This window comes from Dasypus novemcinctus, chromosome 22, assembly GCF_030445035.2.
Source record: "Dasypus novemcinctus isolate mDasNov1 chromosome 22, mDasNov1.1.hap2, whole genome shotgun sequence".
Classification (NCBI taxonomy): Eukaryota; Metazoa; Chordata; class Mammalia; order Cingulata; family Dasypodidae; genus Dasypus; species Dasypus novemcinctus.
The window spans coordinates 5,565,903-5,637,991 of record NC_080694.1 but is presented as its reverse complement, the minus strand read 5'-3'; the positions used below and the strand labels follow the sequence as shown (position 1 = coordinate 5,637,991).

The window sequence follows — 72,089 nt, the reverse complement described above, 5'->3', positions numbered from 1 at the left end:
CTTTGATGTTTCTTAGTAGGGTCACTGCCACAGGTTTCTTCTATGCATTCAGATTCATTGCCGTCAGGCCAGGGCAGAAAGACTTGAACTGCAAAAGTACACTGTTGATCTTTTCACACAGTTTTTGCACTTTTTGTATTCATTCAGGCTTGTTTTACTTTTACCAAACACATCTCGAAGAATGCTACCACATTACTTTTACAACTTGATATATGATATGCATACTAGTTGTGTCCTGCATATCTCCATTTCTAATTTTATAAAACTAACCATTTTTAAAATACACCTTATAACATTTCAGTTAGCATTTCCACAAACTTTTTACCTTTTTCAATATTTTTATTTATTTATTTATTTTTTAAATATTACATTCAAAAAATATGAGGTCCCCATTCGCCCCCCAACACCCCCAACCCACCACACCCCCCACAGCAACACTCTCCCCCATCACCATGACACATCCATTGCATTTGGTGAATACATCTCTGGGCATCGCTGCACCTCATGGTCAATGGTCCACATCATAGCCCATACTCTCCCACATTCCATCCAGTGGGCCCTGGGGGGACCTACAATGTCTGGTAATTGTCCCTAGAGCACCACCCAGGACAACTCCAAGTCCTGAAAATGCCTCCACATCTCATCCCTTCCTCCAATTCCCCACACCCAGCAGCCACCATGGCCACTTTTTCCACACCAATGCCACATTTTCTTGATTACTAACCACAATAGTTCATTAATAGAATATCAGTGAGTCCACTCTAATCCTTACTGCATTCCTCCATCCTGTGGACCTTGGATTGGTTGTGTCCTTCCCACATCTATGTCAAGAGGGGGCTTAGATTCCACTTGGATACTGGATGCAGTCCTCCTGCTTTCAGTTGTAGGCACTCTTGGCTCCATGGTGTGGTGGTTGACATTCTTCAACTCCATGTTAGCTGAGTGGGGTAAGTCCAATAAACCAGAGTATAGGAGCTGAAGTCTGTTGAGGCTCAGGGTCTGGCTATCATATTGTCAGTCCAGAGATTCTGATCCCCTAGATATATATTAAACCCCAGCACCAACTACAATTCTGGTAAAGTAACAGGAAAGGCTTGTGAAAAGAGATCACATCTGAGTCCAGCTCCATCACGCAGAAACACCAACTCCAAAGAGGGGCCAACTGACATGGCAGTGAACTCCATCTGCCATGACCATAAAACCTGTGGGTCTCTTTAGCCCTCAGAAGAACCAATACCTGGGGTTTTATCTACTTTATCTGTCTCTGAGAATCTGCTCAGGCAATCCTTCTGATAACCTCAAGACTCTTTTTTTAGAGACTCATAGCCATATAAATTTCTTTGTCCTTTCCATTTCCCCCTTGATTTAGGTCAAAAAGCATTTTTAACTCCTGTTATTACATGTAGACAGGGATATTCTGCTGGTCCGAGTTGAACTTTTTATTCAAGGTCATTTTCTAGTTACATCATTAGCTGGTACTTGGTAGTGATTCCTCGGTGCCAGGGAGGCTCATCCCCGGGTGTCATGTCCCACGCTGGGGGGAAGGCAGTGCATTTACATGCTGAGTTTGACTTCAAGACTGGCCACATTTGAGTAACACGGAGGCTCTCAGGAGGGAACTCTTAGGCACAGTGCTGCTCTAGGCCTTGTTCTTATTTCAGGTGTACAGGCTCACAAGCATAGTCATTAGTATCAGGGGCTCACTGTTGGACCCTCATTCCATCCTGGTCCTTACAATTGCACCTGGGGGACTGCTGCTGCTCCCCTAGGGACCATGACAGAGCCCCCCCAGCCAGGAACCCAGCACCCCCCCAGCTGTTGTTTTTAATTGTTTCCACTATGAATATATCCAAACTTTTCCATGTACCCCGGACACATGCCCTGTATAACTCCCTGTCAACCATATGTCCCCAATTGATAACAACCCATACCAATATTCCTCCACTGCCATTGTTGAACCACTCTGGGATCCAAAACTTCCTGAAAAGTGAAGCTCAATATAATGCCAGGTTGCTTAATAGTAAAATGGAATATAATGATGAGTTTAAAGGTTAGATATAGAATACATATTAATTTGGAAAAATTCTACATCCTATCTTTTTCTTTTCTTTTTTCCTAATTATTGAGCTCCTCTTCACAAGACTTATAGATCTCAGTAATTCATATATACAATATAAAACCTTTTTCCCTTCCACAGCAATAATCTTTTAACATATTCATACCATATTTACTGAAACTGATGCACAGATATTGAGACAATAGCTTTCAAACAAGGTAACATTTGTGTTTACATTGTGGTTTATACTTTAGGCTATAAAATTTTATAAATTTTTAGTTATCCTATGTTTTACATTATGATTTACATTATTAGTCTGTCGGCCCCTATATGTTTTTTGTGTAATATTACATGTTTTATATCCATCCTTGCATACTCTTGTGAAAAACTTCTATTACCCTCACATTTACGTTGGTTCCATCTATTCAATATCTATTTCCCCCTCCCCTTGGGGCCCATAGTGACAGTCAATCTTCATTTCTTGAGGAGCCATGGTCAGAGATACTTGCAACAGTGTTCAGGGCTTGACATGCTCAACTGCCCTAATGCCCTGGGGGCCACCATTTCTCTTAAGAGATACAGTTCCCTCTATTTGATGGCATTAGTCCTCCCCAGGATGTGGGTATACCTTCACTCTCATTATATGGGTCTTTACTCAATGATATAACCCACTCTGGCAAAATGAGCATTCACATATTCCCTAGGAGTCTGTCCTACATCAGATTATCCCCTTTAATTATCTTAAACAAGTAACTTTCCTAATTATATTTTGAAAAGATTTTCTCAGCATTATACTCTCAACCAACACCTGACAATCTCCTACATTCATATGTTGCCCCACCCTCCCCCAAATTTCTTGGGCAATATTACCCATCCCCCCATCCCTAGCCCCCCTCAAACCCACAAAGCCCCACCCAAAGGTAACCCTATGACCCCATTTTATCTCATCCTTGTACACATACTTACCTTCAACTTATCATGTATTTCACCCATGTAGACGTCAGCTTACATCCTTCCTCTACCCCCTGATTTCCTGTAAGCCTATCATCCAGTCTCTAGCTCTCTGAGGCAGCTTGGTTTACTTATTTCATATCATTGAGGTCATATAGTATTTGTCTTTCAATGCCTGGGTGGCTTCACTCAACATAACATTCTCAAGATTCATCCATGTCAGTAGAATATCCCTGTCTACATAGAATAATATGACTTTAAAATGCTGTTTGATCTAATGTAAGGGGGAAATAGAAAGGAGAAATGAGTTTATATGGCTATGAGTCTCTAAAAAAAAAAAAGAGTCTGGAGGCTGTCAGAAGGATTGCCCTTATGCACAACTGAGCAGAGTCTAAGAGACAGATAAAGTAGATACAATCCCCAGGTATTGGTTCCTTTGAGGGCTAAAGGGACCCACGGGTTCTATGGTCATGGCAGATAGGGTTCACTGCCATGTCAGATGGCCCTTCTTTGGAGCTGGTGTTTCTGCGTGATGAAACTGGACCCAGAGGGGATCTCTTTTAATAAGACTATCATGCTACTTTACTGGAATTGTAGTTGGTATTGGGGTTTCAGATATATTTAGGGGATTGAATCTTTTTACTGACAATATGATAACCAGGCCCTGAGCCTCAACAGACTCCAGCTCCTACAATATGATTTATTGGACTCACCTCACTCAGCTAAGATGGAGTTGAAGAAGGACAACCACCACACCATGGAGCCTAGAGTGCCTACAACTGAAAGCAGGAGGATTGCATCCAGTAACCATGTGGAATCTGAGCCTCCTCTTGACATAGAGGTGCAACGGACACAACCAATCCCAGGACCTCAGAGAAAAGGTGGCATTGGAGTGGGAAAAGTGGACATGGTGGCTGATGGGTATGGGGAATGGCAGGAAGAGATGAGATGTGGAGGCGCCTTTGGGACTTGGAGTTGCCCTGGATGGTGCTTCAGGGGCAATCACCGGACATTGTTAATCCTCCCAGGGCTCACTGGATAGAATGGGGGAGAGTGTGGGCCATGATGTGGACCAATGACCATGAGGTGCAGAGATACCCAGAGATGTACTTCCCAAATGCAATGGATGTGTCATGATGATGGGAGTGAGTGTTGCTGGGCGGGGAGGGGTGCAGTGGGGGAGGTGGGGTCGAATGGGACCTCATATTTTTTTAATGTAATATTTTTACAAAATCAATAAAAAAAATAACAATGTAACTTCATCAAGAAAAAAAAAGATTCATCCATGTTATCACGTGTGTTTGTAGTGTATTTGTTCTTAAAGTCGAGTAGTATTCCATTGTATGTATATACCACATTTTATTTATCCATTCATCTGTTGATGGGCATTTGGGTTGATTCCAACTTTTGGCGATAGTGAACAATGCTGCTATGCACACTGGTGTGCATATATCGGCTTGTGTCCCTGCCTTCAGTTCTGCTGGGTATATATCCAGCAGTGGAATGGCTGGGTCATATGGCAAATCTATGGTTAGTTTTTTGAGAAACCACCAAACTGTCCTCCAGAATGGTTGGATCCTTCTGCATTCCCACCAGCAGTGGATGAGTGTTCCCGTTCCTCCACATCCTCTCCAGCATTTGTATTCTTCTGTTTTTTTCATAGCTGCCAATCTTATGGGAGTAAGATGGTATCTCATTGTAGTTTTGATTTGCATTTCCCTGATAGCTAGAGATTTGGGGCATTTTTTCATGAGCTTTTTAGCCATTTGTATTTCTTCTTTGGAGAAGTGTCTGTTTAAATCTTTTTCCCATTTTTTAAATGGGTTGCTTATCTTTTTATTTTCAAGATATAGGAGTTCTTTATATATGCAAGTTATAAGTCTCTTATCGGATATATGGTTGCCAAATATTTTCTCCCATTGTGTAGGCTCCCTTTTCACTTTCTTGACAAACACCTCTGAGGTGCAGAAGGCTTTAATTTTGAGGAAGTCCCATTTATGTATTTGTTCTTTTGCTGCTCGTGCTTTTGGTGTGATGTTCATGAAGTCATTTCCTATTACAAGGCCTTGTAGATATTTCCCTACACTGCTTTCCAAAGTCTTTATGGTCTTGGATCTTATATTCAGGTCTTTGATCCATCTTGAGTTGATCTTTGTATAAGGTGTGAGATGGTAATCCTTTTTCATTCTTTTACATATGGATATCCAGTTCTCCATGCACCATTTGTTGAATAGGCCATTCTCTCCCAGTTGAGAGGGTTTGGTGGCTTTCTCAAATATTACATGGCTATATATATGAGGTTCTATATCAGAAATTTCAATTCGATTCCATTGGTCTTTGTGTCTCTCCTTATGCCAATACTATGCTGTTTTCACTACTGTAGCTTTGTAGTATGTTTTGAAGTCAGGTAGTGTGATTCCTCCAATTTCATTTTTCTTTTTCAGTATGTCTTTGGCTATTTGAGGCCTCTTTACTTTCCAAATGTATTTCATAGTTAGTTTTTCTAGTTCCCTAAAGAATGCTGAGTTGATTTTTATTGGGATTGCATTGAATGTATAGATCAGTTTTGGGAGGATAGACATCTTAATAATATTTAGTCTTCCTATCCATGAACAGGGAATATTCTTTCATTTATTTAGGTCTTCTTTGATTTCCTTGAACAGTCTTGTGTAATTTTCTGTGTATAAGTTCTTTACCTGTTTATTTTATTCCTAAATATTTCATTTTTTTATTTACTATTGTAAATGGTATTTGTTTCTTGATTTCTTCCTGATCTTGCTCATTATTGGTGTACAGAAATGCTACTGATTTTTGCGCATTGCTCTTATAACCTGTGACTTTACTAAATTCCTTTTTGAGTTCTAGAAGCTTTGTTGTAGATCTCTCAGGGTTTTCTATGTATAGGATCATGTCATCTGCAAATAATGAAATTTTGACTTCTTCCTTTCCAATTTGAATGCCTTTTATATCTGGTTCTTGCCTCAGTGCTTGAGCAAGTACTTCTAAGACAATGTTAAATAGAAGGGGAGAGAGTGGGCATCCTTGTCTTGTTCCTGAATTTAGAGGGAAGGATTTTCGGATTTCTCCATTATAAATGATGTTGGCTGTGGATTTTTCATATATACTCTTCATCATGTTCAAAAAATTTCCTTGTATTCTGATCTTTTGGAGTGTTTTTATCAAGAAAGGTGCTGTATTTTGTCAAATGCTTTTTCTGCATCTATCGATATAATCATGTGATTTTTTTTCCTTCAACCTGTTTATATGATGTATTACATTGATTGATTTTCTTATGTTGAACCATCCTTGCACACCTGGAATGAATCCCACTTTATAATGGTGTACAATTCATTTAATGTGTTGTTGAATACGATTAGCAAGTATTTTGTTAAGTATTTTTGCATCTAGGTTCATTAGAGAAATTGGTCTGTAATTTTCCTTTCTTATGGTGTCTTTTTTTGGCTTTGGTACTAGGGTAATGTTGGCATCATACAAGGAGTTAGGCAGTGTTCCTTCTGTTTTGATTTTTTTGGAGGAGTTTCAGCAGGATTGGTGTTAGTTCTTTCTGGAATGTTTTATAGAATTCACCTGTGAAGCCATCTGACCCTGGGATCTTCTTAGTTGGGAGGTTTTTAATGACTGATTCTATCTCTTAACTTGTGATTGGTTTGTTGAGATCATCAACTTCTTCTTTGTCAATATAGGCTGCTTATGTGTTTCTAGGAATTTGTCCATTTTCTCTGAATTGTCATTTTTGGTGTAATATAGTTTTTCAAAGTATCCTCTTTTGATTGTCTTTATTTCTGTTGGGTCAGTGGTGATATCTCCTTTCTCATTTCTTATTTTGTGTATTTGCATCTTCTCTCTTTTTTTCTTTGTTAGTCTCACTAAGGGTTTGTCAATTTTATTGATTTTCTCAAAAAACCAGCTCTTGGTCTTGTTTATGTTTTCAAGTGCTTTCTTATTTTCTATTTCATTTAGTTCTGCTCTAATCTTTGTTATTTCTTTCTTTCTTCTTCCTGTGGGATTAGTTTGTTGTTTTTTTACTAATTTCTCCAAATGTGCAGTTTGGAGAACTGTTTGGAGAAGAACTCCAAATGTGTTAGTTCTTCAATTTTACTCTTCTTTTTTGATGTATGAATTTCTGGCTATAAATTTCCCTCTCAGTACTGCTTTTGCTGCATCTCATAAGTTTTGGTATGTTTTGTTATCATTATCATTTGTTTCAAGGTAGTTATTGATTTCTTTTGAGATTTCCTCTTTGACGCACGGTTTTTCTAAGAGTGTGCTGTTTAATTTCCATATCTTGGTGTGAAATCTGAGCCTCTAGCCCTTGCAGATTTCCAGCTTCACTCCACTGTGGTCAGTATATTATTTTGTATGATTTTGATCTTTCTGAATTCATTAATCCTTTCTTTGTGGCCTAGCATGTGGTCTATCTTGGAGAATGATCCTTGTGCACTTGAGAAAAATGTATATCCTACTGTATTCAGGTGTAATGATCTGTACATGTCTATTAGATCCAGCTCCTCTAATATTCTGTTCAAATATTTTGTTTCTTTAGTGATTCTCTTTTGAGATGTTCTGTCCAGAGTTGATAGTGGTGTATTAAAATCTCCCACTATAATTGTAGATGCATCTATTCTTTCACTTAGTTTTTCCAGTGTTTGCCTCACGTATTTGGAGGCGCCCTTGTTAGGAGCATAAATATTTATGATTGTTCGTTCTTCTTGAGAGATTGTCCCTTTCCCTAATATGTAGTATCCTTTTTTATCTCTCACAATTGTTTTGCATTTAAAGTCTATTTTGTCTGATATTAACATAGCTACTCCTGCCTTTTTTTTTTGGTTATTGTTTGCTTGTAAGATTGTTTTCCAACCATTCACTTTCAACCTCCATGAGTCTCTGGGTCTAAGATGTGTCTCTTGTAGACAGCATATAGATGGGTCATATTTCCTTATCCAATGTCCCAGTCTGAATCTTTTGATAGGTGAGTTTAATCCGTTGACATTCAGTGTTATTAGTTTCAAGGAATTATTTATGTTAGCCATATTTTGATTGGACTTGTGTTTGTCATATTTTGTTTGTTTGTTTTTTCTTCTCTTTTTGTCTTTTTTTTGTTGCTCTTACACTCTCCTCCAACTCTGCCTGTCCTGTTTTTTTCTTTCTTCCTGCAGAACTCCCTTTAGAATTTCTTGAAGGGGAGGTATCTTGTTGGCATACTCTTTCAGTTTCTGTTTATCTGTGAATATTTTGAACTCTCCATCATTTTTGAATGCTAGTTTAGCTGGATAGAGTATTCTTGGTTGGAAATTTTTTTCCTTTAGTACCTTGACTATATCATACCACTGCCTTCTTGCTTCCATGGTTTCAGATGAAAAATCAGCACTTAATCTTATGGAGCTTCCCTTGTATGTGATGGTTTTCTTTTCTCTTGTTGCTTTTAGAATTTTCTCTTTGTCTTGAGCATTGGATAATTTGACAAGTGTATGTCTTGGGGTGGGTCTGTTGGGGTTTATGATGTTTGGGGTGTGTTTTGCTTCTTGGATATGCACATTTGTCTCTCTCAGTAGATTTGGGAAGTTTTCAGCCATTATTTCCTGCAACACCCCTTCTGACCCCTTTCCTTTCTCTTCTCCTTCTTGGATGCCAATAATACATTTGTTTGTGCATTTTGCATTGTCATTCAGGTCCCTAAGTCCTAGCTCGATTTTTTCTATCTTTTTATTGATCAATTTTACTATCTGTTTCATTTCTGATGCACTGTCTTCCACATCACTAATTCTCTCCTCTGCCTCTTCTAATCTGCTGCTATTTGCTGCGAGTGTATTTTTGATTTCTTGAACTGTGATGTTCCTTCCCATCTTATCTGTTACCTTTTTGTGTATGTCTGCAATTTCCTCTCCAAGTGTTTTCTTCATATTGTTAAACTCTTCCTTTACTTCATTAAGTTTGTCTCTGATATATGTTCTGAGAACTTTAATTACTTGTCAGAGGTTCTGCTCCCCTTCCTTGTTTTTAGTTTGTTCATTGGATTCAGCCATGTTTTCCTGATTACAGGTTTGGTTTGTAGGTTTTTGTTGCTGTCTGCTCATCATTTTATCTCGATGGGTTTAATCAGTTCCTTAGGGTTTTTTCCTAGTCTTGGGGATTAATTAGCTGTTGTTCTTGTGTAAGTGTTATATCTTCTCTTTGTCACTTTGTTCTTCTTATTCTAATTTCTTGTTGCTGGCTGAGTTCACTTTGAAGGAAAATATTAGGGTCAGGGAGAGACAATTGTGTAAAAAAAGAAAACATGTAAAGTAGTGTTGGTAATAAATGTTAAAAGAGCAACAATATGAGATCTGGGAGGATGGATATTAGGTTCATGTAAGTTGTGTAGAGTTATAGCAGTAAGTAGAGTACCTATAATTAGATAGTTGACTGAATATTGGAGAAATATAGTATGAATTAAACAGCCAGTGTGTTCATGAGAGAGGGAAAGAGAAAAGAATGACAATAGTATCAAGAGTGGATAAAAGACAGAAAACAAAACAAAGGTATTAGAAATTAAAATTTAGACAATTTGGGGACCAAAGAAAGGGAGGTGGAATATAGGAGAGACAGTAGATGATGGAGGATATCAAGATGTGGGGGAAAGGGAATAGTGTAGGTGGCCAAAATCAATTCACACAGAAACGAGTAAATGGAGGATGAGGAAACCCAGCAAATGTGAGGTGTTCCCTGCAGCACCTATTGTATAATTAAGATAAAATAAAATAAGAAGAAAAAGAGGGAAAGGAAAAAAAGGAGAAGAAGGGAAAAAAAGTGGTTGGGCAAAGAAAAGGGAGGGAAACAAGCAAGAAAAAGAAAAGAAGAAAGAGAAAAAAACCCTAAATAAATGAAAAAAGCACTTTGGGGATACAATGGGAGAAAAGACTAGGAGATAATGCAATATTAACAACCAAGACAATAAAAAGAAAAGAAAGAAAAGAAAAAGGAAAGAAAAGAAAAAAATGCAAACGCTGAGGGCTAGGACAATCAAGGACCTCAGATGGACCTCAGGGCATGGTGTATTCAGGGATGGGAAGTCTGTGATATTGCAGACTCAAGAGGTGTGAGTCTCTGGGGTGTGGGCCACCAGGGTTTAAGGGACGCAGACCTGGCAACCTCAAATCTGGTTAACAGGGAGCCTGGGAGCACCAAAGTGCAACACAGCCTTCAGGGATCCCCACAGCTGGGTGCCAGCCCTATGCGGGGGATCACATCTGCAAACTCTGACCTCTGTGTCAGATGCCCAAAAATCCCCCTCTCACAAGAGTCTCTTCTGTTGCTATCTCACCAAGTCAACTTCAGGACACCTCCCACCCTGTAAGACCCCGAAACAGCCTGCGGGTGACTCCTCTTTATTGCAACCAATTTAAGAACCACTGCATATTGGCAGCCAGCCCTAGGGGGTGTGGCTGTAGCCCGAAGTGCTGATCTCCATGTCAGAAACCCCAAATTCCACATCTCGCAAAAAACTCCTCCATCTGTTTCACCAAATTGGCTTCCAGACACCTCCTGCCCTGCAAGTTCCCCAAACAGCCTGCTGGTGACACCTCCTCTATATTGCAACCAATTTAAGGACTGCCACAGATCAGCAGCCAGCCCTGGGGGATGGGGCTCTAGCCAGAAGCGCTGATCTCCATGTCAGAAACCTTAAATTCCATGTCTCACAAAGAACTCCTCTGTCTCTGTCTCACCAAACCAGTTTCCAAACACATCCTGCCTTGCAAGGCCCCAAATAGCCTGCTCAGGGCTTATGAATTCCCCAGTGCAGCAGAGCTCCAGGAATCACCACTGCTGTGCCACCTGCCCCAGGGGGAAGCGTCCTGCGTGCAGCCCCTAACTCCGTGAAAGAGACCCTAAATTCTACCTTTTACACGAATCTTCTCTGTAACCATCCCACCAAATTGATGTCCAGACACCTCCTGCCCTGCAAAACCCCAAAACAGCCTGGTCCTGAAAAATTCCCAATGCTGCCCAGCCACTTCTTTGCAGGAGAGACTATAAGGTGCACTCACTCAGACACCAACTTGCCCCGCCTCCACCTTTTTCAATATTTGCTTAACTTTTACATCTTTCATTTTATCCTTCCTTTCTTTTTTCTTTCTTCCTTTTTGTTTACTTTTTATTTTTATTTGTCCTTCCTTCCTCTCTTCCTCTCTCTCTTTTCCTTCCTCTCTTCCTCTCTTTTCCTTCCTCTCTTCCTCCCTTTTCCTTCCTCTCTTCCTCTCTTTTCCTTCCTCTCTTCCTCTCTTTTCCTTCCTCTCTTCTCTTTTCCTTCCTCTCTTCCTCTCTCTTTTCCTTTTTCCCTTTCTCTCTCTTTTTCTTTTGAGCACATACTGACATTGAACAAACACAAAAACAATTCCAAATTTATAAATCTAGAATTTCTTCATTGCTTCCTTTTATAATTCAAAATTACTTTCCCAGTTCTCCTCCCCTCAATTTCTTTCTTAATCTCTTTCTGTCCCCAAGTCATACTTGCTTTATGATGCCATGCTTGAACAAGTTCTGTAGTTTAGATACTTTGATATAAAGCCATTGGAATGAGACTCAGCCATGCAGTTTCCAGTGTCCATCTTTCCATCTGCATGACCTGAAGTTCTGGGTTCCACAAGAACTTTCATCATCTCTTGGCCTTCATGGTATGGCTTTGTCCAATGAGTTGGTATCAAAACAGGACATTCTCTGTCTCCTGGTGAAATACAAGCAAACCCCAGAGGATTTCAAAGGATTTTAAACCATTCAGGGTTCTGTGCCATTACATCAACTTTAATTTCACTCAAGGTGATCCTTCTTCCCTGCAGGCCCCTGCTTGAGCTGCCAGTTGCTACGAGCCTTCTTCTCTTCATGCCCCACATCGGGCTCCAGTTGCTGTGATCAGCACACAGTAGGTTGGCTTGAAGGGAAGGCAATGCAAAACTTAATGAAATAAAGGGACAGAGAGAGATGCACACACACAAGAGAGGAGATAAAGATGGGACCAGGGGTATCACAGCTTATGGAACCCAGAACACCTTGACCCTAGTTTCCACCTCATATTTATTGGAAACTACCAAGCAGCTGTTTGCAATCTAAACTGCAACATCATCTACAATAACAAAGAACAACTGCAACATCTACAATAGAACAGATGTAAAATCTACAATAAAGAACAGGTAGGCCAGTTTCCCATAACTGTCCTCAATCTCAATTCTATGCTACCACTGGGAGGCTTTCAAGAGACTCTCTTTTTCAACATGTTGGCACTGATGGCCCATTAGAGAGAAGAGAAAGGGTATTCCATGCAGAAACCAGCAATTGGAAGCATTCCTGGGGTACTGCAGGAGGATCAAGGACGTGGAGGCCTGGGTGAATGGTTGGCACTGGGCTTCTCCCCAAGGGTGTGCTCTGCATGGTCACTGCCTGAAAGGAATTTTCTTTCCCTATATCTTTTTCTTCTCCTCTTTCTCATATCTTTTTTCTTCCCTAGCTCAGATTCAGATTTACTTGAAGTCAGTGTTCCTAAAAATGCGTGACTCACCCCCATCCACACTGAGCATGCCACACACCACTGGCTGGATTATGTAAAGGCCTCAGGAACAGCCTGTGGACTCAGCTCTGTGGTTCTGGTGACAGCACTATGGCCTTCAAGATTCAACACCATACAGGGATTTGGAGGAGGTTCCACATGTTCCTGCTCTTAGAAATGTTGGAATTGAATGTCCTAACTTTATAAATTTTCCTAGAAATGACTCTACTGTCTTGATTTAAAATTTTCATGGTGTTTTACTTTAAATGCAGGGATTACTCCATGCAGAATTTCTACTTGTTCCCCATTTAACTACCTCTCCTCAAAATGATGGCCATAACTCAGAGAAGGAAATTTTAATCTTAAAACTAAACCAGAATTTTTTTCCTGGTTATAACTTTCACTGAAACAAGAAAAAGCTGAAAATAATTTAATTAATCATAAATAATAACTACTTGAACCACCTTCTGTTGAATTGGCTTAATTATGAGAGCCAGTGGGGATATTCATTATTGGATTTTTAAATTGTACAGTAGACAGTTCTTTGTTTTGCTTTGATTGTTTTCTGATATAGTAGTTGTCACCAGGAACACATTACAACATAAAGGATGTTTTCTTCATTAAGTTCTCCTGGCAAACTATTAACAGAGAACAACTTTTCCCTATAAAGTGCATCCCACCCTTAGTCACATAGAATTACAATTAAGACAATTATTTCCAAAACCTGTGCTGGTTAAGCATTCATTTAATTACCCTAATTAACCAATCTGCTCCAAAGCCTAAAACATACTAAAAATATTGTAGGAGACCTAAAATAAGGTGATGTTAATTTGGTTGGGTGCAAATTTTTTTTTTATATTTCAAAGTATTGACAAGCTGACAGGTATTTAGACACAGTGTTATTACCTTATTAATTTAATGCATAAATATCTATGACTTATCTACAGAAAAACAAAAATGAAATATTTACAGTGGAAAGTCAATATCATTCTTTAACATAGAGATATTTACACTATAAATCTAAATTCAAATAGGTTGTATACCTATATCATGTTACAAATATCCATGTTTTATTGAGGAGTCTCAATTCATCAGGATATAAACATGAAACAGTTTTATTTTTCCCTAAATCTGCCCTGTCAAGCCCCCCTTTCTGACTCGGTTATAAGACCTTAATAAAGTTTTGGCTAAATTGCCTAATTTTGAGTCACTATTACTTACTGGCATCATCTGTGTCAGGCAGGATTCAACCAGAGAAGTAGAACCAGTAGGTGGTATGGTTAGAGCAGCTGTTTGATAGATGATAGCTTCAATAATAGAGAGAAAGTTACATTACTTATGTATTTCAATACTTGAGGAATTGGCTGACACAATTGTGGGCTGGCTAAGCAAGCCAGGTCTCTAGGGTCAGCATTCAATAAAGGAAGATAATGAGCAGACTGAACCTTCATGGGCATAAGCAGAACTCTGCCCACAGGCAGCAGTGAAGAAGGAAGATTCAGAGGAAGGGGAAGGCATGGTAGACCCTTGGAGTCTCACTCAGGAAAGGCCTGGACTCTCTTTTAAAGCAATCATCTGATTAGGCCAGGCCCACCCAGGATAATCTCCCTGGGAGAAAGGCTTATTGGCCTGACTGACATCTGCAAACCCCCTTCACTTTTGCTATATCTGGTTTGCTCAAAGTAGGTCACAGGGATTGCCCATAGTCGAGAGGAGGTGATAACACCGTAGGTGGAGGTACTGGAAGTCATCCTCAAATTCTGTGTACCACACCCTCTGAAGAAGCTGACTTTAAAACTTCAGTGTTAACCTTGAGTGGAAGCTCATCTCCTTCCCTTCTTCCTCTCTTCAGGAAGCCTCTGTGGCAGGCCTGTATTGTTCTTATACACCTTCCTCTTATGCTCTTATGATCTTTCTTCAAATGGTTCTCTTCCTCCCTTCTTTTGGACATGAGTCAGACTCTCCAGGAACTCTCACCTGAGCCCACCACTCATGAAAGCAGAAAAGGAAAAGAGATGGAGCTTCCACACCGAGCCAAGCTCAGTGGCTGGGAAGTGCTCCAGCCTCACTTGGGTTCCAGCTGGTTCTGTGGCCTCCAATGCACTTAGCTCTCCAGTCGTGGGTCTGACTTTCCTGGACCTCTTCCTCTTCATGCTAGCCCTCTAGCCTCTGAGGACATTCCTGAGGAAAACCAGATTAATGGTGGAGCTTGAGAGCCACAGCTGCAGATGACTAGCAAGCAGGAGACTATGCTTAACCAAGCTCCCAATGGCAGGGGCACAGACATCCCCCTTCTTATTCTCCATAGTAGCAACAAGTTAGCAAAGGGAGGTTCTCCTGAGCACCCAGGATGGTCTTCCAAGTAGTCTATTCCATAGGGGGACACTAGGCTGAACCATCTGAAGCCAGGCAAAAATACACTCAAGGAGTGATATCCTGCTCTTGCTTTTATTTTTTATATATTTTATATATTTTTAAAGATTTATTTAATCCCCCCCCTCCTCCAGCCCTGGTGTTTTTGCTGTCTGTGTTGTTTCCTCTTATCATTTTCTCTCCTCTAGGATTCACCAGGATTCAGTCCTGGAGACCTCTGATAGGGAGAGGATCCCTGTCAATTGCACCATCTCAGTTGCTGGTTTCTTCTGTGATTCACCTTGACTCTCCCCTTGTCTCTCTTTTGATGTGTCATCATCTTGCTGCATGACTCATGCATGGGCACTAGCTCACCACACATGTACTCACACAGGCACTGGCTTGCTGTGCACACAGGCTTTCTTCTTTTTCACCAGGAGAGTCCAGGGATCAAACCCAAGTCCACCTATATGGTAGGTAGAAGCTCTATCACATGAGTCACATCTGCTTCCTGCCCTTCATTTTAAAGGACCTACTGGAGACCCCTTCACTTGACTTTGTGAGAGGCAAAACACATGCTCACCTCCCCGTAGAGCAGAAAGCCTCACCTCATGTCCTCTGCCCACATCAGTCCTCTGTGCACTTCACCATGGTCTTTTAATGATTGTGTAAACTGCACATGGAAAAATATTCAGTGCAAAATGACTTTCCTTTACAAACCAGTCCTATTCTAGTCAAGAAGGTACTGCTATTAACAAGTCTGTATTTTTCCAGAATTTCCCATGCATCTAAACCACATATTTTTAAAAGTAATATAAAACCACTTATTGACCACGGCTCACCAGTTTTTACAATAAAGTAAAGAATATACAGTTGGATAACATTCTGATTACTATGAAGTTATTTTTTTTTCCTGGCTTCTGCTGAACCAGTAACCCAGATGCTGAAAAGATTGAGTCCACATATAAAGAATACAATGGTGGTAAAGAAAAAACAAGCAGGTTAATAGTTTCAATTACAAAAGTCTGCTTACCCATTTATGCCAACAGGTTGTAAACTGCAACATCTCTAATCATCCAACTAGATTTCCATGAATCATGACCTTTTCAGCCAGTACAGCACAAGATTTCAATTTTCCATAAAGAAATGGCTCTCCAGAAGGAACCTTTAAATGCCCATTACCTAAGTCTTGCTTGGCTAATGAAAACACTGCAGTTTTTACCTTGTTTTCTCTTCTGGCTTGGGAGATTGTTGGTTGTGGTAGATTTTTCTCTCAGGGTTTTGCAGATATTTTGCATTTATATGGCTATAGATACAGGTCATGGATTTTGAACTGGCTGCTTAAAATTATGTAATTTAATTATCTGTATAATACTTAAATTGTCTGACTAATTACTGAATCAACTATTTGATTTGAACATTTATGACTTCAGGAAAATGTTCAGTTGAACTTGAAGTGATTTCCTGTTTTGCTGAGAATGATGGCACCCCACCCAGAAGCACCATGGGCTTATCCATGGTCATTAAGTGCCATTTTTATTTTGATTAGTTTTTGATGCATAAAAAAACACAAAAATACAATTATCTGTATATTTACATACAGAAACATACACAAATAAGCAAAAAAATCTCCAGAGTGGTCCTTAGGCATATATGGGTTAAACACAAGTTCTAATTAAGTAAGGACTGGAAAATTTTTCCCACATTTGTAAAAGCTGTTCTCTAACATAGAAGAAATAATGTACCATGGTATCAAATCTTCTTTGATGAGTGATGCAACCACAGAAAGCTGTCATTTGTTCAAAGTAATCAGTGATATTGATGCAAACAAAACACACAACAAAAACCAACCCCCCCCAAAAAAAACCCCTAACTCCCCCAGTACTACTATTTCAAAACAAACATATCAAACTTGATTTCCATTAGAATGTAGTTATTCTTCATACTGATTAATTGAAAATCAAGTATATTATATGTATATATGAAGCAATGATGCGAACAATTATTGAGCCTAACTTTCTGGACAAGAATGCCAAGTTAGCCTCTTCATAAAAAGAAATTGCAATTTGAGGGCAGTTCATGTTTGTCCCTTTTGCAGGCACCATACCTGCCTCATGTGTCTTCACATTTCATAAGAAACATCCACCACTGTCTGTGGCCCTCATCATGCATTCAGGGTCAAGACTTCCAGCAGAACCTCTGGGTTTGTCAGCAGCATCTCTTCTCTTCTTTAATTTACTGTCATCACATTCACACTCAGACAAAGATTTTCTTTACTACATCTATTTCTTGCCCAGCTTTTTTGAGACTTAAAGTTAGAAAAAGAAAAGCAAAGTAATCCCAAATGAAGCTGAAGGAAAGAAATGGCAAGGAGCTGAGCAGAAATAACTGAAATGGAGAACAAAAAAATAGAATGGACAAAATCAAAAGTTGGTACTTCAAGAAGAGCAACAAAATTGACAAACTCTTAGACTGACAAAGAAAAAAAAGAGATCATGCAAATGAATAAAATCATAAATGAGACAGGGGACATCAACACTGACCCCATAGAATTAAGGAAGACCATCAGAGGATACAATGAACAACTATAAATCAACAAACTAGACAGCGTAGTTGAAATGGACAAATTACTAGAAACACACATACAACCCACACCGATCCTGGAGGAAATAGAAGACCTCAAAAAACCACTCACAAGAGGTTGAAAGTCATAAAAAAAAAACTCCCAAAAATGAAAATTCCAGGACCAGATGTCTTCACAAGTGGATTCTACAAATCATTCCACATTGATTAATGCCAGTCTTTCTCAAGCTCTTTCAAAGATTTGAACAAGAAGGAACACTACCAAACTCATTCTATGAAGAAGACATACCTTAATATCAAAACCAGATGAAGACATTATGAAAAAGAAAGTTATAGGCTAATCCCTTTAATGAATATTGATGCAAAAATCCTCAAGAAAATGTTTGCAAACTGAACCCAAAAGTATATTAAAAGAATTATACACCACAGTCAAGTGAGTTTTATCCTAGGTATACAACAGTGGTTCAACACAAGAAAAACAATTAATGTAATAAACCACATTAATAAATTGAAGAAAAATCACACGATCATCTTGATTAATTGAGAAAAGGCATTTGACAAAATACAGCATCCTTTCCTGATAAAAACACTCTGAAAGATAGGAATAGAGGGACAGATTTTGACATGGTCTGATGCATGTATGTATATTCACAGCTAACACTGTGCTCAATGGTGAAAGACTGAAAGCTTTCCCACTGAGATTGGGATCAAGACAAGGATGCCCACTGTTACCATTGTTAAGGAATATTGTGGTAGAAGTTCTAACTAGAGCTAGATAGATTAGGTTAGATAAAGAATTAAAAATAGTAAAGGAAGAAGTAAAACTTCCATTATTTGCTGATGATATAATCTTATACCTATAAAATCCTTAAAAATCTACAACAAAGCTACTAGAATGAATATGTAAGTTCAATAAAGTGGTGGGATACAAGATTAATATGCAAAGTCACTAGCATTTCTATGCACTACTAATGATCAATCTAAAGGGGAAGTCAGAAAAAAATTCCACTTATAATAGCAACTAAAAAATATCAAATATTTATGAATAAACTTAGCCAAGGATATAAAGGACCTTTATTGAGAAAACTGCAAAGCATTGCATAAAGAAAGCAAAGAAGTCCTAAATAAATGGAAGGACACTCCATGTTCATGGTTTGGAAGACTAAATATCGTTAAGAGGTCAGTTCTCCCCACACTGATTTACATATTCAATACAATCCCAATAAAAATCTCAACAGCTTCCTTTGCAGAAATGGAAAAGCCAATTATCAAATTTATTTGGAAGGGTAATAGTCAAACATGTCTTTAAAAAGAAGAAATAAGTTGGAGGACCCTCACTCCCTGACATTAAAGCATATTACTTAGCTACAGTGGTACAAACAGCATGGTGCTGACATAGAGATGGAAATATTGAGCAGTGGAATCAAACTGAGAATTCAGAAATGGAAACTCATGTTTACAGTCAAGTGATGATTGACAAGGCTGTCAAGCCCACCATCTGGGTCAGAACAGTCTGTTTAACTAATGTTGCTGGGAGAACTGGATATCCATAGCTAAAAGAAAGAAAAAGGACCCCTATCTCACACCTTATCCAAAAATTAACTCGAAATGGAGCAACGACCTAAATATAAAAGCTAGAACAATAAAACTCCTATAAGAAAATATAGGGAAACATCTTCAGGTCTTGTGGTAGGTGGTGACTTCCTAAACCTTACACCCAAAGCATGAGCAACAAAAGAAAAAATTGACAAAAGGGACCTCCTCAAAATCAAACACTTTTATGCTCCAAATCATTTTGTTAAGTATATAAAAAGGCAGCCTACTTAATGGGAGACAGTTTTCAGAAAACATATCCAATAAGGGTTTGATCTCCATTTTATGTAAAGAGAGTATAAACAACAAAAATACAAGTAATCCAGTTTAAAAATGGTCAAAACACTTAAACGGGCATTTTTCCAAAGAAGAAATACAAATGGCAAAAAAGCACATGAAAAGATGCTCCATATCACTAATTTCTAGGGAAATGCAGATCAAAACTACAATGAGATAACATTTCACAACTTATAAAATGGCCATTGTTAAAAAACAAACAAACTGGAAACTACAAGTGTTGGAGAGGATGCAGAGAAATCAGAACACTCCTTCACTGTTGGTGGGAATGTAAAATGTTGCAGACTCTATGGAGAGCAGTTTGGCAATTCTTCAGGAAGCTAAATATAGAACGGTCCTATGATACGACAATCCTGCTACTAGGAATATATTCAAAATTGAAAGCAAGCACTCAAACAGACCTTTACACACAAATGTTCACAATGGTATTATTCACAATTGCTGAAAGATTGAAACAACCCAAGTCTCCATCAACCGAAGAATGTATAAACAAAATGTGGTGTACACATACTTTGGAATACTATTCAGCTGTAAGAAGAAATGAACTAGGGATGCATGTGACAACATGGAACAAATATTGTATGGTCTCACTAATATTAAATAAATACAATGAGTAAACTCATGGAATTAAGCACTAGCATATAGGCTAGTGGGAGATAGAATGTGCTTTGAGAAGGGGAGCTGATGCTAAATGTATGTAGAATATTTAATAAGGTGGACTGTAAATGTGGGTAAATGAATTCAATTGAAGGTAATCATTATAGTAAGCATAATGGGGGTAGTCTAGGGAGGTTAATGTCAATTGAAAGAAAGCTAGAGGTTAATCTAGGGACTGTATGATAGTGATCCTGATGGATGACAATTGTGGTTAATAGTACAAACAGATAATATTAAGGACATGTTCCTTTATTACAAGATATTAAGAACATATAAATATACAGAAAAATACAACTGATGTAATGTATATAGTTAACAGTAATATTGATATATTTTTACAGCAATGTTAAAGAAGGTACTATATCAATGTTAAGGTTCAATATTTGGGGTGTATAAAGGGGTATGGGATTTTTCCTTTTGGAGTAATGAAAACATTCTGAAATAAACTGAGCTAATGACAGCACAACTCTGGGATGAAACTGAGAACCACTGAGTGTACACTTTGGATGGATTGTACAAGTCAGAGGACTGTATAACACAGTGAACCCCGTGGTGAATGAGGGACTGTGATTAACAGTACAAATATGAGAACATTTCTCATGAACTTTACCAAATACACAATATGAATATATGGTATTAATAATGGGATGGTTTGTGGGAAAAATACACCAAATATAAGTTACAGACAACAGCAGCAATATTATGATGATGTCCTTTCTTCACTTGTAACAAATGTATCACAATGTAAGGTGTTGGTGATGGGGTGATGTATGGGGATCTTGTATGGTATGCATGATTGTTTAGTAAACTCACAACTTCTCAAATTTAAAAAAATGAATAAATAAATAAAAAGATTTAATGGGACTCAAGTAAAATGGAGTAAAGATAGAAGTAGCTGATGGTTTTACCTTGTAGAATGCTGACTCTAACTATGCCCTTTTCATTTCCATATTCTGTCTTTGAAACTTAAAGCCTAAAAATTTTTTTTTACTCTTTTCTCTACTTTCTTCTATCATCTTCCTTCCCAGAGGCAGGAATATAGGGCAGTCTAGAATCATAAGGAAATAGAGATAGGAAGGGGGTTGAGTGTGCAAATATTGCTAAATAACACAAACATATAATCACACTATGCACATTTAGCTCAGTGCCAGGTATCATCTAATGTATGATGACAATGCAAGTGATAAGCTCACAAAACTCTCAAAATTAACCAGTGAGTAGCAGTTAATTATTTAAATGCCTCTTTGAGCTCACAGATAATAACTGCTAAAATTGAGAAATTTTGAAAAAACAGATTCTGAAGCTCATCCCACAGTTCTTCATTCCATGAAATGCAAGAATGATTTCAATGGATGGCACCCTGGGAATTATGTTTCTCTTTCAAACTGGATTTGGCATCATGGGGAATATCATTCTCTTTGTGAGCTAGGCTCATATTTTCACCATGAGTATTAGGCAGAGGCCCATATGCCTAATAATAACCCACTTGCCACTAGTGCACATGTTGCTGGTTTGTACTGTAGGAATCCCCAGGAAGCAACAGGTTTGGCTTGAGAAATCTCATGGATGATGTGGCATGTAAGACAAATGCTTTCATACCCAGAGTGTCACGTGGACTTTCCACCTGTTCGAAGAGGCTCTTAAGCATAGCTCAAGTCATCATCATTAGTTCTGCTAGCTCCTATTGGGCAAAGTTCAAATCCAGAAAATAACTATACATCCTTTACTCCTTTGTATTTGTCTAGCTCCTTAATTTACTCACCTCTTCTAACTTAATCACCTCAACTACAAGCCTCAAGAATATGACTCTGTCCAGAGTCTCTGTTCAAGCTTGCTTTATTTTGCCAAAGGATAACTTAGGTCACTCTTTCTCATGACTTCAGGTCTTCAAGATGCCTGCTTCCTGGGCTCCATGTGCTGGATGAGTGGATGCATGATGATTCCCAGCTCCAGATGCCATAAGCACATATAGCATCTTCTCAGTTCAAACCTCCATTTCAAAATGAATCCTGAGGTGAGTGCCACTAAAAAAATCATCATTCTATGGGCTTGATTTGGTTGTTCCCTTCTGTCTGGATTATTTTCCAAAGCATGAACCTGTGTTGTTGAATGCTAAGAAGCTCATTGGAGGGTGCTTTGCCATTTTAAGCCCCATAGTGTTAGAGATTTGGACCCGAAGGGTATCAGGAATGAAAGAAACAGAAAAGGGGGAAGGAAACAAAGAGCAAGAATGAGTGAGAGAGCTAGGATCAGGGGGTCTGTGAGTAATAACTTCTCAGACAACTTTATTGTTTACAAGGGGCTCTCTATATACCCCAGTCTATGTGACAACCAGCAGGAACATGTAGCCTACATGACAACAAGCAGGTACACATAGCCTACATGGCATCAAGCAGCAACATGCAGTTAACTATCAGCATTACCCACAGTCTAAGGGATTTATAAAAAATCTTATCTCAAGGTACAAAATCTAAGTGTTCTATTCACTACAAAAGGTACGTGTTTATCTTTTCTTTCAGCCTTTAACAGCTTCATCCCATTTGCCAAGAACTCTTAATTACCATATTCCTTAGGGTGCAAGCATAGCCATGGAGACAGCACTAGCATGGAGACAGCATATCTCTCCTTGTGAGGCCACTGTGCCTCAGTTTCCAACATTCCCCATTTTTGTTTTTGTTGAGGTGACCATGCCTGTTTTAGGTTGCACTCCTCTGAAAGTCTTATCTGTCATTTACTACCAGCCAAGCTCTTCGACTAGGGGAAGTTATTAAAGTGCTTTTGCTAGCACCAGATTATTTGCATGTCCCATAGCTGTTATGCTCTGCAATTTTCTTCGAGAGCACTGTCCAGCACAGGCAAGAATCATGAGCAACAGAACAAATATGATTAACCCTATTCCTAAAGCTGACAGGAAATGCTGTGATTTCCACCAATTAACTGGGTTAAATTTTGTAATATGTGAAATCATATCTGAGAAAATATCCTTATCATTGGCTACATGAATTTAATTTTGAGACATTTCTAATATTTTCCTTTGTAATTCAATTATTTCCAGAGAGATATTACTTTTATGGCCTACCAAATGACTCTTAATTTTTCTCCATTCTATATCAGATGAATTATAGGCAAGAAGAGTAATATAAAAGTTGCTTTTATTCCAATCACATTTCAATCCTCTTAACAAGTTTAAATTATACAATTGATCTCCAATATGCAAAACAGCTGATTCTAAATCATTAACCTGATTATTTAACTGTTCATCAATGTTCTCTTGGCTATGACACAAATCACTAGCATTTTTATGCCAATCATGTACATATTGTTGTGTTTGTACTTTCATGTAAACCTAACACAGCAGTAGCAGCAGCTGTAATGATTCCATTTAGTCCCAAAATGCTTATAATAAGCAGTCCAATAGAGCATTTAGTCTGTTTCAAGAATTCTTGTGCCATACATAGCAATAACTGACTTTTAGGAGACAACTGCCAAATCCACATCATTCTCACAAGTATCCAGATGCCTTTTCTTCTTCTGGCCATTGCTATTGTTTCTCCATCCTGCAATACACTTCCCGATATGTATACGAGGCACCATTTTCATAAAACAGTGAATCATTCTTAATAGTTATCTTACCAGTTATGAAAACAAATGGAACTCCAATGATTAAGGGTCAAATACTGTCTCATCTTATTTATATTTCCCAGCCATTCATATGGAGGGGCAATTCCAAGAAATACTTTCCACAAATTCTTTTGTAGGTTATGACTATGAATGTCATTAGCTGATTAGCTGGTATCCATTTTCCTTTGTAATGTTAATGGTTCCTGCCACAATAGCATAAGGAGAAAGCACACAGGCCCAAAGTCCATAGGCAGACACAAGCTGCAAGTTCACAGTTCCAGAAAATAATGAATACAGCTCAGGTGTTTTTTGTTGTGTTACTCCCTGGAGGGTTTGAATTGTGCATCTGAGGGCTCATTCTTCTAAGAGCAGGAGGGATCCGATCCGATGTTTCAGTCATTGGAGTAAGCATGAAGGAAGTTATGGGGATGTCTATGAGCTGTTGGTGAATAACAGGCATCCAGAACTGCTGGGCTAGGCATCACAAGGTTTGGTACTCATGATGTTTGCCTTTTCCGTGGAGCCACTTTGCCTTTTCTCAGGTTTCAGTGGTAGGGCCCTGGATCTTCACAAAGGCCTCTGTGTCAACAGTCCTAAAAGGGATGCTAGTGGAGTGGGAAGGAACATGACAGTTACCTGTTACTAATAGCAGGTATCCCAGATATTTTTTCATAATCTGAGGGTGATTTACAAGAGTCCATCATTTCTGTTTTGCTTTTAGTATTTGCAATCTACCCCTGGATAGGGATGGCAGTCTTTAGAATGACTAAATACTATTGGGTTAAGTCCTTCACTTTTAGCAGGGCCTCCCATGCTATGCACAATTGCTTTTTCATAAGCAGCTTGCTGGAGGTTTTCCTATTTCCATGAAGGACTTTTCCCAATTAATACATATACATACAATAGTTTTAATATTTGAGCTAAATGAGGGATGAAAGATTTTCAGCACTTCAACAATATTACAAACTCTATTAACATGAGAAAACATTGCACTTTATCAATTACAGCAGAGAGTATATTTTTGTTTTACCCAACTAAACAACATTGAAGAATCTGATAGAGCAGCAGGGACCCTGCAGCCTGTCCCAATTGTTTGCTTAGTTCAGGTTCTTAAGATAAGATAGTGTCTCTGATGTTTCTTTTCATTCTGAAAAAAGGATTACTGGTTAACATAATGTCATCAGGAGAGTTTCAGCCACCAATTTTTTCTAGGCAGCTAGATTATTATCACCATGCCAGGACAGATGGTTGGGCTATGCACACAGCCTTGGGGAAGCACTGCAAAAGTCCATTGTTGGGTTTTCCATACGTAGGAGAATGCAGGCTGGTTTTACTTGCCTAAGGAAATACTAAAGAAAGTGTTAGCATGTTTTAAAACAAAGTGATAGTGACATAGTTGGATATTAATTTTTGCAACAAACTAGCAATATTTGGGACTGCTGCATACTACAATGTTGTTATTTTAATTTATGATAAGAGGTTGTTTCTGTGACACATACCTTTTTATAATAATTAAAGCCATAATTAACCACATTGTACTTCTGTTTAATATTATGCTGAAATATTGGTAAATTTATATACTCTTAAGTACTCATTTGAAACTTTTACTCATACAACTTTAATTAACAGGGGGTTAAAAATTTGTTAATTTTATAACACTTTTAAACTCTCTCTACTTAACTTATAACATATTAAATGAACTTAACTATTTTATTACCTTAATTTTTCTTTCAAGGTAAAAGAACAAATTTTTTTTGCAACTGGTTTGAAATAGAAAACTACCCTTCAGGATTTGATTTTTAGAAAGCAGTTTTGAACACTATTTTCCTTTAAAAGAAATAAGACCCTTTCTTCTTCAAACACTGAGGAAATGATGAGGTTAAAGCACAAGAAGATATTTTGATAAAACAGGCTTTCTTTGTATACTGATTATTCAGGATAGAAACTTTTCACAATCTTTCACCAAAACAAACTAATGATTTGAGAGACTTTGAAAAATGATTAAATTTTTAACTTTGCATTAATATACTATTTGATACTAAACCTTTTAAAACTTTATTAGACAGACCCATCAAATCTTACTCTACTTTAATCATAAAAATTTCTTTTCCATGAACCTTCTACACTTTCAGTATTCATTCAGGTTTTGTCCCACACTGTACTCCTTCCTTCCTAATAATCAATCATTTTATTTTAGGACAAAATCATCTCCTGTTTTCTTAACAATAAAAACACATTCCATATACCCCACATACTAAGTTACCAGGCAAACTTAGTAGCATGCAATATCAGAAACAGTCTTTTAGAAGCAAGTTGGCATGGAAGGCTGACTGTTGACAAGTTTTCCTGTTATAAAATTATTTTTCATTAGTAGTATTATCAATTCAGGTTTTGTTTAATAATGACTTTTTGGAATTAGCCATTTAAATACCTTAACTTAAACAATGCTTTATTAAAATTCTTATAATTATTTATAACCATATAGACTATAATTATATTGTTTTAAGACAAATTTTACCTTCACAGAACACATTTCCTTACTAAAGTTACCACAATACCTTCTACAACTTGCCACATGCATTTAAGTCCCAAGAGTTTATGAAAATTAGCCATCCTACTTTAGGACAAAACACACCTTTTAGAAAAAAACTTATTAAATTTTGGTCAGCATTCCCACAAACTTTTAACCTTCTTTAATATTCATTTAAGTTTTACATCCTTCATTTTATTCTGTGAAGAAAAATAAACTATTCATTTCAATCTAGGCAAGAACAACTTTTTATGAAAAGACTTATAGTAATTTTGTTAATCAAGACTTACAATTTTTATCATTGTAGAGATCTTACTAACATTTAAACTTATTAATAAGCACTTATTTAATTTTTGGCCATTTGAATAGAGCTCTTTTAAAAATTTTTACTTCTTAATTTATATTACCATCCGGAGGTATCAAAATACCCACTGACCATTGAACAAACAGACAAACACAAAACAATTACAACACATTAACAGAAACATACAGTTTGTGATTGACTCATAATTCTTACTCTCTTGGTATAGCTGTTTTTAAATTCTCTGTTATATCACATCTTAGATTTTACTTTTTAAGATTTCTTCTGGAATCCATGTTGCCTGTAACATGCAAGCTTGTGCTTGGAAACATTTTTATTAGTTATCAGAAATCAGTTAAGATAACTTGAGCAGCATAAATGTAACTAAGCTCTTATTTAGCAATTTAGATAGACTGTTAACACACATTTTTGGATTACTACTCTATAAGACTATACTGAGACTTGAATTTCAGGAATAAACCATTGATTTAAAACTAAGAATTCCTTTTAACACCTTGATAAAAATTTTGTACTAGTTTTATTATTTTGGTTAAAAAGGTCCAATCAGAATTAGCATGGAAACAAAACAGAACACCAATGTTGCCATGTTTTTCTTTTTCCAGTGGCTTAACTCTATTAACCCCCACTAGCCCACAGCTACATTGTCTTGTAGACAGCAGAGGGTTTGCAGAGTTGCTGCCAGAATAGTTTCCTTATCTTAGTCAACAATTTAAAAGAGAGTTTTCTTACAAGCCTGATATCACTAACAAGGAATTTATTTAGTATTTTTGCCTATTTTAAATCTTTCAATAGTTTAAAAGGTATTGGCTCAGAATGAAACTCGACACCCCCTTATGGATTATTTGTATCTGGTGGTATCACAGGTAATGTTACTGGGAAAGCAGATAATAATTGTTTAACATAAGTCAAAGCACCGGCAACATCTGAAAACATTCCTAACTTAGGCTTATAACAGAAGGCAATTCAGTCAGTGCAGAGGTTTGAACTGGATACACAGAAGATATTTCATTAGGACACTTCATTGAGCTTTTGTTGTTGAAAGGGTTAATATCAGGATGAGGAGGGAAACCTGATGGTTTCCCATTCACCTCAAGCTCCAGTTCTTGTTCCAATTTACTTTCTTTCAATTCAAATTTACTTAGGGCTTAGGGAATATAGTAATTTCATCCTTCTCTCCTTCTTCAGACTTTAAAGGATCTAAAGCTGCCACTATCTGGTGGCATAAGGCCCATACTGATAATGGAATTAATTCCCTTTTTTGATATGCTCTTTGTGAAGCTTTCATTACACATCTCCACTGTTTCAAATTTAAAACATTACACCCCTGAGGCTGAAGCCAGAAACAATGCTTTTGTATTAAAGCAAACAATTCCAGTAATTCATAGCTTTTTACAGGCACCCCATTAACTTTCAGTAAAGTTTTTAACACTTGTGAATATGCTTCCACACATCCTGTTTGATCACCCATTACCCTGATGACTTCGTGGAAAAATGTTACTTACTTAAAAGAAGACTTGAGTCACACTGCTTTGGACATCACTTGACCCTTGACCAGGTCTTTTCCGTGGTTCCCAATACTGATCTGGAAGACTCACTAACTTCCTCGGGCCCCAGGTTGGGTGCCAGGTGTTGGAGATTTGGACCCAAAGGGTATCAGGAATGAAAGAAACAGAAAGGAGGAAGGAAACAAAGAGCAAGAATGAGCTAGAGAGCTGGGATCAGGGGGTCTGTGAGTAATAACTTCTCAGACAACTTTATTGTTTACAAGGGGCTCTCTATATACCCCAGTCTATGTGACAACAAGCAGGAACATGTAGTCTATGTGACAACAAGCAGGAACACATAGCCTACATGACATCAAGTAGCAACATGCAGTTAACTATCAGTATTACCCATAGTCTAAGGGATTTTTTAAAAATCTTATCTCAAGGTACAAAGTCTAAGCATTCTATTCACTACAAAAGGTATTGATATAGCCTGTGCATTAAATCAAAATTATTTCCAAGAGTACCTAGTCTCCAAGATGACCAAATAAGTAATATAGGCCCTACAGTCTTTGAATGTTCAGAAGGGATGTGAGACTGAGTGTGTATTCAGGGCTGCCTCCAGATGATGTGGGAGATATGCAAATCCAAACTGGCTTGGATGTGGAGAATATGTAACTCACCGGGAGGAAATAACCTATCTGATACTAAGATCTGAAGAACCTAACCAAAGGTCTGTTTACCATCACTGTTAGTCTTCCTAATCCTATATCCTCTGTATAAAAGGGTCTGGAAAAGGCTGTTCGGGGCTCAGTTTTTATTAGGACAAGAGTCCGCTGAGCCCGGCCGGTCGAAATAAACCAACTTCCTTCTCGGTATTCTCGTGTCCTGGCCTTCAAAACCGCGCCTATCCGAATTTCTCCACTACAGTATGTGCTCATCTTTTCTTTCAGCCTTTAACAGCTTCATCCCATTTGCCAGGAACTCTTAATTACAACATTCCTTAGGGTGCAAGCATAGCCATGGAGACAGCACTAGCATGGAGATGGCACATCTCTCCTTGTGAGGCAACTGTGCCTCAGTTTCCAACTCCATAGTACTCCTCAGCAACAACAGCCATCTTCACAGATCTTAGGCATCCTTCTTTGAGAAAATGAGCACTTGAAGTATTGAAGCAATGAAGTCAATACTCTTGATGACCCTCCAAAGGAATAAAAGTCATTCCAATGTTGAGTAATTGTCAATCTATTAATGCAACATAAAATTATAATTATCCCAATTAGTATATAATGTAATTTTATATTCCTTCTAAATTGTGTTGTCTAAAAATACATTTTATCTCAATCAATAAAATATTATATTATAGTACAATTATACACAGTGAAAAAAGCCAATCTCAAAAGATTACAAACTGTATGATTCCGTTTTTGTATTAATCTTCTTGTCAAAACTATAGAAATAGACAACAGGTTAGCGGTTGCCAGAGGTAAGGGAGGGAGACTGAGTTGGGTGAGACAATGAAAGGGAAACATGAGAAATCCTTGTGGTGATGGAAATGGTTTGTATCTTGACTTTATCAGTGCCAATATCCTGGTTGTATTGTACTATGGTTTTGCAAGATGTTACTCACTACTGGTGTGAAACTGGAAAAGTAGATGGGATTTCTCTGCATTATCTCTTTTTTGTTAGTTTTTTGTTTTGTTTTGTTTTGTTTTACTTTGTTTTGAGTTACTGGGGCCAGGGATTGAACCCAGGACCTCAAACATGGGAAGCGGGCACTCAAATATTTAAGATACATCCACTTCCTGTATTATCTCTTACAACTGCATGTTTATCTACAATTATCTCAAAATAAAAGTTATTTTTTAAAAATTGCAATGTTACATGTAGAGACAAAGTCCTCCTTGATCATCCCTGCCTAAGCCTGGTCAATCCTTCCTCTCCAAAAACAGTGTTAACAGTTTCTCATGTATCCTTCCAGAGGTATTTTGTAGATATGCACATAAAAACATTAAGTATTATTTTGGTAAGATATGAAAATCTAGTTGCACAATTGGTTTTACACTCATATATATGTTTCAAAGAAGGGGAGTATTACATGCAGAAATGACAAGGAGAGACGACACCACTAACTATGTAAGTAAATTAAATATGCAGTGTAGTAAACAATAATGAACAGTAATATCATAAATTTTGGGAGGGAATTCATAATGTCTTTAAAATCCAAAAGTATTCTATGGCCATTCTATTCTTTGGGTCAAATGTTGGTTAACTTTAAATATTATTAGATTAATTATGGGTGTTTAAGTGAAACACATAAAGAATCTGTATAAAATATATAACTTTCAAGCAAAAACTGATTTTTAAAAAATTGTTGAAGTATATCACTCATACATGAACATATGTAAACAATAAGTGTATAGTAATAGTTGTGAACTTACAAAACAAATATCCATAACATCATACAGCGCTCTCATAACTCACCCAACTACCAATAACTTGCATTATTTGTTAAAGATTTTAAACTAATGAGTAAAGTGCATCCTCAAAATATTTCTACTAACCAAAGTATTTCCCTATTATTATTATATCATTTCTGCATGAACATACATAAACTATAAGTATATAGCAAAAGTTGTGAACTACAAACAAACATGCATAACATTTTATAGGAGTCCCATACATCAACCCTTCACCAACAGCTTGCATTGTCATGAGACATTTGTTACATATTATGAAAGAATATTGTGAAAATCTTACTACTAATTATAGTCCTTATCTTACATTTGGTGGATTTTTTCCCCTAACTCACCGTTATTATTTTTAAAATATAGTTTTATGACAGAAGTTGTAAACTTACAAACAATCATGCACATATGCAGAATTCCCCAAAACACCCCTCTGTCAACATTCTGCACCCTGGTGGAACATTTGTAACAGATTATAAGATAATATCATACAGTTATTACTAGGTCCATAGTGAACATTTGGCACACATTTTCCATACTCCCCCATTATCATCACAGTATATCTTTGGCATAGATGCAAGAATATTACATTATTACTGCTTACCACAGACCATAGGGCACCCCAGTTGTATTTTTCCTATTCTTCTCCACATTCCCACCACCCTGCAGTAGTCATATACATTTGATTTAGCTCACAAAGGACACTCTTGCATCTGTACCATCAACCACAATTCTCATCCACCTCTGGACTTACTGTGCTATTCACCTCCTAGATTATTCTCTAGCATTCTGTCAATTGGTATTTATGTCCCTAGACTACCATTTTCAGCTACATCCTCATTTCTAAGCCAGACTGTTACTGACTACAATGTGTTACCATCAATTCTGTACATTTCTACAGTTTTACAGTAAAGCTAAAACTTCTACATACATTAAAAATGAGTAGTCCATCGCAGTCCTCCTCTTATCTCCTTTAAGAATCCACCACCTACCATCAGGGCTTGAAGATATTTTCCTACATTTTCTTCTAGAAACTTTATATTTAGGTTTTTTATTCATTTTGAGTTAACTTTTGTATAAGGTATGAAATAGGGATCCTCTGTCCTTATTTTGGTTATGGATATCCAGTTTTCTCAACACCATTTGTTGAAGTGACTGTTCTGCCCAAGCTGGGTGGGTTTGAGAGGCTACTCATTAATCACTTGACCATACATGTGAGGGTCTGTTTCTGAACCATCAGCTCAGTTCCATTGGTCTATATATCTGTCTTTATGCCAGTACCATGCTGTTTTTACCACTGTAGCTAGGTAATGTGATTTAAAGTATGGAAATGAGGGTCCTCCAACTTTGCTTTTCCTTTTTAAGATGTTTTTAGTTATTCAAGACCCCTTAGCCTTCCAAATAAATTGGATAACTGTGTTTTCTATTTATATGAAAAAATGTTGATGAATTTTAATCATGATTACATTGAATCTGTATATCAGTTCGAGTAGAATTTACATCTTAATGATATGTGTTCTTCCAATCCACAAACATGGAATATTCTTTTTATTATTTAGGCCTTTTTTATTTCTTTTAACAATGAGTTGTACTTTTCTAAACACAAGTGTTTTACATCACTGGTTTAGTATATTCCCAAATATTTGGGTTTTTTCCCTATAATATTTTATTTTCACCACTTGTGGCAGTTTGATATAGTTATGAATTCCAAAAATAGATATTGGATTATGTTTGTAAACTGGTCTGTACTGAGCTGATTAAATTATGATTGGGGTTTTGATTGTGCCACATCAGTAAGGTGTTGAGTCCCTGCCCCTTGGTGGGTGGGGACTAACAGAAAAAAGACATGGCAAAGGACAGGGTTGGAGCTTTGTTGATGTTGGAGATTTTGATGATGGAGTTTTGATTTGGAGTTTGTTGCTGGAGTCTTGAGCTGGAGCCCCAGAAAGTAAGCACACAGAGGAAAGATAAGCAAGCCCTGAGAAGAGAGGACCTGAGCCAGGAGAAGAACACAGAGGAACAGAGATGGCTCCTTAGACACAACAGAAGCCCTGGGGAGAGAGACAGAGCTATTCACCTGAAAGTCTATAGCTGACCTTGTGGAGAGAGGCAAAGCCTAGAAAGTCTCATAGTCTACAGCTGACCTTGTGGAAAAAACAGAGGAACTGAGCCCAGAGAGAAGCAGGGCCTAGAAAGAGAGGAAACCTGCAAGCCTGAATGTAGGGTGGCACCGTGTGGGAGCGTGGCGACAGCAAGGGTCGGCTCATCTCCAGGCGCCGGTGTGAGTCGGACCCGGGTGGCGGGAACGGGTGTTAAGGCCCTCTGCTTGGGATTCGGGCGTACTGCCCGCCCCTCTGCCCAGCTGCACCCGCTTCCCCCTCGGTGGCCTAACCCCGCCTCTCCCCCGAGGGCCACCGCCACGCCATGACAGCCCCACCTCGCTGCCGCCGAGAACCCTGGCTACCCCGTCTTCTGCCCGCAACCAGTGATGGACCCTGCACGAACCTATCAGCCGTCTGCCGCCCCCGGCCATGCCCCCTGCCCCTCCCCCATCCTCGCCCTATATTAACCGCTGTACTTCCTGAATAAATCAGACTTGCACACAGATCCTGTTCTCCTCGGTAGTCTTCTTCCTACCGCACGTCCTCTGCACCTTTCCGGCCCCGGAACGCCTTCTCGGAAGGCCCCTCCATGTGTTGCAGCCCTCCGCCCGAGCCCACACCACCCCTGCAGCGGCCCTCCAGGCGAGCCCACACTGCGACATTTGGCGCCCAATGTGGGGCAACAACTTCCCGGCCGGACCCCCACCCGCCTCGCCCGCAAGGTAAGGACCCCCGTCTTCGCTAGGCCCCACCGTCGGCGCCATGGGCAGCCGTCTTTCCTCCCACCAGGCGCCTCAGGTTAGGGCCCTTGCCGGCCTTTTAGACACCAATCATATGAATGTCTCAGTAAAGCAGCTCCAAACATACTGGGGCCTTTTGCTGCCTTTCAACCCCTGGCTCTCCACTTGCCAGCTGTGGGACCCGGACACGTACACTAACCTCATTGACCGCGTCATGGCGGCTATGGAGTATGAGAACAAACATTTTCCCCCCAGCCTTCTCCCCACGCTCATCGCCATTCGCTCGTGCCTCCAGGGCACCCCCGTCAATCGGGACGCTTTCCACTGCACCTGCGGTAAGAGCAAGGGAGAGGGGTCTCAGTCAGACAGTGATTCTGACACCGAGTCCTTGTCCAGCCGCCTCAACAATGCCCTGGACTCTTGCCCACCCAAACCGGATGCGTCTACCTCGCCCCAAGATGGCGAACTTCCGCCATCTTGGAAGTCCCTTCCCCTATACCCGCCCCCTCCGGCCACGGCGCCATCTTGGCCCCCGCCGGAAGAGGAGCGGCCGCCATCTTACAAGCTGCCTACTCCCTGGGGCAGTCCGCCATCTTGTGAGGCGCCGCCATCTTGGGATGAGCCACGTTCTCGTCCCACCCCCTGGGCATCCCCCGCCGCGGATCCCTCATCCGCCAGAGGGCCCATGGGTACTTGGCCCCCGTGGGCAGAGGCCCCCGCGCATCAGACACCGCTCTTATACCCGCTGAATGCCGCCCCCTTGCGGCACCGTCCGCAGGATTGGTACCCCTTTACAGCCGACGAAATAAAAAACCTCCACAAGGCTGTTAAAGAGGACAGCCTCGGTAGCCTGTATGCCCAACATTTGCTTGAGGAGCTTAGCACTCAGCTCGCGGTTCCGTATGACTGGGTTTCCCTCGCTCGGACCATTCTAACCCCCGGCCAATTCATCGACTGGCGTCCTCACTTTACATCAGAGGCAGAAAAGCAAGTGGCACACAATGCCCGTGTCAGGGCTCGCCATCCCCCGGATGCTTACACAGGCACGGGCCAATTCGCCAATATGGCCCAATATCACAACGCCCCCCCCCCGAGTTCTGGCTCCAACTTCACGAGCTGGCTTTCTGTGCTTTCTGCAGCTGCTCCACCACCAGACCTGAGCCACTTGCCAAGCTAGTCCAACGAAAAGACGAAGACTTCTCTGACTTCGTATCCCGGGTTCAGAAGGCCTGCAAACACAAGGTCCCTGGTGAGCGTGTGCAACAAGCCCTTGCCCGGGAACTCATTCTGGAAGGGGCCACCAATGCCTGCCGACAAGCCATCTTACCAATGAAGGAAAGGGGAGTACACGACTGGATCCTGGCCTGCTCCCACATAGACCCACAGGCCACCGCGCTGGCTCAGGCCATAGCCACGGCCATGTCCCTCTCCTCCGACTGCTTCAAATGTGGAGAAACCGGACATTTTGCCCACGAATGCCCTCATGCCGCCCGACCACGACCATCTATGAACACGCCTCGAGACACTGGAGGAGCCAGACCACGCACACCTCCCACCCCATGTCCCTGCTGCGGCAAAGGATACCATTGGGCCCATGACTGCCGCACCGCCAACAGACAACGGCAGCCTTTAAACGTGAGAGGGGGCAGGCCTCAGCCCCGCCAGCAAGAGGCCACTCACCCACGCCACCACCCTCTGCCATAATGTGGACCGTTCCACTGGGACCCAAGAAACCAATAATGGAGTTAGAGGTTGAAGGTCAATGGTTCGAGGGAATCCTTGACACCGGGGCAGAAATATCCTGCTTCCCAGAAACAGCCGCACACAACTGGGGTGTGCTCCCCGGCCCCTGCGTCATTGGAGCCACCGGAACAGCTCCCTCATTCCAAACCAGCCGAGATCTTATTTGGAAGGACAAGGAAGGCCGCCAAGGCACCTTCTGCCCCCTTGTTCTGCCCGGCATCGACAATATCCTCTGAGGCCGGGATGTCCTCTCGAACTGCGGAGCCATTCTATCCATGGATCCCCCCCAATGATATACGCCACTGCTCGCATTACACCTCCAGCACCCACTCCTCTTGAATGGGATACCGAGGAGCCCATTTGGGTGGAGCAGTGACCCATCTCATCCCAGAAACTGTTAGTTCTCTGAGCTCTTGTCTATGACCAGCTCGACGCAGGACACATTGAGCCATCCACCAGTCCATACAACTCACCCGTCTTCGTCATTCAGAAGAAGTCAGGCAAGTACCGGCTCCTCCAAGGCCTGAGTGAGATCAACAAGCACATCCGCCCAATGGGCTCCCCCCAAACGGGGTGCCCCCACCCCACGGCTATACCTAAACACTGGTGCGCTGCCACCATCGACATCAAGGACTGTTTTTTCTCCATTCCACTGCACCCAAAAGACCGTCCAAAATTCGCCTTCACGCTCCCATGCACCAATCACCAAGAAGTAGCTGAGCATTAACAATGGCGAGTCCTCCCACAAGGGACGCGAAACAGCCCGGCCATCTGCCAGCTTTATGTCAATAAGGCAATTCAGCCATTAAAGAACTTTGCATACATTGTTCATTACATGGACGACCTTCTCGTGGCGCATGAAACCCCCGGAGGCCTCCAAGCCATCGTCACGGCATTACTGCGCCATCTCAACGACCTTGGCCTACAAGTCCAACAAGATAAGGTATGCATGGAACTCCCCTTCACCTTTCTAGGCTTCAACATCCACAACACCATCACGCCTGCGGCCCCCCAACTGGCCATTCCACAGAAGCTATCTCTGACAGAGCTACAGCAAATCTGTGGGCACATCAATTGGCTCCGTTCGGCTCTCCCGATCACCACCGCTCAACTACAACCCCTCTTCGCCCTCCTGCAAACCGACCAAGCCCCTCCGCAGGCCGTAACAAAGAAAATCGCTATTACCTCGGTTGCGCAGGAGGCCATCCGAGCTGTCAATGATGCCTTGCGAGAATGCCAACTGCAGCGTCACGACCCCAACTGAGCCATCTTGGCGCTGATCCTGCCTACCACGGGTACGCCCACCGGGCTCCTCTGGCAGAAGGGGCCCCTTCTCTGGCTCCATACCGCCAAAAGCAAGCTCAGAAAAATCAGCCCGCAAGTCACCCTCTGGATCTCCTTGGCCATTGACCTCGTCCGGCAATGCACCCACACATATGGTACTCCCCCTGACACCATTGTGTGGCCACTTGATGCCAAGAAAACCACCGCACTGCTTCTGTCCAGTCCAGACATGCAAGTCCTTGCAGAACTCTTCCATGGTGAATTTGACAACCACTACCCCAGCCATCGGCTGCTTCAGGGCATCTCCCAGTTATCCTTCATCCCTCTGCCGCACCACCCCTTCCCGTCTCACTGCCCCTACCCACATGCCACCACCGCCTTCACTGACGCCTCCAAGCACAAGTTCGCAGCTGTCATCTACTCGCCTGGTATGTCAGAGCCTCAAATACTCATCCACATCAACATGAACTCTGTCCAGGTAGGAGAGCTCCAAGCCGTCGTCCTAGCCCTCCACGCCTGTCCCGACAGGCCCCTCAACATCTTCACCGACAGCCTGTACACCTTGCAAGTCTGCCAAGTCTTGGCTTTCACCACATTTTTTCCTGCCAAAAGGCCTATCGACCAAGCACTCCTAACTCTCCAGAGTCTCTTGGAAAACCGCACGGTGCCCTGGTACATTGCCCATGTGAGGAGCCATTCTGGCCTTCCTGGACCTATCGCTGCCAGCAATAACCTCGCCGATCAAGCCATCCAAGCCCTCCCAGCCTCAGTAGAGCGCTCGGGAGGCCGACCGCCCACCCCTCCACCTGGCGACCTCCTCAACCAAGCCAAGCTACTCCACTCTCGATTTCACTTCTCTGCCAAGAGCCTTCACAAGTTGTTCCCGGAACTTTCCATCCAGGCCTGCAAGCACATGGTCAGATGCTGCCGAACCTGTGCACCCCTTCTGCCCCTTGGGCCGCTACAGCTGCAAGGAGTTAATCTGCGCGGGCTACGCCCCAATGCCCGATGGCAAATGGACGTCACCCACGTGCCCCAGTTCGGCAGGCTCAAGTATCTCCATGTGGCCATCGACACCTTCTCCCACCTGTGCTATGCTGTTCCCCTCCCAGGAGAAACAGCCAAGCACTGCATTCAGGCCCTCAGACAAGCCATCCTCTTCATGGGAGTCCCATGGGACCTGAAAACCGACAATGGACCAGCATATCGCAGCGCTTCCTTTCCCACGTTCCTGAGGCTATACAACATCACTCATCACTTTGGAATTCGGTTCAACCCCCAAGGTCAAGGCATGGTTGAACGCACTCATCTCTTCCTCAAGCATCTTATTCAAAAGGAAAGGACCAACCATCCCCGCCACACACCTGGAGAAATTGTCACCTCTGCCTTAATCCACCACAACCTCCTCTGCTTTGAGGAGGATGGCCTTTCCCCAGTACATGCTCATTGGGGCCCGTCCTACCGGCCCACACAGGCCCCCCTTGTTCAGTGGAAAGACCCCAAGACTAACATCTGGTCAGGGCCTGCCCCCCTCCTTGCCCAGGGAAGGGGTTTTGCTTGTGTCTTTCCAGATGACGCCGCCCAGCCCATCTGGATCCCAGGACACCTCATCCGGCCCGCCACTGCCGAACCGCCAGACCCAGAGAGAGAAACGTCGCCAGCGACACCTCGCCCCTTGGATGGCCATGATGACCCTGAATGCCGAACCCGACCCTCTCCGCCAACAAGTTCTGCGGCTACTCCACCTAGCCCAAGCTGAAAGGGCCCAGCGGCCGCTGCCACCCACCTTCACCCCCCTCAAGACAGGCTTCTCGAATGCGCTGCCTGGTGAGGCCCCCCCAACAAAATGAGCGCTGGCCCTTCCTCTTCCACCTTCTTCGGGGCTTAATAAAAGAAAAGGGGGAAATGTAGGGTGGCACCGTGTGGGAGCGCGGCGACAGCAAGGGTCGGCTCATCTCCAGGCGCCGGTGCGAGTCGGACCCAGGTGGCGGGAACGGGCGTTAAGGCCCTCCGCTTGGGGTTCGGGCGTACTGCCCGCCCCTCTGCCCAGCTGCACCTGCTTCCCCCTTGGTGGCCTAACCCCGCCCCTCCCCCGAGGGCCACCACCGCGCCATGACAGCCCTGCCTCGCTGCCGCCGAGAACCCTGGCTACCCCGTCTTCTGCCCGCAACCAGTGATGCACCCCTGCACGAACCTATCAGCCATCTGCCGCCCCCCAGCCACGCCCCCTGCCCCTCCCCCATCCTCGCCCTATATTAACCGCTGTACTTCCTGAATAAATCAGACTTGCTCACAGATCCTGGTCTCCTCGGTAGTCTTCTTCCTACCGCACGTCCTCCACACCTTTCCGGCTCTGGAGCACCTTCTCAGAAGGCCCCTCCGTGTGTTGCAGCCCTCCGCCCGAGCCCACACCACCCCTGCAGTGGCCCTCCGGGCGAGCCCATACTGCGACACCTGAATCTTGGCAGATGTCAGCAGCCATCTTGCTCCAACATGTGGAAATAGACTTTGGTGAGTGTATTAATCAGTGTTCCCCAGGGAAACTGTATCTGGAAACAAGAGACATCTGTCAGTAGTATGCAATTTTATAAGAGTCTCTCATGCAACCATGAGGATGCACAACTCCAGGTTCTACAGGCAGGCTGCAACCAGAGGCTCCAATGAAGGTTATTGATGAGCTCTGGGAGACTTTGGCTGTTCAAAGATGAGCTGGGAAATTCTCTCTCAATGCTGAAATCACCTCCCCTTTTCTGTTTTAAAGATTTTTTTCTCCCCTCCCCCCCAGTTGTCTGCTCTCTGTGTACATTTGCTGCATGTTCTTGTGTGTCCACCTGTAATATTGTTAGTGGCACCCAGAATTTGCCTCTTCTTTTTTATTGCATCATCTTGCTGTGTCAGATCTCTGTGTGTGTTGCACCATTCCTGGGCAGGCTGCACTTTTTTTTTGTGCTGGGCAGCTCTCCTTACAGGGCACACTCCTTGCATGTGGAGCTTCCCTACAATGGGGACACCCCTTGTGGCATGGCACTCCTTGTGTGCATCAGCACTATGCCTGGGCCAGCTCATCACATGGGTCAGGAGGCCCTGGGTTTGAACCTTGGATCTCCCATGTGGTAGGTGGATGCCTTATCTATTGGGCCAAATCTGCTTCCCTCACCTCCCCTTTTAAGGCATTCAACTGATTGGGTTAAGCATCACTCATTGCTGATGGCAATCTCCCTAACTGATGTAATTGTAATCAGCTATCTATGATTAACCACTGCAATAAAGTCAATGGTGACTAAAGTCCATAAATGCCCATAAATTACAGTTAGCCCAGTGCTTCCTTGACCAAACAGGTGGGCACAATTACCTGGCTGAGTTGACACAATAGTCTAACCATCAAAGTGAGGGAAGGGAAAGTGGATTTGGCTCAATGGATAGAGCATCTGCCTACCACATGGGAGGACCAAGATTCAAACCCAGGGCCTCCTGACCCATGTGATGAGCCTGCCCACTCACAGTGCTGATGTGCACAAGGAGCACCGTGCCATGCAGTGGTGTCCCCCATGTAGGAGAGCCCCATGCACAAGGAGTACACCCCTAAGGAGAGCTGCCCAGCATGAAAAAAGTGCAGCCTGCCCATGGGTGGTGCTGCATACATGGAGAGCTGATGCAGCAAGATGATGCAAACAAAAGAGACACAGATTCCTGGTGCTGCTGACAAAAGTATAAGTGGGCACAGAACACACAGTGAATGGACACAGAGAGCAGACAACTGGGGGGGACAGGGAAGGAGAGAGAAACAAATAAAAATAAAAACTCTAAAATAGAAAACAATTATTCTTGTGGGGATTTGTTAAAAAGAAAAAGTGAGGGAAGTAATTCATGCTTCATGGACTGGTATCTGTAAGCTCTTACCCAAACAAATACCCTTTATAAAAACTCACCAATTTCTGGTATTTTGTATCAACACCCCTTTGGCTGACTAATACACCATTCTTTTGACACTTTTAGTTACTTTTATTGATACAATCTTCATTTCTAGACTCTCTTCCAGACCTCTCTTTCCTGTCTTTTCTTTTTCAGGCTGTAGCACACACTTTAGTGTTTTCTGAAGAGCTGGTCTCTTGGTTACAAACTCTCTCAGTTTCTGTTTCATTTGTGAATATTTTAAACTCACCCTCATTTTTGAAAGACAACCTTGCTGGATATAAGATTCTTGGCTGGAAGTTTTTTTCTTCCCATATCTTAAACATATCATACAACTGTCTTCTTGCCTCTGTGGTTCCTGGTAAGAAATCAGCACTTAAACTTATATGTTATGCATTTCTTTTCTCTTGTTGCTCTTAGAATTCTCTCATTGCCTTTGTCATTTAACATTCTGATTAGTGTATGTCTTGGAGTTGGTCTATTCAGAATTTTTCAGATGGGAGTACATTTTGCTTCTTGGACATGGATACCTATGTTCTTCAATAGGGTTGGAAAACTTTCTACCATTATTTCTTGAAATATTCCTCCTGTCCCTTTTCCTTTCTCTTCTTCTTCAGGGACACTCATGACACATCTGTTTGCCCATGTCCTGCTATCATTAATTCCCTGACACCTAGTTCAATTTTTTCCATTCTTTTCTTCAACTGTTTTGTATGTTCACTTTCAGAAGCCATTTCTTCAAGCTCACCAGTCCTTTCTTCTGCCTCCTCAAATCTGCTATTTATATTATTCCAGTGTATATTTGTTTCATTTACTGCACCTTTCATTGCCATAAGATCTTCTATTTTTCTATGTATGCTCTTAAATTCTTCTTTGTGTGCATCCAATGTCTTCATTATATCCTTAATCTCATTGAATTTATTAAGGAGAATTGTTTGAACATCTCTGATTAGTTGTCTCTACTCCTTTATGTCATGCGGAGACTTATCTTGTCCCTTTAACTGCACCATATCTTCCTTTTTGTTGGTGTCTTGGCATCTGGCTTTCTAGATGAATTTATTCTGGGTGCAGTTTTTTCTTTAGTTTAGGGCTTCCTGCCCTTTTCCCCTTGTTGGTTGTGCAGTAGGAGCCAAAGATGTAGTTGGTGCTGCTATGCTGTGGAGGCTCAGGTGGCCCTCATTGCCCCAGAGACCAATGAAGCTTCTCCCAACTTTCTCCTCTGCCAGGGGTAGGGACAGATCCACAGCTGTGTGGAATAATCCAAGTTGTGTAAGCCTAAACTGTAGTTGCTCAGAGAGACTGATGAAACTTCACACCCCTTTCTCCCCTGCCTGAGTAAGTGATGGAGCTGCCAGTATGGGCAGCAATCTATACAGTATGGGTCCATGATGACTGCAGTTGCCCCAGTAGACATTTGTTTATTCAGTCTGTGCCAGCCAAATGTACCTGCAGTTACCTGCATAGGCTGGTGCAGGGCCTGCCAGCCTCCTCCCTGCTAGAGGTGGGGCTGAAGCCTAGGCTAGGACTGCAGGCTGATCTGGCTGAAAGAAACCAGTCTCTAACATCACTGTAATTTTCAGTCAGTTCAGCTTCCCCTCATACTGGAGGCAGAGTCAAACTGGCAGCTACCAGCCTCTTTCCAACTTGGACAGGTTCAAACTTTAATTGTTCTTTGGGTTCGAATTTAGACAGTTGATTTTACTAATCAGTAGCTGAAGTCAGTGGCCAACCATCTCCACCTTCCCTGTTTTTGGGAAATGGAGCTTCCAATTCAAGCCTCAGAATAGCTCCTGGGGAGGCTTGCACTGCCAAAGTAGGATGATCACAGGCCTCCACAGCATACACTGTAGATTCCTGCAGAGGCTGGCACAGGTCCTGCCAGCTTCCTCCTTGCCATTGGTAGGGCTGGGGCTTAGGCTAGAGCTGCAATCTGCTTTAGATGAAAATAAGCCAGTCCTTACCAGCACTGTGATTTTAAGTCTGCCTAACTTCCCCTCATGCCAGGTGTAGGTAAGATGGTGGCTTCCAGCCTCTTTCTGACTTGGACAGTTCAAACTTTAGCTGTTCTTAGGATTAGAATTTAGCCCACTGAATTCACTAATCAGTAGCTGAACTTCGTGGTCAACCATCACTCCCTCCCATGTTTGGGAAATGGAGCTTCCAACTCCAGTCACAGTATATTTCCTGAGGTGGCCTGCACCACTAGAGTAGGATGATCACCAGCCTCTGGCATGGCTTGTATTTTCCTGGAGAGGCTGCTGCAGGTCCCTGAAGCTTCCTGCCTGCGGGGTGTGTGACTGGGCCTTAGGTTAGAACTGTCTGATCTGGAGGGAAAGAAGCTGCTCCCAACCAGCACTGTGATTTTCAGTCAGTCCCAGTTCCCCTGTCCCAGGGGTGGAGTTAAAATAGTGATCATCAGCCTCTTTCTAACTTGGACAATTTCAAATTTCAGCTGTTCTTAGGATTAGACTGTAGTCTGCCGAATTTTCTAATCAGTAGCTGAAATTGGTGCCTAACTATCTCTTCCTCCCCTGTTTTTGGGAGTGGAGCTTCCAATTCCAGCTGTGGATTAGCTCCCAAGGTGGCTTTTGCCTCCAGTGGAGGATGAGCTCTGGCCTCCATGGCATGGAGAGCTCTACTTAATGATGGGCAGTCTCCTGCTTTCATTCTTTCAAGGATGTTGCTGGATGATCTTCTGGTCTCCTGGAGCTCCCAAACACTTGCTTTAGATAGCTCTGGATGATTACTAACTGCCCTGTAGCAGGAGCTGACCCTAGGGGCTCCTTATTCGGCCACCATCTTGCTGGTTATCCACAAAACCTGATTTTGGAAAAGTAAATTAATAAATGAAAATAACAGATGAACCAGAGACAATGGCCTTGGATGAAGAGGGAAAGATGAAGTCTAAGCTTGCCGTAGGGAAAACTACACAACAGAATTTCCAAAGGCTCAGAAATTTGTTACATTGGGTACTTCCAGATGTGAAGATGAGTTGGTGAAGAGTTAAAATAAGGCAGAATGGATGAAATGTGACTATCTTTCTAACCCTAATAGAAAGGAAATTAAACATATTATCTTAATGGACAACAACCCAGGTGATGCTATGCCTACCACCAGTGGGAAGACATGCTACATGCTAGTTCTCTTCCCCAATTCTGTGCCTTCCAGGAATGTCATTGAAAGGGTCCTCCCTGGTGAATCAGACCACTTCAGGTGGAAAGATGTAAAGAAACTGGCATCATCTTTGCCCCAAAAGATGCCCTGAAAGATGGCCCTCAAGTGTAGATTATTGCAAATAAGTACCACTGTGTTCTAAACACTGCCAATGGTTTTAGTTCAGGGGTTCTAACCTTTTTAGTTCCATGGACTCCTTTGCCATTTAGGTGAAAACCACAGACCCCTTACTAAGTCCACACTATACTGTGTATTATTTAATAAATATATCACACCTGCACCAACACATCCCCACAAGAATAATGTTTGTTTTTTTTAATCTCAATTCAAGCTCATGGACCCCTTGTTAAGAACCCCCATTTTAGTCCATTTTCCTTGAACATGAACAGATCAAATAAGAAATACCAGACATCTAAAAATAAAGAATATGAAATAAATGCACCAGGGAGACAAACCTCAATGAGGGAGACTATTTAGGGAGAGAGTTGTCATTAGTATGCACATGGAATTAATGAAAGTTATTGACCAAATGGAACAAGGAAAAGATGTTTTTTATATTAAAAGTGTGATGACAAAAATTAGTGACACAGAAGAAAGCTTGGAAGGTAAAGAAGTTTCATTTAAAGTAAAAGAAAATAATTTTGAAAATAAGAAAAAGAAGGGAAAAATTTAGAGGACCAGCCTCAGATTCTCTAATGTCAAAATATTTACAATTTCAAGAAGAGAACACAGAGATATTACAAAATATATGTTAAATAAATAGTTAAAAGCACACTGGCCTAAGTAATACAAGTTTTCAGATTGAAAGACCTGCCGATTACCCAGAACACAAATAAAATAGGCCCAGTGAAGGCACATCACCTTGATATTCAAAACACTGGGCTCAAGAGTAGCTTCTACAAACTTCCTTGGAGAGAGAAACAGATAACATACAAAGAATTAGGAATGAAAATTATTTCATGTTTTTCACAGCAGCTTTGGAAGCTGGAAAACAATGGAGCAATGCCTTTAAAATATAAAAGTAAAACAGTTTCTTCTGAATATATTCTTAGTAGTAGGATTGCTGGATCACTTGGCAGTTCTATATTTAGTTTCCTGAGGAACTGCCAAACTGTCCTCCACAGAGGTACACACTTTACATCCCCACCAACAGTGAAGAAGTGTTCAAATTTCTCTGTTTCCTTTCCAGCACTTGTAGCTTTCTGTTTGTTTTTTAATAATGACCATTTTGTAAGGTGTGAAATGATATCTCATAGTTTTGCTCTGCATTTCCCTAACAGCTAATGATGTGGAGCATCTTTTCATGGGCTTTTGGCCATTTGTATTTCTTCTTTGGAAAAATGTCTATTCAAGTGTTTTCCCCATTTTTAATTGGATTATTTGTTCTTTTTATCATTGAGTTGTGTGCTCACTTTATATAAAATAGAGATCAAACCCTTATTGGATATGAGGCTTCTGAAAATTATTTCCCATTAAGTAGGCTGCCTTTATATTTCTTAATAGTCATTTGAAGCACAATTTAATTTTGAGGAGGTCCCATTTATCTATTTTTTTCCTTTTGTTTGCTCATGCTTTGAGTATAAAGTTTAGGAGACACTGCAAGTATTACTACAAGATCTTGAAGATGGGGAAGCAGATTAGTCTCAACTGATAGAGTGTCCACCTACCACATAGGAGGTCCAGGGTTCAAACCCAGGGCCTCCTGACCCATGTGGTGAGCTGGCCCATGTACCAAGCTGATGCAAACAAGGAGTGTCATGACACAGAAAGGTGTCCCCCACATAGGGGAGCCCCCCACACAAGGAGTGCTCCCCTCAGGGAGAGCCACCCCATGTAAAAAAAAAAAAAGTGCAGCCTGCCCAGTAGTGGCACCGTACACACAGATAGCTGAGGCAGCAAGAAGATGCAGCAAAAAGAACACAGATTCCCAGTGCCACTGACAAGAATGCAAGCAGACACTGAAGAACACCTGGCAAATGGACACAGAGAGCAGACAATGGGTGAGGGGTGGGGGGAAATAAATAAATAAATCTTTTTTAAAAATCTTGAAGACATTTCCCTACATTTTCTTCTAGGAATTTTATGGCTCTAGCTTTTATATTTAAGTTGTTGATCTACTTTGAGTTAATTTTTGTATATGGTATGAGATAGGGATCCTCTTTCTTTGTTTTAGCTATGGATATTCAGTTCTCCCAGCACTATTAGTTGAATAGACTGTTTAGACACAGCTGGGTGGGTTTGACAGCCTTGTCAAAAGTCACTTGACTAAAAACCTAAGGGTCCATTTCCAAATTCCCAGTTCAATTCCACTGGTCAATATGCCATCTTTATCCCAGTAGCATGTAGGTTTTTTATTTTTATTTTTTTTAATTTTTATTTTTTTTATCACTGTAGCTAAGTAATATGCTTTAAGTCAGGGAGTGAGAGACCTCTGACTTCATTTTTCTTTTAAAAGACATGTTTGGCTATTCAGGGTCCCTTATCCTTCCAAATAAACTGCATAATTATAATAGGTTTTCCATTTCTACACACAAACACACAAAATCTGTAGGGATTTTTCTTGGAATTGCATGGAATCTTTAAATCAGTTTGGGGAGAATTGACATCTTAATGGTATTTAGTCTTCCAAACCATGAACATGAATGTCCTTCCATTTATTTAGGATTTCTTTATTTACTTTTAGCAATGTTTGTAGTTTTCTGAGTATAGATCAGGTCCTCAGTTAATACCTAAATATTTGATTATTTTAGTCACCATTATAAAGGCAATTTTTTTCTGACTTCTTCCTCAGATTGTTCAGTAGTAATGTATAGAAATGCTACTGACTTTTGTGTATTAACCTTGTATCCCACTACATTGATGAAGTAGTCTATTAGTTCTAGTAGCTTTGTTGTGTATTTTTTCAGGATCTTATAGGTATAGGATCAGCAAAAAGCAAAAGTTTTATGTCTTCATTTCCTATTTGGGTGCCTTTTATTTTTTATGTAGCCTAATCTATCTAGTTCTAACTAGAACTTCTACCACAATATTTTTAAACAGTGATACAGTGAGCATTCTTGTCTTGATCTCAATCTCAGTGGGAAAGCTTTCAGTCTTTCACTATTGAGCACACTGTTAGCTGTGGGTTATACAGTTATGCACCTTTCCATGCCAAGAAAGCATCCCTCTATTCCTATTTTTTGGAGTGTTTTTTTATCAGCAAAAGATACTGCATTATGTCAAATGTCTTTTCTCCATCAATCGAGATGATCATATGATTTTTCTTCAATATATTAATATGGTTAATATCATTAATTGATTTTCTTGTGTTGAACCATCCAGGCATAGCTGGGATAAAACTCACTTGACTGTGGTGTGTAATTCCTTTAATGTTCTTTTGGTTTTTGTTTGCAAGTATTTTGTTGAGGATTTTTACATCAATATTCATTAGAGAGATTGGCCTGTAACTTTTTTTTCTTAATGTCTTCATCTGGTTTTGGAATAAGGGTAAATCCTCTTCATAGAATGAATTTGGTAGTGTTCTTTCCTGTTCAAATTTTGGAAGATCTTCAGAAAGACTGGTATTAGATCATCATGGATCTAATGACTGTGAAGCCATCTGGTCCTGGAATTTTCATTTTTGGGGAGAATTTTGATGACTGTTTCAACCTCTTGTGGTTGGTTTGTTAAGGTCTCCTATTTCTTCCCTCTCCGTTGTCTAGTTTGTTGGCTTATACTTGTTCATAGAATCCTCTTATGGTCTCTCATTTCTGTCAGGTCAGTGGTGATGTACCCACTCTCATTTATGATTTTATTTATTTGCATCTTCTCTCTTTTTTTCTTTGTTAGTCCAGCTAAGGGTTTGATGATTTCTTTATCTTCTTGAAGAACCAAATTTTGATTTTGTTGATTCTATTTTATTTTTGTTGTTGTTGTTCTCCATTTCACTTAGTGCTTTGGATTTGGTTTGCTGTTCTTTTTCTATTTCCCCCAGGTGTGCACTTAGGTCTTTAATGTTAGCCCTTTCTTCTTTTATAATGTAAGCTTTTGAAGGCTATAAAATTTCCCCTTCAGCACTACCTTTTCTGTATCCCATAGGTTGTGTTCTTGTTTTCATTTGTCTTGAGATAGTTACTGATTTCTCACGCAATTTCATCTTTGACCCACTGATTATATAACAGTTTGTTGTTTAATTTTCATATATTTGTGAATTTTCCTTTTTTCCATCTGTTATTGATTTTCAGCTTCATTCCATTATGATCTGAAAAGTGATTAATATCAATCTTTTTAGATTTAATTAATTAGATTAGATTAGATTTAGAATTAATTTCAATCTTTTAAGATTTATTGAGTATTTGGATATTTTCATAGTGGTTTCAGTTTAAAACAACGACTGAGGGAGTGCTGAGTTCCTAGCCAGGGGAGCTCTATCACATTCCCCAATGGAATAGCAACAATCCCCCAAGGCAATGGCAAAGACCGATAAAGAAGGATGGTCCAACAATGAGCTCTTGATACTGATGGCTACAATTATCAGCCTGTGCCTGAAATATGAAGTAGGTCTAGAACTGGAGGGTGTCTAAGAGTTACCTCCTGAGAGCCTCCATGTTACTTAAATGTGGTCACTCTTTAAGCCAAACTTAACATGTAAATGCATTACCTTTCCCCCAGCATTGGACATGACTCCCAGGGATGAGCCTCCCTGGTGCTGAGGAATTACTACCAAGCACCAGATGATGATGTAACTAGAAAAAGACCTTGAATACAAGGGTCAACTCAGACCAGCAGAATATCTCAGCCTACATGTAATATCAGGTGTTAAAAACTGCTTTTTGACTTTGGATTAAAGGGGGAAATGGAATGAACAAATGAGTTTATATGTCTATGAGAATCCAAAAAAAGAGTTGGGAGTTCATCAGAGGGGTAATGCTTATGCATGCCACAGCAGGGTACCAGAGACAGCCAAAGTAGATAGAAACCCAGGTACTTGTTCTCTTGAGGGCTACAGAGACCCACAGATTCTACGGTCATGGCAGATGGCTCTGGAGTTCAGTGCCATGTCAGTTGGCCTTACTTTGGAGTTTTTGTTCCTGAGTGTCATGGAATTGGACTCATATATGACCTTTCTACACATGCCTCTCCTGTTACTTTTACCAGACCTGTGGTTGATGTTGGGGTTGGTGAATACTCAGAACACCTGAATCTCTGGACCATCCATGTGAAAGCCAGGCCCTGTGCCTCAGCAGACTTGCAACACCTACACCCTGGTTTATTGGACTTACCCTGGCCAGCTAACAGGGAGGTCAAGAAGGGCAACCACCACACCAGGGAGCCAAGAGTGTCTACAACTGCAAGCAGGAGAATTGCATCCATCATCCATGTGGAATCTAAGCCCCCTCTTGATGTAGAGGGGGACTGGACATAACCATCCCAGGGTCTACAGGATCGAGTAATAGAGTATGGATTAGAGTGGACTTACTGGTGTTCTGCTGTGGAACTATTGTGATTAGTAATGGAAGAAATTGTAGCATTGATGTGTAGAAAGTAGCTACAGTAGCTGCTGATGGTAGGGAAAGGGAAGAAGAGATATGATGTGGGAGCATTTTCAGGATTTGAATTTGTCCTGAGTGGTGCTGCAGGGACAGATGCTGGAGATTGTGTGTCCTGCCATGGCCCACTTGCTGGACTGGAGGAGAGTGTAGACTACAGTGTAGACCACTGTGGTGCAGCAGTGGTCCAAAATATATTCACCAGGTACAGTGAATGTGCCATTATGATGGAAGAAGATGTTGATGTGGGAGTAGTGGGGAGAGGGGGTGGGTGGTGTATGAGAACCTCATTGTTTTTTTAAAGATTTTTTTTTCAAATTTATTTTTCTTGCCTTCCCCCCCCTCCCCACCCCAGTCATCTGCTCTCTGTGTCCATTTGCTGTGTGTTCTTCTGTGACCACTTCTATCCTTATCAGTGGCATCGGGAATCTGTGTTTCTTTTTGTTGCGTCATCTTGTTGTGTCAGCTCTCCTTGTGTGCAGCACCATTCTTAGGCACGCTGCACTTTCGCACTGGGCAGCTCTCCTTATGGGTCGCAATCCTTGTGCAGGGGGCTTCCCTATGTGGGGACACCCCTGCGTGGCACAGCATTCCTTCCACCCATCAGCCCTGCACATGGGCCAGCTACACATGGGTCAAGGAGGCCTGGGGTTTGAACCGTGGATATCCCATGAGGTAGGTGGATGCCCTATCCATTGGGTGAAGTCCACTTCCTGATTCTTAGTCTTTAAGCCAATTATTATGAGACTCAAGTATTTTCTTTGAGGAGTTCTACATTGATTGTTTCTGTAATTTGTAAGTTATCTGAAATAGAAGTTTGACTTGTCCATAAAATCCACCTTTTATGTTTGAGAGTTCTTTTCAACTTTAGACTGCAAAGAATGAGAACCTTGTTTTCAAAACCACTTATATTTAGGAACAGTTCCTTTTATTCGTAATAACTTGAGAATGCCAAAGCTTGACTTACCTAATGACTGAATGCTGTAGCTCAGTAAGAGTTTCTGATACCATTCCTATTTTAAGAGAATGTGTTCAGTTTCTCTTTGCCCTCATAAATCACATTCTAACTCTTCCCTGGTATTCAGCTATAGTGAAGATTAGTTTTACAGTCATTTCTATGAAATCTATTTTATCAGCCTATAACATGGGCTTTATAAAGTGGTAAATACTAATTTTTATTTTTATTTATTTATTTTTAAAGATTTATTTATTTATTTATCTCCCCTCCTCCCCCCCGCCTCTGTGCTGTTGTCTGTTCTCTATTTGCTGCGTCATCTTTGTCCGCTTCTGTTGTTGTCAGCAGCACAGGGATCTGTGTTTCTTTTTGTTGTGTCATCTTGCTGTGTCAGCTCTCTGTGTATGTGGCACCATTCCTGGGCAGGCTGCACTTTCTTTTGCTCTGGGCGACTCTCCTTAAGGGGCGCACTCCTTGCACGTGGGGCTCTCCTACACGGGGGACACCCCTGCATGGCATGGCACTCTTTGTGTGCATCGGTACTGCACATGGGCCAGCTCCACACGGGTCAAGGAGGCCTGGGGTTTGAATCGTGGACTTCCCATTTGGTAGATGGTTGCCCTAACCACTGGGCCAAGTCCGCCGCCTCCAATACTAATTTTTAGATAGGAAAATTCGATGAAAAGGAATAGCTCAATTCAGAGATATTTTTAATGCTGTTGGCTTTCAAAATGTAGTTGGAATGTACAAATTTTCCTGCTGTCTATACTGCTTCTGAAGTATAATGATGAACAAAAAAGAGACAAATAGGGTAGTTAGTTTGAAAGATCTAGTTTTCAGCGAAATAAATTTAATCTTGAGTTTCACTTTATGTGCTGAAAATATTCATACAGTTTTCCAGGTTGGCAACATTTATCCTGCAATGTCAATTCAGAAGGAATTTTTCTGTGCATATTAAGATCCATGGCCAATTCTGCTGTTACTGAAGATTTTCATCGGCACAGTTTTAGAGTTCCTTTGCCTGAAGACTCCAGGTCACAAAAAACAGCTGGCTAAAAACTTTTAATTTGTTCATCCTGTTAGGTCTACTAGCTCCAAATGGCTGAAGATATAGCAATATAAAGAAAGAATGAGTACAGAAATCCTTCTGCAGCTTATAATTTAGTGACTAACCTTTATATCTTGTACATGAGGAAGGTAGAAATTTGATTCTCACAACACTGTTATTTCTAATTTGCAAAGTAAAATTTGCATTGAAAATCCAAAGTCTGAAGAAGCCTTCCCAACCAAACCCATTCCCTCCAAAGGGGGAAAGTAATCATCAGGTCTGATATCAAAGAAGAGTTTTTGGCCTGCTGAGATGAATTTAGAAGAAAGTGCTTTCACTGGCCTCCTTGAGCCATAACAGCATCTCTTTAGTAAACAGTGCACCAATTGCTCCATCACTTGGCATCAGTCCACCAGAAATGAGCAAGATAAGGTCAACAAACCACCAAATTCCAAGTCCTCCAAGTGTCAACAGCTTCCCTACTGCTGTACCAGTGTGTCCCAGACAGAAATGATCTACTCCAAAACATCCCAGGAAGAAAGAGTAAAGTGGTTATGAGATAGTGTCTGGTATACTTAATACAAGGTTTATTTTCTCTAGGAAGATCCTAGGGCTGGCACACTCTGTTCCATCCAAGGCCCAGCACTGGACTGAAGTGTATTGCACATCATCATAGGCCTGGCCACCAACCTTGACACAACCATAACCGAGCTCCTGGAATGCAGTTGCATTTCCCACATGGTCCACTGGGTCTTCACAGTCTATAAATTCATCAGGTAGGTAAGAGCAAAGGATGACTGGAGAGTGGGGGTCGCCATATTTCCAGCTCAGAGCACAGGCTGAGCCCTCCGGATGAGCGGCGCCAGAGGATGTGAGCTCGAACTTGGCAGTAGCATTGTGCGAGTGGCTCCGAGAGACACAATACAGCAGAAGCAGATTGCCCAGCAGTAAGACCGCCTGGCAGCACAGAAGTAAGTAACTCACCGGGCAACTCCCCCAGCACCATCCTCCCGGGCCCAGGGGCAGACGCCCGGCCTCAGTCAGAAGCCCAGGCCGGCACCGCTGACCCAAGCCTCCCTGCGCTGCCCCCCTCATATTTTTTAATGTAATATTTAAAAGAAAATAAAGAAGAAAAGAAAAGAAAGAGGCACTCAGTAAATAAACATTTTTAATTAAAAAAAAAAATTTATTGAGACCTGTCTTGTGACCCAACATATAGTCTGTCCTGGAGCACTTGAGAAGAATGTATATCCTGCTGTTTTGTGGTGTAATGCTATATCAATGTTTGCTAGGTCTAGCTCACTCATATAATTCAAGCTCACTGTCTCCTTATTTATCCTCTTTCCAGATGCTCTATCTAATACTGATAGTGGTTTGTATGGAAGACTCCAACTATTATTGTAAAGATGTCTATTTCTCCCGTCAGTTTTGCCAGTGTGTGCCTCATGAACCTGGGGGCACCCAGGCTAGGTGCATAAATATTCATTTTATTATTTCTTCTTGCTCAGTTGCCCTTCTTATTAATATACAATGACATTCTTAATCTCTAATAACAGTTAACAGATTTCCATTTAAAATCAATTTTGCCCAGTATTAGTATTGCCACTTCAGAAATTTTTATATTACTATTTGCATGTATATCCTTTTCTAACCTTTCACTTTTAACCTGATTGTGTCCTTACAGCTAAGTTGAATCATTTGCAGATAGCATATAGATGGTTCATATTTTTTAATTCATTCTGTCAGGCTATGTATTTTGATTGGGGAGTTCAATGCATTAATTTTCAATGTTATTACTGTAAAGGCATCATTTACGTCATCCATTTTATCCTTCGAATTTCCATTGTCATATCTTACCTTACTGTTGTCTGTCTTTTTACTCTTTAAGTTACCCTTACTAATGATCTTCATTTCTACACTTTTCTTCAAGTCTTTCAACCTTGTCTTTATCTTTCAGGCTTCAGCACTCCTTGTAATATAACTTGTAAATCTGTTCTTTTGGTAACATGTTCTCACAGTCTTTGTTTGTCTGCAAAGACTTCAAACTCATCCTTTTTTGAAGGACAGTTTTACCTGTTAAAGAATTCTTGGCTGGCAATTTTTTCTTTCAGTACCTTAAATATGTCATACCACAGCCTTCTCACCTCCATGGCTTCTGATGAGACACTGCCACTTAGTCTTATTGAAATGCCCTTTTATGCATTGATTTTTTCCTTGTTGCTTTCAGAATCTTCCCTGTATCTCTAGTATTTGTCATTCAGAAGAGAGTAGGTGTCTCAGATTGGTCTTTTCACTTTTTTTTAAGGTACAGGGGGCTGTAGTTTGAACCTGGGGCCTTGTATGTGGGAAGCCGGTGCTCAAACACTGAACCACATTTCCCCCGAGTTGGTTTCTACATTTGTTTTTCTTGTTTGCTTTTGTTTTTGTTTTTAGGAAGCAATGGAAAATAAATCCAGGACCTCCCATGTCGAAAGCAGGTGCTCCATTACTTGAGGCACGTATGCTCCTGGTCTATTCAGTTTTATTCTGTTTGGGTTGCATGGTCCTTCTTGGATATTGATATTTGTGTCTTCCATAAGTGCTGGGAAAATTTTGGTCATTATCTCCTCAAGTGTTCTTTTTGACTCTTCTCCTTATGGGATACCTATAAAGTATGTTTGTGTGTTTCATGTTGTCATTCAATTCCCCAGACCCTGGTAAATTTTTTCCATTTTTTTTTTCTGTCTGTTTTCCTCTCTTTTCAATTTCAGATGTTCTGTCCTGATTTCATGCATTTCTTTTTCTGTGATTTCAAATCTGCTGTTATATGTCTATTGCATTTTTTTTTTTTGAGGTACTGCGGATTGAACCTGGGACCTCTAACATGTAAAGCGGGCTCTCAAACACTGAACTACACCTGCTCCCCTCTAATGTATTTTTAACCACATTCATTGTGTCTTTCATTCCAAAAAGATTTGTTACTTTTCTTTTCAGGCTTTCAGATTGTTCTTTTTGCTCACACAGTTTCTTCTTAATATCATTGATCTCTTTAGTCATATTTTCCTTTAACTCCTTGAATTGATTTAGGAAATTTATGTGATTTTCATTGATTAGTTGTGTTAAATCCTGTGTCTTGTCAGGAGTTTTGTTTTTTTCCTTTGGCTGGGCCATCTCTTCCTGTTTCTTAATATGGCTTGTGATTTTTTCTGAAGTCTAGGAATCTGACTATGTTGGAGAATTTAGACTAATGGCCAATTTCTCTCTCTTGCCAAGTGGTTTTGTTTCATGACTCTTTTTTGGGTTTTCTTTCAAATTGTTTGAAGTCTATAAAATTGCCCAGCTTAAATTAATAAAATAGGACTGGGGATCCACTTTTTGGGCACAGATCAGATCTAAAGGGTCTGGGACATGAAAGACTCTAAAAAGCATTTTATTCTTCTGTATTAGTCAGCCAAAGGGATGCTGGTGCAAAATACTAGAAATTGGTTGGCTTTTATAAAGGGTATTTATTTGAGGTAGGAACTTACAGATACCAGGCCATAAAGCATAAGTTACTTCCCTCACTAAAGTCTATTTTCATGTGTTGGAGCAAGATGGCTGCCAATATTTGTGAGGGTTCAGGGTTCCTGGGTTTCTCTGGGCTCAGCTCCTGTTTTCTCAACAAGGACAGCTGTAGACTATGAGGCTCTCTCCACAGCGTTACCTGTAGACTATCAGGCAAACAGCTCTGTCTCTTTCCCTGGGGCTCTAGCTTAAGACTTCAGCATCAAACTCCAACAATAAGAAATCCCAACTCTGTCCTTTGCCATGCCTTTTATCAGTGAGTCCTCACCCACCAAGAGATGGGGACTCAATGCCCTAATGACTTGGCACAATTAAAGCCCTAATCATAACTCAATCAGGACCAGGTACAGATCTGATTACAAACATAATCCAATATCTATTTTTGGAGTTCATAACCATATCAAACTGCTATATCGTCCTTCAGTTTCCAGACCACCAGCAGAGAGTGTGTATTAGTCAAGGTTCTCTAGGGAAACAGAATCAACAGTAGATATCTGTCAGTCATATGCAATTTTATGAGTCTCTCATTTGGGGATGCACAAGTCCAGGTTCCACAGGCAGGATGCAAACCAGGGGCTCCAGTGAATGTCCAATGAAGGTCTTTGATGAATTTCTGGGAGATGTTGGCTGTCCAGATTGAGTTGGGAAATTCTCTTAATGCTGAAATCACTTCCCTTTTACGGCATTGATTGGACAAATCGTCACTCATTGTTGATGGCAATCTCCTTGATTGATGTAGATACAATCAGTTACCTATGCAGTAAAGTCATCAGTGACTTAAGTCCATAAATGTCCTTATAATACAATTAGCCCAATGCTTATTTGACCAAACAGCTGGACACAATTACCTGGCCAAGTTGACACATTAGCCTAACCATTCATTGTGCTGATCTGACCAGAGCCCAGATTCAAAGAGGGCTTTGCTGAAAAAACTCACTGATGAGAAACTATTCTCTGCCCTCCACTCTACCCTCCCTCTTCCCAGGGAGGAAGATGTCTCTTCCATTCTCAGTTGGCTGCAGTGAGCCATGAATTTTCACCCAGGCTGTTCATCTTGAGGGTATATATATATATATATATATGCGCCCATTTGCTTTATCCATTCAGCTGTCCTTGGATACTAGGCTTTTTCCACCTGTTGACTATTGCAAATAATGCTGCTATGAACACCGATGTCCAAGTATCTGTTTGATTCTGCTTTCAAATGTTTTGAGGGGAGACATATACCTAGGAATGAAATTGCCAGGTGTATTAGTCAGCCAAAGGGGTACTGATGCAAAATACCAGAAATTGGTTGGTTTTTATAAAGGGTATTTGGGTGGGGGGACAAGGTAGAAACTTACAGTTACCAGACCATGAAGCATAAGGTACTTTCCTCACCAAAGTCTGTTGCCATGTGTTTGAGCAAGATGGCTGACAGTGCCTGTCTTGGTTCAAGCTTCCTGGGTTCCTCTCTACCTGTGGCTCATTTCTCTCCAGGCTCATCTGCGCTGTTTTCTTCACAAGGTCAGCTCTAGGCTATGAGTCTCTCTAGGGTTTGCCTCTCTCCAAAAGGCCAGCTGTAGACTATCAGGCTACCAGCTCTGTTTCTCTCCCCAGGACTTGATTCTCCCCAGGCTCAGCTGCTCTGCTTCTCTGTGTGCTTACTTCCCAGGCTTCAGCTCAAAATTCCAGCAGCAAGACTCCAGCATCAAAACTCCAACAACTCCACTGCTCTGCTATGTAGTTTTATTTGTGAGTTCCTACCCACCAAGCGGGCAAGGACTCAACATCCTGCTGATATGGTCCAATCAAAGCCCTAATCCTAATTTAATTATGCCCAGGTACAGACCAGTTTACAAACAAAATCCAAAATCTATATATGGAATTCATAAATGAAATCAAACTGCTCCAGCAGGTCATATGCTAATTCTATGTTTAACTTTTTGAAGAACCACTTTCCACAGTGACAGCACTATTTTGCACTAGCAGTGCATAAGAGTTCCAAGGTCTGTACATCCACCCATACAGTGGTTATTGTCCATTTTTTTAAACAATAGCTTCTGGGGTCTACTTTTAAAGCAATAATTTCCCAATACTGGCCCTATTGTTACTTAATGAACTAATATATACAACACTTGTAGATTTTACATGCATATCAGTCTCATTTTAGATTGAGCAAGAAACATTTAAAAGACCCATAGATGATCAAGTGTAATTTCCTTGATGTTCTAATTCAATGTTTAATAAACACTGTTTATTATACACCATAATTTCAATACAAACATTGTTAAAAGGCTTGGTGACTTTAGGGTTATATATAAACTGCACAAAGTTTCAGGTAAAACAGCTACATATGACTAAAGCTTTTTATGGTTTATGTGAACCACTTATAAGGATGTAAAGTCTAGGCAGTAATTTCAAAATGGTCCAGAAGCCTTTTTTGGTCCCATAGGCTGTGCCTTATTTTGCTCATATTTATGTTACCTGCATTTCCACATTTATTCAGAAGACACTGAATTGGTAGGTTCTGCCAGTGATATTAATTTACATTAGTATAACAGAGAAAACAATGATTGTATAGAACATCTTTTCTTAAGGATACAGCTATAGGCTTTGGTGTGTAGGTTTTGGGAAATATGTTACAATAAATACCATAAAAATTATATTAATGTTGGTAATTTCTTCAAACATTGTTCACAAAGACTTTGTAGTTTATGACATCTCTACATTGTAAATAAATACAATTGTCTCTGACTCAGCATAAAGACTTCTAATTAGGACCAAACCAAACACATTCTTGAGAAAACCCAAGTTGCTTGATGTTGGAAACTGAGGCACAGTGGCCTCACAAGGAGAGATGTGCTGTTGCCCTGGCTATGCTTGCAACCTAAGGAATGTAGTAATTAAGAGTTCCCAGCAAATGGGATGAAGCTGTTAAAGGCTGAAAGAAAAGAGGAGCACATACCTTTTGTAGTAAATAGAACACTTAGACTTTGTACCTTGAGATAAGAATTTTTTTAATTCCTTAGACTTTGAGTAATGCTGATAGTTAACTGCATGTTGCTGCTTGTTGTCACATAGGCTATATGTTGCTGCTTGTTGTCATGTAGACTGCATGTTGCTGCTTGTCACATAGACAGGGGTATATAGAGAGCCCCTTGTAAACAATAAACTTGTCTGATTAGTCTCTACTCGCAGAACCCCTGATCCTAGCTCTCCCATTCTTTTTCTCTTGTTCTTCTTTCTTTCTCTCTCTCTCTGTCTTTCTCTTTCTTTCATTCCCAATACCCTTCAGGTCCATGTCTCCAACATCTGGCACCCAACATGGGGCCAGAAGAAGTTAGTGAGTCTTCCAAATCAGTATCAAGAACCGCGGAAATAGCCTCATCGAGGGTCAAGTGAGATGACCAAGCAGAGTGACTCGAGTCTTCAAGTTGAAGTAAATAAGTAACATTTCCATGAAGTCATCAGGGTAATGGGTAATCAAATGAGACATGTAGAAGCATATTCACAAGTGTTGAAAACTTTATTGAAAGTTAATTGGGTGCCCGTAAAAAGTTATTACTAGAATTGTTTGCTTTAATACAAAAGCATTGTTGATGAGTCATTTGTAAACTGTATGTTTGTATTGTTGTGTTTTAATTGTTTTATGTTTGTCTGTTTGTTCAATGTCAGTGTATATTTTGATACCTCCGGATGGTGATATAAATTAATAAATAAAAATTTCTAAAAGAGCTCTATTCAAATGGCCAAAAATTAAATAAGCACTTATTAATACATAAGTTTAAGTGTTAATAAGATCTCTACAATGATAAAAATTGTAAGTTTTGATTAACAAAATTACTATAAGTCTTTTCACAAAAAGTTGTTCTTGCCTAGATTGAAATGAATAGTTTATTTTTCTTCACAGGATAAAATGAAGGATGCGACGGTTTGCTCGGTCGGTAGAGGTGGGGTCTGGCTGCGGACGAGGGGTCGGTCCAGCTCAGGATGAGGAGTTGGTCCCGCTTGGGACGAGGGATCGGTCCCGCTTGGGACGAGGGGTCAGTCCGGCAGCAGACGAGGGGTCGGTCTCACAGGGGTTGCGCGGTTCGGCTGACGGGGTCGCCCGGCAAAGCCGGCGACGAAGGGGTCGCCCAGAGAAGCAGGCGATGAACTGGGGACAAGGGAGGCCAGGCCCTTGTCAGGGGCTCTCAGGACTGGAGGGTGCAAGGCAGAAAAACTACCGCGGAGACAAGGTAAACACGCAAGTCCACTTTATTGAGGGAGAGGCAACAGTTTTATAGGGGCTGGGGAAGGCTGATTGGTCAAAGCCACGCCCTGTTCTGATTGGTTGCCGGAGAAAGGTCAGTGGGAGGTGCTGGATGGGGGAGGGGTGGTGGTTAGGGATTGGCTGTTGCTGTTGCTGGGGGAAGTGGCAGGGCTTAGTGATTGGTGGCTGCTGTTGCTGGGGTAGAGGGCAGACTTGAATTTCCCGCCCACGCCTGGCTGTTGCTGCTGTCGGGGGAGGGGAAAAGGGCAGACTGGAATTTTCCGCCCTGCGCCTGCGCAGGGAGAAAGAAGAAGAAGGTTGCCGCCCCACAGGCATCGTGTGGTGCCATCCGGGAGGAGGGGCGGCCGTGGAAGCATGGCTGCCAAGAAGGGGAGACCCGAGGGCACTCTGCGCCCATGCCGAGCTCCCTTCAGGGGTGGCGGTGAGTCCGACCAGCCACCCTATTATGGGGACAGCGGCTTGGCCTGCCGCGGCTGCTCCCCCGCCAGGCCAGCAAACCACACTTCAGCCCGAGGGGTGACCGCAGAAGGATGTGAAACTTAAATAAATATTGAAGAAGGTTAAAAGTTTGTGGGAATGCTGACCAAAATTTAATAAGTTTTTTCTAAAAGGTATGTTTTGTCCTAAATTGGATGGCTAATTTTCATAAACTCTTGGGACTTAAATGCATGTGGCAAGTTGTAGAAGATATTGTGGTACCTTTAAGTAAGGGAATGTGTTCTCTGAAGGTAAAATTTGCCTCAAAATTATAAATAATTATAAGAAGTTTAATGAAGCATTATTTAAACTAAGGTATTTAAATGGCTAATTCCAAAATGTAACTTTAAACAAAAACTGAATTGATACTACTAATAATAAAAGGTAATTTTTTAACAGGAAATCTTGTCAGCAGCCAGCCTCCCATGCCAACTTGCTTCTAAAAGACTTTCTGGTATTGCATGTTACTAAGTATTTAAAGTGAAGAAAAGCTCATTATTTTAACAAGCTTTAGTGTTGAAGGCAATTATATGTTGTAAGAAGTTTGCCTGGTAACTTAGTATGTGGGATATATGGAATGTGTTTTTATTATTAGGAAACAAGAGATGATTTTGTCCTAAGATAAAATGATTGATTATTAAGAAAGGGTAAAATGTGGGACAAAACCTGAGTGAATATTGAAAGTGTAGGTTTGTGGAAAGAAATTTTTATGGTTAAAGTTAAGCAAGATTTGATGGGTCTGTCTATAAAGTTTTAAAAGGTTTAGTATCAAGTAGTATACTAATGCAAAGTTAATTTTTTTTTTTCTTTCTCAAAGTCTCTCAAGTCATTAGTCTGTTTTGGTAAAATTTTATGAAAGTTTCTATTCTGAATAATCAGTATACAAAGAAAGTCTGTTTTATCAAAATAGCTTCTTGTGCTTTAACCTCATCATTTCCTCAGTGTTCAAAGAAGAAAAGGTCTTATCTTTATTAAAAGAAAATAATGTTCAAACCTGCTTTCTCAAAATCAAATCCTGAAAAGTAGCTTTTTATTCCAAACTAATTACAAGAGATTTGCTCTTTTACCTTGAAAGAAAAATTAAAGTAACAGTTGAGTTCATTTAATGTTATAAGTTGAATGGAAGGTGTTTAAAAGTGTTATAAAATTTAGTTTTTTAATCCCATGTTAATTAAAGTTGTATTAGTAAAAGTTTCAAATTAATACTTAAGAGTGTATAAATTTACCAATATTTCAGCATAATATTAAGCAGAGGTATAATGTGGTTAATCATGGTTTTAATTATTATAAAAAGATATATGTCACAAAAACAACCTCTTACAAATTAAAATAACAACACTGTAGTATGCAGCAGTCCCAAATACTGCTAATTTGTTGCAAGAAGTTAATGTCCAGCTGTGTCACTATCATTTTGTTTTAAAACTTGCTAAGACTTTCTTTAGTGTCTCCTTAGACAGGTCAAGCCAGCCTGCATTCCCTTATTTATGGAAAACCCAACAATGGACTTTTGCAGTGTTTCCCCAAGGCTGTGTGCATAGCCCACCCATCTGTCCTGGCATGGCGATAATAATCTAGCTGCATAAAATTGGTGGCTGAAATTCTACTGATGACATTATGTTAACCAGTAATCCTTTTTTTTCAGAATGAAAAGTAACAACAGAGACAATAGTATGTTATCTTAAGAGCCTGAACTAGGCAAACAATTGGGACAGGCTGCAGGGTCCCTGCTGCTCTATCAGATTCTTCAGTGTTGTTTGGTTGGGTAAAACAAAAATATACTCTCTGCTGTAATTGATAAAGTGCAATGTTTTCTCATGTTAATAGAGTTTGTATTCTTGTTGAAGTACTAAAAATCTTTCATTCCTCATTTAGCTCAAATATTAAAACCATTATATGTATTAATTGGGAAAAGTCCTTCATGGAAGTAGGAAAACCTCCAGCAAGCTGCTTTAAATAATAATAAAAGGAAGCTAAATTGTGGACATTAACTTACTCTATGAATTACCAAACCTTGTGGTGCCTAGCCCAGCAGTTCCAGCTGCCTGCTACTCACTGACAGCTCATAGACATCCCCTGTAAGTTCCTTCATGCTTACATCAATGACTGAAAAAACAAGGGGGAAATGTGGAGCCTGAACTAGGCGAACAATTCTGACAGGCTGCAAAGTCCCTGCTTTTCTCTATCAGAAAGTGTGTTGCAGGATGAAGAAACAATAGCGATGGCCAGAAGAAGAAAATGCATCTGGAATACCAGTGAGAATGTTGCAGATTTGGCAGTCATCTTCTGAAAATCAATTATTGCTACATAAGAATTCTTGAAATAGACTAAATATTTTATTGGACTGCCTATTATAAGCATTTTGGGACTAACTGGAATCATTACAGCTGCTGCTACTGCTGTGGTAGCTTTACATGAAATTACAAACACAACAATATATACATGATTGGCATAAAAATGCTAGTGATTTGTGGCATAGTCAAGAGCATATAGATGAGCAGTTAAATAATTGAGTTAATGATTTGGAATCAGCTGTGTTACATATTGGAGATCATTTGTATAATTTAAATTTGTTAAGGGGGTTGAGGTGTGATTGGAATGAAAGTAATTTCTGTATAACTCTGTTTGCATGTAATTTATCAGAGATAGTATGGAAAAATTAAGAATCATTTGCTAGGCCATAAAAGTAATATCTCTCTGGAAATAATTGAATTACAAAGGAAACTATTAGAAATGTCTCAAAATCAAATTCATGTAGCCAATGATAAGGATATTTTCACAGATATGATTTCACATATTACAAAATTTAACCCAGTTAATTGGTGGAAATCACAGCATTTCCTGTCAGCTTTAGGAATAGGGCTAATCCTATTTGTTCTGTTGCTCAAGATTTTCACCTGTGCAGGACAGTGCTTTAAAGGAAAATTGCAAAATGTAACAGCCATGGGACATGCAAATAATCTGGGGCTAGCAAGAGCACTTCAATAATTTCCCCAAGTCGAAGAGGTTGGCTACTAGTCAATGATGGGTAAAACTCTCAGTGGAGGGCAACCTAAGATAGGCATGGTTACCTCAACTAAAACCAAAAGGGGGAGATGTTGGAAACTGAAGCACAGTGGCCTCACAAGGAGAGACATGCTATCACCATGGCTACACTTGCAACCTAAGGAATGTGGTAATTAAGAGTTCCCAGCAAATGGGATGAAGCTGTTAAAGGCTGAAAGAAAAGAGGAGCACATACCTTTTGTAGTAAATAGAACACTTAGACTTTGTACCTTGAGATAAGAATTTTTTAAATTCCTTAGACTTTGAGTAATGCTGATAGTTAACTGCATGTTGCTGCTTGTTGTCACATAGGCTATATGTTGCTGCTTGTTGTCACATAGACTGCATGTTGCTGCTTGTCACATAGATGGGGTTATATAGAAAGCCCCTTGCAAACAATAAAGTTGTCTGATGAGTCTACTCACAGACACCGTGATCCCAGCTCTCTCATTCTTTTTCTCTCATTCTTTCTTTCTCTCTCTCTGTCTTTCTTTCTCTTTCTTTCATTCCTGATACCATTCAGGTCCAAATCTCCAACAGCTTAATTCTTAAGCTACCTCCTCCCTCCCCACAGTTGATGCTCCTCACAGTGCAACATATTTCCTAAGAATACATGATTAGCTAATAAGTAGTAAATTCCAGCTTTTTACCCAAAGAGCCTTTCTCCTAATAAATTCTATACTCTAAGGCTTATCCTTTCAAAAAATTTTAAAAGAGCATCTCATTCAAGTGTTTCAGAGCTGCCTGAGAACTAGAACTTCATCTAAATAACTGAAATAATTTTATTAATTTTATTACTATATTTATTACTTTTTGAGCTGTTTCATATATGTAGCAGCCCTCTCTCTCCTGTTAAGATTCTTGAGAAAGAAATTTTCCTCCTTTGTTGTTTTGGATCAGGTCATCCTAATATATCCTCTGATAAGAAGTCACTGTATTCTGTTGATAAAAATCATCTTGGTTATGCCCCTTGTCTATACAGTCTGTCTCTTAAACCCTTGTTGAAACATGTTGCAGCTTTTGACTGGTTCCATATATAGATATTCTTGACTCATCCCAGTTAATTCTAGGTGGAATATCTAATAATCAGAGGCTGGTGATTTGAGAATACTCCCTGACAGCTCTGAACTTTTAACAGAAAATCACCCAGGCTAGATGGCTTTTCAGTGACCCATTTTGTTATTTAAACACTAGTTCCAAGAACTAGTTTCATTCTCATTTCCTGAGATAAGCATTTTTCTGACACTCCTGATATACTAGATTCCCCATGTTTAGCAGACATGCTCTAAACTCTCTAGTCTGTGTAGCCCTGCTCAGCTTTCCCTGTTTCTGGTTATCTTCAACCTCTCTGCCATCTCTATCTCTTGACATCCTCACCATTTGCAAATGCATATATGAAGCATCACTACCCCATGAAACTTGACTGAAATTGTGCTCTTATTAGTAACTTTCGCACACTCTGTCACACACATCTTGTTTTTGAATAAGCCCATCACCTTCCTTATAAATGCTTTAACTTTTTAAAATTTAATTTAATTTTTAAAGATTTAATTATTTTTCCCCCTTCCCCTCTCCCTTCTGGCTGTTTTTGCTATCTGTGTTGTTTTCTCTTCTCTAGGATTCACTGGGACTCAATCTTGGAGACCTGTGATGTGGGGAGAGGTTCCCTGTCAGTTATGCCACCTCAGATCCTGGTTTCTTTTTCAAAATATTTTTTAAAATATTCATGAATACACAGTGTTTTTTAATGATAAAGTTGTATATAGATGGCTGTAACATAATTAAGGTGATCAAGAGAAACACTAATTTGAAAGTGACCGTGGTAGCTGTTGAGGGTAGGGAGAGGGAAGAAGAGAAATGATTTGTGGAATTTTCAGGACTTGGAGTTGTCCTGGGTGGTACTGCAGGGGCAGATGCTGGATATTTGTTCTACCTTGGCCCACTGGGAGGACTGGGGGAGAGTGTAAACTACAATGTAAACCATTATCCATGTGGTGCAGCAGTGCTTCAAATGTATTCACCAAATGCAGTGAATGTCCCACAATGATGAAAGAGGTTGTTGATGTGGGAAGAGTGGGGTAAGGGGGGTTTAGGGTATATGGGGACCTCTTATATTTTTTGAATGCAACATTAAAAAAAAAAAAGAAGAGAGAGAAAAAAATTAAATAATAGTGATAAAATGGCCCAAGAGTTTTCCAGATTTTGTAAAGATGAAACCTAGGTTCATATTTCAGTTCATAGTTTGTTTTTAAAAAGGTAAATGAACTCAAGTTCTGTATATACCTTAGAAATTGAATTTTCTCCCTTAATATTAAATATATGCCATGAAGCTGTTCAAAACACTGGGAGCTCTATATGCAATGACCTTGTAGACTGTACAGAGTTCTCTCAGTATTTGAAAGAGCAGAAGAGTATCAGGGATATGGACATAGGTTATTTAGCCATTAGCCTGCTGACTAAAGTTAGGGTTGTTTCAATTTTATTTGTTTTATTAGGGAAAAAAGTATTCAAATAAGTTATCAATATATCTTTAACCACTTGCAAATTATTCAGCTAAGGGCTGCTGACCCAAAGTACCAGAACTCTGTTGGCTCTTATAAAAGACATTTATTGGGGGTAGAAGGTTACAGTTACCAGGCCATAAAGCAAAAGTTACTTCCTTCACCAAAGTCTGTTGCCACATGTTGGAGCAAGATGGCTGCCAACATTCAGCCTTCCTCTTCCTCTTAAGGCTCTGTGGTCTCAGCTTCTTCCAATATCAGCTGTAGGCTGGGATAAGTCTCTTCTCTCTCCCAGGGCTCCTTTCTCTCTGGGTTCAGCTGCTCTGGTCTCTCCACAAGGTAAGCTGTAGACTATCACACTCTCTAGGCTTTTTCTCATGCCCTGGGGCTTGATTCTCTCCAGGCTCAGCTGCATGCTCTCTCTGTGCGTTTACTTCCCCAGGCTCCAGCTCAAAACTCCTACTAATTCTTCTGTCATATAGTTTTCTCTGTAAGTCCCTGCCCACCAAGGGGGTGGGAACTCAATGTCTACTGACATGGCCCAATCAAAGCCCTAATAATAATTCCAACATGTTCAGAGGAACAGATCAATTCACAGACATAATCCAATATCTATTTTTGGAATTCATAAACAATGCCAAACTGCTACAGTTTGTACTACTAATTTTATTCAAAAGAGGACTAAATTTGGGTCTAAGAATTTATTATTAAAATGTTAGAAACTGTCTAATATTCTGAAAATCATGACCCAATTTACATATTCCTACCAATTGATTAAAATGCCCATTTCCCCATCTCTTAATAGCACTGAATATAATCAGTCTTTTCATTTTTTGACAATTTGGGGATCAAATTTTTGTTTTAAATTGTTCTTTATGAATCACAAGGGCATTCATGTTTATTTTAGATGAAGTTTGTTGTCTTGTGGAGATTGCCTCTTCATAAATGCTGCCCAGATTTTCTTTGACATCTTACCTTTCTATTGAGTCAAGGACCCCCTGGCATGCTATTTTTTCCCACTTTGCTGATATATACCCTAATTCTTTATTGTCTTCTTTCCTTGTTTATGGCTCTTTTTAATATACAGAACTTTGAAACCAGCATGTAGTCAACTCTGTCAATCTAGGTTTCAGGGATGCTTAGTCTATCTTCCCCTGCCACATGTTTATGATAGTATTGGCATATTTCTTTATAATACTTTGATATAATAATTATATTTTTATATAATTATATTTATAATTATATATAATAATTATATTTTTATAATTGAGCCTTGATCTATAATTATATATAATAATTATATTTTTATAATTGAGCCTTGATCTACTTTGAAGTATATTTTATATGTGGTGTGATATAGGGATCTAATGTTATTTTCTTCCTAAAGGCAGTAATTTGTCCCAAAGTCATTACCTCAATTTTTCTAATTTATACCATATCTTATATATTAAACACCATTTATTTTCATTTTTATCAATTGTTTTTTCTCTTCTCTTAATTTATTATAATTTTTACCAAAATTGTTATACTTGAACATCGTTCAAAAATGCAAATAGTTCCAAATCCTTGCTTCTGATCTGAAGGGAAAAACAGTCTTTCAACACTAACACTGGGTTTTTTGTAGGTGCTCTTGATCCAGTTGAGAAAGTTTACTTTTATTTTTAGTTTCCTGAGAGTTGTTATAACATGAGTGGTGTTGAATGCTGTCAAATATTTTTTCTGCATCATTTGGTAGAATTCTGTGGTTTGTTTTTTCTTTATTCAGTTTATGTGGTAGATTACATTGATTGACTGATCTTCAAATATTGAACCTGTCCTTAAATTTCTGAAACCCCAGTGGTTGATGTATGATTCTTTTTATATATTGTGGGATTTTATTTCCTAATTGTTGAGGATGTTTGCAACTATGTTCATGCAGGATAATGGTTTGTAATTTTCTCTTTTTTTACAGTTTCTCTGGTTCTGTTATCAGGGTTATTGGTTGTATTAGTCAGCCAAAAGTAGTGCTGATGCAAAGTACCAGAAATCTGAGCTTCTAAAAGGGGTATTAACTTGGGGTAGAAGCTTACAAGGCCCTAAAGAGTTCAATTCAAGGTTATTTCTTCCCCCAAGTCTGTTGCCATGTGTTGAAGCAAGATGGCCGGCAGTCTCTGCCTGGTCTCTCCTTCCTTCTTCCTCTTAAGGCTCTGTGGGCCCAGCTTCTTCTGATCTCAGCTGTAGGCTCACCTATGGCTCATGTCTCTTTCCCAGACTTTTGCACTTTAAGCCTTCTTTCTGTCACATGGCAGGACTGAAATGACCAAGTTCTCTCCTCTTCTATATTATCTTCTGTGTGTCTTCCTGAGTGAGTGTCCATTTATATTGCCCACCAAGGGGGCAGAGACTTAAGTGGTTGAATCACAGCCCTAATCCTAACACAATTTAATCAAAGATATCTTAGCTGAATCTAATACAATTAAAGGGTATCACACCCAGAGGAACATACCAGTTTACAAATGTAATCTCTCTTTTTGGAATTCATAAATAATGTCAAACTGCCATATTGGTCTTACAAAATGGATCAGGAAGTGGTCCTTTTTATTTTCTTGAAGATATTGTGTAGGATATGTGCAAGACTTCTTTCATCATTTGACACAATGAATAAAATTATACTAAAATCAAATAATATTCAGAGATTTATGAGCTATAAAGTTAAATGCAAAGGAAACAAAGACAGAGCTAGCCAAACACATTTTCACTAGTGAATTAAACTTTGTAGTGGTTGAACTGCAATTTCAGGATTTTATGAGAAATGAGCATTCCTTGGGATGATTAACAGCAAATTCAACCCTTCAATTATGGCCAAGGAGCTAAGAAATGAGTATGATTGTAGAAAATTACAGAGAGAACATCAATATCTGGATTTTTTCCTTAAAAAAAGGAAACTAAATAAAACTATGAGGTTAAGATATAATAAATTTTATGTTGGCTATCTGGATGCCACTGCTATTGTATCCTATGTACATACATATTTCACAATAATAAAAAATGAATTTTTAAAAAATAATGAATTAATATTAGAAATAAAAATAACCTATTGCCTAAATGAAGCTCCACGAAACAGTTTAATTGGTAAATAGAATGATATAAAGTTGATTACTTGGTGGCCTTTAAAAAGATAGAGATCCTAGTGTGGCTCAACGAATATATTGGGGTCTAATATAAAATCTGTCAATAGAATAAAAGATCTAAAGATCTCTCATGTCCTATCTAAGAGGCTGATTAATAGAACATTTTCCATGTTAGATGTACTTGTTTCCCTATGTAGTATTTTTAATTCAAAGATATAAATTCTCAGTGACTGGATTTTAACATGTAGTGAGTTTAGGCAGTAGGATAAAACATTTAGGTAACAAAGTTCTAGCATATTCTCCTAATTTTAGTAGTTAATATGGAATAGATGTTTCTTAGCTTACAGCATAAATTTGAGGGAGGTGTATTTACCACTCTCAGACTTATTTCTCTGAGGGATGTACTCAAGGTAACCTGACAGGCTGGTCCTTTTGAGTTTGCTGATCACTGCAAGTCACTCCTATGTCCCAAGGAACCACATCAAGTTTTACACCCTTCCCATTAGATAGCTACTTAACTAGGCTCTTTGGGGCTTCGCCTTTGCAGTGCTCATTAAATGTTGTCAGCCCCCCCCATTAGCACATTTAATGATCTCCCAAACACTTTCTCTAAGTACCAGTTCCTCTCTACTGAGCCTGGAACAAAGACATGCAAGTTTCCAGTGCTCAGCAGTCTGAGAATGTCAGAAAACATTAGACTCAAAGAACTCAGAGTAAATTTTAGATTGCATCTTGCTTCCAGACATGATGAAACCTCAAAGACTTATCACATGGTTTATCAATCTCATTATGAAAGATGTACTTAGAGGTCATACCATGTGATCTGCTTCAGTAGAGTGGTATGATTTATCTTAGGGCATGCACCTGTAAGAAATGCCCTACTGGGCCAGAAAAAGTGATCACCTTAACTATTTATTGTACATCACTATATTAGAGAGGACTGGGGGCTCTCCCACCTTGAATATTTGCTGTGTCTTCTAAAAATTTCAAGTTTTCTTTGCATCTGTACAGTGACCATAAATCAGCTCACGACCTGAGAAGAGCGTTTCTTTCCTCAGGGGCTGTAACAGGTGGAGTATAAATGTCCTTTCATCTTAACCATTTTATACTGCAGAATATTTTACTTTGTAATTTGCAGTTAGCTGAATATCTCTTCTGAATCATAAAGTTTTGCACATTTATTTAATTCCACTGGGAATTAAGGTGTTTGTGCAGACCCTCACAGATGGATACAGTTGGGCCTACCATGACCCTTCTCTCAGGTCAAAGTCCCGGGAGAAATTATTCAAAGTCAATGTCAAGTAAATATTAATAATTTCCACTAGTTTCCCCATTTCCTTCCACCCTTCCCATATCCAAATCTCAATTTCATTCCATCTTGGGCTAGGCTAGGCCATGTGATGGTAATACCTTTATATAAACAAAGTTTGGAGGTGAAGTCTGTCGGCCTTTTTCTGGCCTGTCCACACATAAACCTCAGTCTTCTACATAAATCATGCTCATGATAAGGAAGGGCTCCTTACAGGAAAATCCTATAAACCAGAGGGAGAAAAAAAAGACAGTATTTCTCAACTGCAGCTAAGCCAGACTGCCCACCTACCATCTCTAGGAGGAGCTGTTCCTTGGCAGGGCCATCTGTCCTTCCTAATTATAGATTGAAAAGGAGGTATCCCAAGTGCTTTTCCTTTTTCACACTTAAAGCTCTTCACCTTCTCACCTTTAACCCAGTTCCTGCCCTTATAACTGATCCATCACTTTAGCATGGAGTGGAAGGGGCAAAGCTTCCTATTGAGCTACTCAGGAGGACCATATTCAAGTTTCCTTGTAAACCTGAATGCATTTAACATCCAGGTCTCAGTCAGCCAGGGTACTGGATCCACAGGACCTCCCAGTGGAGCATGGCTGACCCTCAGCTTAGTCCTTAGGGGCTCAATTGCCCACACTTGCCAGTGTATCCACATGTTCTGGGACAAATGAGATCTACAGTTAAGACCTTCACACCTTTAAGAGGTGGTCCTGATATTGCCTAGGGTAGCACATGATGCCGTTCACCGGAGGCCCTTGGTTGTTTCTCATCATGAAGTATGCTCAGTGAGTCTACCCTTGGGCCAGGACACAACATTATGATAGATAACAGATGTGGCATCATTCAAATAATGTTAGTTTCTATGATGTGAGACTAGATAGGAAATGAATGGGCCAGCAATACAAAGCATGCAGAGCTGCCACAGTTCTCCTCCCTCACTTTTCTTATCTTTCCCAAAGCAGGGAATCAAATAGCTCTTTCAGAATACTGGGTTTCTTAAGAGCCTGCAGCCTGGCATTATTTTATTCAACATTCATAGCTCCTTTAAACAGAACTTTTTTTAAATGTAAATAAATTCTCAAATAGTCTTATGGGCTTTAGAATGCTGAAGAATATAACAGTATGTTCACACCTACAAAATCTAGAGGCTGCTGTTGGCACTTAACAAACATTATTTAAACTTTACAATATATTTCCTATGGAAAATCTTCAAGAACTTGATATACTGCAATTAAAAACTGTTTTTCATTTTAAAAACAATTTATTGAAGTATATCATTTATACACGAACAATCATAAACAAAAACTATATAGTGAAAGTTGTGAAACAAACATACATAATCTCTTACAGGGCCCCTATATAACACCCACCACAAATACTTTGCATTGTTACAAACATTTGTAACAAATTATAAAGAGCATCCTCAAAGTAGTCCATATCTTACATTTGGTGTATTTCCTCCTGAACCCACAATATATATTTTTGTTCATAAACCATATAATTTATTCAAAGTGTACAATCAGTGCCATTTGATGTAGTCACTGAGTTGCACATTCATCACTTCAAACATTATTTGAGCATTTTCATTATCTCAAAAAATACAATAGGTTTCAATCATAGAAGAGTATATGTCAGAAACCAGCATCGAAAAAAAAAGAAGAAACAGGAAAGAAAAGAATATTTTAAAGATTTCATTTGATCGCTCTGAATTTACAAAGTGAATTAGTAAAATTCTCCTCTTCAGAATTGTATTTTGGCACTGATTTTCATATCTTGGGGGAAAATTCTAACCTTCCTTACAAATTAGAGAAACAGCTGTGAAATATTTCTCACTTGTAATTTTGGAAATAGTAAAAATGCTGCACTTGGCTTCCATGATTTCTGTGGACACATATTCTCAGTGGTGTTCATGTATATCTAAAATCTTCACATTGCCCGTTTACATTTATTTCCATGATCTGGTATTTTAAGAGGCCCAAAATATTATTGAATATAGGCTATGCTACAAAACTCATGCCTCCACTCTCATAAATGGGGCCACCATGTCTCTTTCTAGTGATACTTTAAGTAAATTTATACCAACTCTCTGTCCTATTTTTGATATATCCTTACAGCAACCCCAATGCCAGGAACAAATTTGAAAAGTATATGTAAGTTCCATAAACTTAGTCCTAGTCCTTCTAATGTGAATCCAAATTGCCAGGTAAAATTGATCAATTTCATGCAAATTTGATCTTCTAGGGTGTAAAAATGTTCCACTTTGCATGCTTCTATGCAAAAGGGAAACCTTCCAACTGAGTTTGATGTTAATCAGGAAAACGTGGGAAAATATAGACACCTTCTGTCATACTGAGATTATCAAACCTTTATTACATCAGCTTCCTAATCATGGAAACTTCAGTAGTCATTTAACTGGGATTTCTATATATATATGAAAAATAAGAAAGTTCCCAATCTGCTTCAAGGCATGGAAATGATAATGACCATTACTTCTAGATAGAGAGCAAGGCACTGGAGTTTCTTTACCCTTTTTGAGAATTACATGAAACCAAAGAAAAAAATACAAACTCTCACATGATGCTATAGCATTATCCACTAATAGGAACACTATCTCCATAATACAATGTGTAAATATACAAATGCTCAGTGCATCAAGGAAGTCAAAACATTCTTCACTTATCAAATGTATACACCATTCATTTATAGGACAAACTTTTTGGTTATTTGAGAAAATATCTGTGTTTTCCTGAATTGACTGTTTTGAAAGAAATAATATCAAAATTAGCCACATGTAATATTTAACCCAGTGTATATGGCAGTACAAGAAGATCAATAGGACTCTGGGTTTTCATACTAAGGAAAAGCATTTTATGAAGTTTTGGTTCACTATATAACATTAAATTTATCTAATTTTTGC

General features: G+C 40.1%; 1 pseudogene; it reads right to left on the bottom strand.

Annotated features, from left to right (window-relative positions):
• Positions 1–51,305: 51,305 nt before the first annotated feature.
• LOC101418744 (TM2 domain-containing protein 2 pseudogene) lies at positions 51,306–52,033 on the bottom strand (annotated as a pseudogene).
• Positions 52,034–72,089: the final 20,056 nt, after the last annotated feature.